This window comes from Lolium perenne, chromosome 6, assembly GCF_019359855.2.
Source record: "Lolium perenne isolate Kyuss_39 chromosome 6, Kyuss_2.0, whole genome shotgun sequence".
Taxonomy (NCBI): domain Eukaryota; kingdom Viridiplantae; phylum Streptophyta; class Magnoliopsida; order Poales; family Poaceae; genus Lolium; species Lolium perenne.
The window spans coordinates 11,847,319-11,919,407 of record NC_067249.2 but is presented as its reverse complement, the minus strand read 5'-3'; the positions used below and the strand labels follow the sequence as shown (position 1 = coordinate 11,919,407).

At 43.4% G+C, this 72,089-nt stretch overlaps 2 protein-coding genes, 5 non-coding genes and 1 pseudogene across 7 annotated transcripts; 1 reads left to right on the top strand and 7 right to left on the bottom strand.

Annotated features, from left to right (window-relative positions):
* Positions 1-17,259: 17,259 nt before the first annotated feature.
* On the top strand, positions 17,260-18,137 carry LOC127310798 (uncharacterized). Its single transcript, XM_051341435.1, has 3 exons — positions 17,260-17,415; positions 17,504-17,605; positions 17,690-18,137. Exons 1-3 carry the CDS (start codon positions 17,362-17,364, stop codon positions 17,840-17,842), a joined length of 309 nt encoding a protein of 102 aa, XP_051197395.1. The 5' UTR covers positions 17,260-17,361; the 3' UTR covers positions 17,843-18,137.
* A 3,827-nt stretch (positions 18,138-21,964) lies between these two features.
* Positions 21,965-24,755, bottom strand: LOC127308875 (large ribosomal subunit protein eL37y). Its single transcript, XM_051339780.2, has 4 exons — positions 24,667-24,755; positions 24,425-24,560; positions 22,320-22,421; positions 21,965-22,224 (listed from the first exon to the last, which is right to left on the bottom strand). Exons 1-4 carry the CDS (start codon positions 24,667-24,669, stop codon positions 22,184-22,186), a joined length of 282 nt encoding a protein of 93 aa, XP_051195740.1. The 5' UTR covers positions 24,670-24,755; the 3' UTR covers positions 21,965-22,183.
* Positions 22,789-22,867, bottom strand: LOC127310984 (small nucleolar RNA Z199). The gene has a single exon (XR_007857480.1). It is a non-coding gene; the product is annotated as a small nucleolar RNA Z199 (small nucleolar RNA).
* Positions 23,079-23,158, bottom strand: LOC127310982 (small nucleolar RNA Z199). Its single transcript, XR_007857479.1, has one exon. It is a non-coding gene; the product is annotated as a small nucleolar RNA Z199 (small nucleolar RNA).
* LOC127310981 (small nucleolar RNA Z199) lies at positions 23,374-23,455 on the bottom strand. Its single transcript, XR_007857478.1, has one exon. It is a non-coding gene; the product is annotated as a small nucleolar RNA Z199 (small nucleolar RNA).
* On the bottom strand, positions 23,690-23,784 carry LOC127310992 (small nucleolar RNA R64/Z200 family). The gene has a single exon (XR_007857488.1). It is a non-coding gene; the product is annotated as a small nucleolar RNA R64/Z200 family (small nucleolar RNA).
* Positions 23,953-24,047, bottom strand: LOC127310993 (small nucleolar RNA R64/Z200 family). The gene has a single exon (XR_007857489.1). It is a non-coding gene; the product is annotated as a small nucleolar RNA R64/Z200 family (small nucleolar RNA).
* An 11,767-nt stretch (positions 24,756-36,522) lies between the features above and the next one.
* Positions 36,523-41,260, bottom strand: LOC127308876 (cysteine-rich receptor-like protein kinase 10; annotated as a pseudogene).
* Positions 41,261-72,089: the final 30,829 nt, after the last annotated feature.

Below are 72,089 nucleotides of genomic sequence, written 5' to 3'. Positions count from 1 at the left end.
CATCAAATGGTAGGCACCATACATAGTGACCTGGCAGGGGCAATGGTGCTGGAGAAGGGCACAATGGTGACAACTGTAACTGAAGCAGCGACTAGACGATGCCATCACGCCCCCTGGCCAGATATCCAAGCCCGTGTAGATGTCGTTCTGGCCCAGGTTTTTTGTGTGTCATTTTGAGAACACTGTTTTAGCTTATAATTTACATTTATTAATATAATTCATATCATTTTGTACTTTCCCTCCTACTTAGGAATATTCATTGTATTGTCGCAGATAGGTAGAAATATTCACCGAATAAACACTTGCAAAAACACTTTATGTAGTTTCCTTCCCATTAGTATTTATATTAAATTTATGGTAGTTGAATGCACATGAATATTAACTAGTTAAAAACTAGAAAAACTGATCTTGTACTCGTGTTATTCTATTTGGCCGACCATGCATTAAGCCACACGAGTACATATTATGGTGCACCATGTAATATTGCCTATTAGACTTGAGAGGGAACTACCCTTACCGTATCGGCGCTCTAACACATGAATGAGGGGGATAAGAGGGATTCACAAAGCTCATATCGATGACCACGGGGTACACCCCTTAATAGCTAATAGTCAATATGTGGCTTGCACAAGACTAACTGTTGTGGTTATTTAGAGATGCGATGACCGATGGCTTTCTGGGTGCATCTTATTACGGAGCTCTCCCACACATAAACTTGGCAAAGATATAATTTATTCTAATCATAAGTAATAGAAATACTAGTGGTGGAACCTACGCTCCTTGAGAACCCCTCAACCATACCACGAACACATTCTCAATACTCTCATGTTTTAGTTTACATTAGTTTATTTCTTTGTTCTTGTTTACTTTAGCTTTCAACACAAAACAACTCTCTTATATACTTCATCTTGAAATTGGAATAAATTACAAGTACCCCCTAGATAACAGTAACAAGGAGCATTAAGATCACTACTAGTAGCTCCTCGTGGTTCGAAACTCTTACTTCGAAACTAGCTACACCTAATCTGTGCTCTTGCAGTTATCACCTCACAGTCTACCAATTCAAGAAGAAGACTCATAAGAAGAAAGGAGTATGCCACGTCTGTGGTGATCCTGATCATTGGGCTCCCAATTGCCAAAACCGCTTTGACAAGCGTCAGCAAGTAAAGGGCGGCAAGAAATGCCAATGTTGTCATTGGACACACTAAGATGAAGGATATTTGGTATGGTATATTTCCTACTGTCCTTTCAATATGTCATTCTCCTGAATGGTGGATTGACACGGGTGCCAATGTACATGTTTCTGCTGATATCTCCATGTTTTCTTCTTATCGGATCGCAGGGACTTCCTCCGTGTTGATGGGTGATACGTCTCCGACGTATCGATAATTTATTATGTTCTATGCCACATTATTGATGATATCTACATGTTTTATGCATACTTTATGTCATATTTACGCATTTTTCGGAACTAACCTATTGACGAGATGCCGAAGGGCCAATTGCTGTTTTCTGCTGTTTTTGGTTTCAGAAATCCTAGTAAGGAAATATTCTCGGAATCGGACGAAATCAACGCCAAGAGTCTTAGAATTGGACGAAGCTTCCAGAACACCCGAGAGTCGCCAGAGGGGGGCCACAGGCCCACCAGATGATAGGCTGGCGTGGCCTAGGCCTTAGCCGCGCCGCCTTACTGTGTCGTCGCCTCGTCGACCCTCCGACTCCGCCTCTTCGCCTATTTAGTCGTCCCTGACCTAAAACCTCGGCCCCGTTCGACGAAACCAGAGAAAACCTTCCAGAGCCGCCGCCATCGCGAAACTCCAAATCGGGGGACAGAAGTCTCTGTTCCGGCACCCTGCCGGGACGGGGAATTGCCCCTGGAGTCATCTCCACCGCCGTCTCCACCGCCATCTTCACCGCCATCGCTGTCTCCATGATGAGGAGGGAGTAATTCACCCCCGGGGCTGAGGGCTCCGCTGTAGCTATGTGGTTCATCTCTCTCTTTATGTGATCTAGTTGAATATCATCTATGTGCTACTCTAGTGATGTTATTAAAGTACTCTATTCCTCCTTCACGGTGTAATGGTGACAGTGTGTGCACCGTGTAGTACTTGGCGTAGTCTATGATCATAATCTCTTGTAGGTTATGGAGTTAATTATTACTATGATAGTATTGATGTGATCTATGCCTCCTTCATAGTGTGATGGTGACAGTGTGCATGCTATGTTAGTTCTCGGTGTAATTGTGTTGATCTATCTTGCACTCTAAGGTTATTTAAACATGAATATCGAATATTGTGGAGCTTGTTAACTCCGGCATTGAGGGTTCGTGTAATCCTACACAGTTAGTGGTGTTCATCATCTAACAAGAGGGTGTAGAGTGGTTCTATTATGTGATCATTGTTGAGAGTGTCCACTAGTGAAAGCAGGATCCCTGGGCCTTGCTTCCAAGCATCGAATCTCCGTTTGTTTACTGTTTTGTTGCATGTTTACTCGCTGCCATATTTTATTCAGATTGCTATTACCACTCATATTCATTCATACCACTTGTATTTCACTATCTCTTCGCCGAACTAGTGCCCCTATACATCTGACAAGTGTATTTGGTGTGTTGGGGACACAAGAGACTTCTTGCTTTGTGATTGCAGGGTTGCTTGAGAGGGATATCTTTGACCTCTTCCTCCCTGAGTTCGATAAACCTTGGGTGATCCACTTAAGGGAAACTTGCTGCTGTTCTACAAACCTCTGCTCTTGGAGGCCCAACACTGTCTACAAGAATAGAAGCACCCGTAGACATCAAGCTATTTTCTGGCGCCGTTGCCGGGGAGGAAAGGTAAAAGGCACTCATACTCCGGTCCCAGGTAACTAAGTACTTTTCTGTTGCCGTTGTGTGTGCGCTCGAAGCTATTTCCTTTAGATCCTGCAATTGCATCTTTTTGTTTCTTGTTTTACACTAGTAAGGCATAATGGAATACAACTATGAGCTTTTTAATTTATTTCCTAAGTTAAGACATGAATTGTGTGATGCGAAAATTAAAGAACCTATGGAGCCTCAATTGCATGCTAGTAGCAATGTTATTAGTATGAACGCAATCACTGCTAATTCTATGGATAAGTCTAAGCTTGGGGAAGCTAGTTTTTGTGATCTTTTTAGTTTCCCATCTTTAGGGGAGAAAATTTGTTCTGATAATGCTTTATCTCCCATATGCGATAACTCTAATGATGCTTGTTCACCAACTACAAGTACTGCTTTCAAGATACCCATGAAAATAATTGAACGTGTTATTGATAACCGCTATGAAGGGGATGGAACTGTCCATCCTGGAGATCATTTACTGTTTTTGCATGGATTATGCGGGTTATTCAAGTGTGCAGGTATCTCTATGGATGAAGTGAGGAAGAAGCTATTCTCTTTTTCGCTGTCTGGTAAAGCGGCGCATTGGTATAAATTGTTGAAGAATAGTCATTCTCTTGGTTGGGAGGAAATTGTACCTCTCTTTTATTCTAAATTTTATCCTCCTCATGAAGTGCATATTGAAAGGAATTATATTTATAACTTTTATCCTCGTGATGGAGAGAGTATTTCTCAAGCATGGGGGAGATTGAAGTCACTAATACTCAAATGTCCCATCCATGAGCTCCCCCGTAATGTTATTGTTAACAATTTTTATGCGAGGCTTTCAGGACAACACAAGGACTATCTGGATGCCTGTTCAGAGGGATCTTTCACAAGCAAGGAGGTTGAAGCTAGGTGGGATCTTCTTGATCGGATTGAGGAGAATGCTGAAGGATGGGAGAACAACAAAGGTGAAGAGTTAGGTATAAATTATGATTATGAATGCATTGAAGCTTTTATGGATACTGATAAATTTCGAGATATGAGTGCTACTTATGGTCTTGATTCTCAAGTTGCTTCAAATCTTTATAAACCCTTTGCTTCTCATTTTGAATTGCCTAAAAAGAATTTTGATAAGTATCATGAACCTTTTAAAGAGGCTTGCATGAAGGATGAAATTGTTGTTAATGATTGCAATAAGCATGCTCAAACTCCTAAGAATGCTATTTCCTATAAGCATGTTAATTTTTGTGGAATGCATAGACCTTGTGGAATTAATCAAATCAAAGATGAATATTGTATCCATCATATTAATGAAAAAACTAGAAAGTGGTCTAGGGCGCTAGATGATCTTGGTAAAAAAGTTTGTGTCCTCTATCCTTTTATTTGTGAACTTTGCCATAGAGTGGGTCATTTTAATTTTCAATGCTCCTCCAATGATAATTTGAACCCCATGAGCGCTGCAAATTTGTATTGTGATGATGAAATTACTCCTAATCAGCATGATGAACTTACTTTATTTTTGTGGTGTGAAGAGTTATCAAGAAAAATTTCTTTGTTAGATATTAATGATCTTGATGTTGATGATGTCCTGCATGGGTGTTTTTCTTATTGCATTGATAATTGCCATACAAATACTTACATACAAAATATTTTAGAAGATGACACCTTGCCAAAATATGATAGGACCGCTGTGTGTTTTGAACTTATTAATGAAAAGGAGGAATCCTCCCAAGTTTCTTCTATTGTTTCTGGAAATAAAGCAGGTTATGTGGAGAAGCCTCTCATCAAGCCTCTCCCTCCTAAAGAAGGGAACGAGGAAAAGGAGAAGAAGAAGAATAAGAAGGGAACGAAGAAGAAGAAGAAGGGGAATAAAAAGAAAGAGGTAACAGCATATCCCCGCGTGTATGAGATAACGATAGGTAACCGTAAGTATGTTGCTCCTAATGATTATTATGATAATGAATCTGAATACAATGATCTTCCTATGCCCTTTACATACATTAGTGATCATGATTTGAATGAGCACACTACTTTTGATATTGCAAATCTCTGGGAAACTAATTCTGAAAATGATGATGATAATAATTGCCATAGTATCAGTGCTATCCATGCTTCCTCCCATAATGATATAGAAAGCTCTAAGCTTGGGGAAGAGGTGTTTGAAAATCCTTTTGCTACTGATCATTATGTGTTTGATACATCTCCTTCTAATAACAATGATGGTATGGTTACAGATAAACCGACTGTGAAAGATAACTATTATATTTCTTATGATGACACTGTGCCTCCGACCTTTGATGATTATTATAAAGAATGCTATGATATAGGTTATAACTATCCTTATGAAACTTGTCATAGTTATGATTGGATTGCCAAAAACAATTCCCTTAATATGCAACTTGTTTACCATGTTCAAATTCTTGATAATAATCCTGCTCCAATTACTATTAATGAGAAGAATTTTTCTTATGCCAAAATTAATGATACTTCTATGCATATGAACCATGATAAGAATGTTTTAAGTGATGGGTATATTGTGGAATTCATCAATGATGCTACTGAAAGTTATTATGAGAGAGGGAAACATGGGTATATGCATCTTAATAGTATTAAGTTTCCCCTCTTTATGTTGAGAATCTTGAAGTTACTCGTGTTTTATCCTCTTATGCTTGTCACTTTGTTCTTCATGAATTCATTTGTGTACAAGATTCCTTTTCATAGGAAGCATGTTAGGATTAAATTTGTTTTGAATTTGCCTCTTGATGATCTCTTTTGCTTCAAATACTATTTCTTGCGATTGCATCATTAAAACTGTTGAGCCCATCTTAATGGCTATAAAGAAAGAACTTCTTGGGAGATAACCCATGTGTTTATTTTGCTACTATTTTGTTGTGTCTTGGAAGTTGTTTACTACTGTAGCAACCTCTCCTTATCTTACTTTATTGCATTGTTGTGCCAAGTAAAGTCTTTGATAGAAAGGTTGATACTAGATTTGGATTACTGCGCAGAAACCAATTTCTTGCTGTCACTAATCTGGGCCTAATTCTCTGTAGGTAACTCAGAAAATTATGCCAATTTACGTGAGTGATCCCCAGATATGTACGCAACTTTCATTCAATTTGAGCATTTTCATCTGAGCAAGTCTGGTGCCATTTTAAAATTCGTCTTTACGGACTGTTCTGTTTTGACAGATTCTGCCTTTTATTTCGCATTGCCTCTTTTGTTATGTGGGATGGATTCCTTTGTTCCATTGACTTCCAGTAGCTTTGGGCAATGTCCAGAAGTGTTAAGAATGATTGTGTCACCTCTGAACATGTGAATTTTTGATTATGCACTAACCCTCTAATGAGTTTGTTTTGAGTTTGGTGTGGAGGAAGTTTTCAAGGGTCAAGAGAGGAGGATGATACAATATGATCAAGAAGAGTGAAAAGTCTAAGCTTGGGGATGCCCCCGTGGTTCATCCCTGCATATTTCAAGAAGACTCAAGCGTCTAAGCTTGGGGATGCCCAAGGCATCCCCTTCTTCATCAACAACTTATCAGGTTTCTTCTCTTGAAACTATATTTTTATTTGGTCACATCTTATGTACTTTACTTGGAGCGTCTGTGTGCTTTTATTTTTGTTTTGTGTTTGAATAAGATCTGATCCATCATGCTTGTGTGGGAGAGAGACACGCTCCGCTGTTTCGTATGAACAAATATGTTCTTAGCTTTATCTTTAATGTTCATTGCGAAAGTTGAACTATTTCATTCATTGTTATATGGTTGGAAACGGAAAATGCCACATGTGGTAAACGGTTTAATGTCTTGAATAATGTGATACTTGGAAATTGTTGTGCTCATATAGATCATGTTTAAGCTCTTGCATCATGTACCTTGTACTCATTAATGAATAACTACATAGAGCTTGTTAAAATTTGGTTTGCATGATTGATCTCTAGAGTCTAGATATTTTCTGGTTGAGGTGTTTGAACAACAAGGAGACAATGTAAAGTCTTATAATAGCTACAATATGTTCATATGTGAGCTTTGCTGCACCTTTTATACTTGAGTTTGCTTCAAACAACCTTGCTAGCCTAGCCTTGTATTGAGAGGAATTCTTCTCGTGCATCCAAATCCTTGAGCCAACTACTATGCCATTTGTGTCCACCATACCTACCTACCAAATGGTATTTCTCCGCCATTCCAAAGTACATTACTTGAGTGCTACCTTTAAAATTTCTATTCTTTACCTTTGCAACATATAGCTCATGGGACAAAATAGCCTTAAAAACTATCGTGGTGAAGAATATGTACTTATGTGTCTTATTTCTTAGTAAGTTGCTTGTTGAGCGGTAACCATGTTTTCTGGGGACGCCATCAACTCTTTTACCTTTGTTGAATATCATGTGAGTTGCTATGCATGTTCGTCTTGTCTGAAGTAAGGGCGGTTTTCACAATCAAATGGTTTGAGTATGCATCTTTTGTTAGAGAAGAACATTGGGCCGCTAACTAAAGCCATGATTCATGGTGGAAGTTTCAGTTTGGACAATCAATCCTCAATCTCTTATGAGAAAATTAATTGTTGTTAAATGCTTATGCATTAAAGAGGAGTCCATTATCTGTTGTCTATGTTGTCCCGGTATGGATGTCTAAGTTGAGAATAATCAAAAGCGAGAAATCCAATGCGAGCTTTCTCCTTAGACCTTTGTACAGGCGGCATAGAGGTACCCCTTTGTGACACTTGGTTGAAACATATGCTATGCAATGATAATCCGTGTTAACCCAAGCTAATTAGGACAAGGTGCGAGCACTATTAGTATACTATGCATGAGGCTTGCAACTTATAAGATGTCTTATACATAACTCATATGCTTTATTACTACCGTTGACAAAGTTGTTTCTTGTTTTCAAAATGAAAAGCTCTAGCACAAATATAGTAATCAATGCTTCCCTCTGCGAAGGGTCTATCTTTTACTTTATTGTTGAGTCAGTTTGCCTATTCTTTCTATCCCAGAAGCAAACACTTGTGTCAACTGTGTGCATTGATTCTTACATGTTTACTTATTGCACTTGTTATATTACTTTGTATTGACAATTATCCATGAGATATACATGTTGAAGTTGAAAGCAACTGCTGAAACTTTATCTTCCTTTATGTTGCTTCAATACCTTTACTTCGAATTTATTGCTATATGAGTAACTCTTATGCAAGTCTTATTGATGCTTGTCTTGAAAGTACTATTCATGAAAAGTCTTTGCTTTGTGATTCATTTGTTTACTCATGTCATTACCATTGTTTTGATCGCTGCATTCATTACATATGCTTACAATAGTATGATCAAGGTTATGATGGCATGTCACTCCAGAAATTATCTTTGTTATCATTTACCTGCTCGGGACGAGCAGGAACTAAGCTTGGGGATGCTGATACGTCTCCGACGTATCGATAATTTCTTATGTTCTATGCCACATTATTGATGATATCTACATGTTTTATGCATACTTTATGTCATATTTACGCATTTTCCGGAACTAACCTATTGACGAGATGCCGAAGGGCCAATTGCTGTTTTCTGCTGTTTTTGGTTTCAGAAATCCTAGTAAGGAAATATTCTCGGAATTGGACGAAATCAACGCCCAGAGTCTTAGAATTGGACGAAGCTTCCAGAACACCCGAGAGTCGCCAGAGGGGGGCCACAGGCCCACCAGATGATAGGCTGGCGCGGCCCAGGCCTTGGCCGTGCCGCCTTACTGTGTCGTCGCCTCGTCGACCCTCCGACTCCGCCTCTTCGCCTATTTAGTCGTCCCTGACCTAAAACCTCGGCCCCGTTCGACGAAACCAGAGAAAACCTTCCAGAGCCGCCGCCATCGCAAAACTCCAAATTGGGGGACAGAAGTCTCTGTTCCGGCACCCTGCCGGGACGGGGAATTGCCCCTGGAGTCATCTCCACCGCCGTCTCCACCACCATCTTCACCGCCATCGCTGTCTCCATGATGAGGAGGGAGTAATTCACCCTCGGGGCTGAGGGCTCCGCTGTAGCTATGTGGTTCATCTCTCTCTTTATGTGATCTAGTTGAATATCATCTATGTGCTACTCTAGTGATGTTATTAAAGTACTCTATTCCTCCTTCACGGTGTAATGGTGACAGTGTGTGCACCGTGTAGTACTTGGCGTAGTCTATGATCATAATCTCTTGTAGGTTATGGAGTTAATTATTACTATGATAGTATTGATGTGATCTATGCCTCCTTCATAGTGTGATGGTGACAGTGTGCATGCTATGTTAGTTCTCGGTGTAATTGTGTTGATCTATCTTGCACTCTAAGGTTATTTAAACATGAATATCGAATATTGTGGAGCTTGTTAACTCCGGCATTGAGGGTTCGTGTAATCCTACACAGTTAGTGGTGTTCATCATCCAACAAGAGGGTGTAGAGTGGTTCTATTATGTGATCATTGTTGAGAGTGTCCACTAGTGAAAGCAGGATCCCTGGGCCTTGCTTCCAAGCATCGAATCTCCGTTTGTTTACTGTTTTGTTGCATGTTTACTCGCTGCCATATTTTATTCAGATTGCTATTACCACTCATATTCATTCATACCACTTGTATTTCACTATCTCTTCGCCGAACTAGTGCACCTATACATCTGACAAGTGTATTTGGTGTGTTGGGGACACAAGAGACTTCTTGCTTTGTGATTGCAGGATAGCTTGAGAGGGATATCTTTGACCTCTTCCTCCCTGAGTTCGATAAACCTTGGGTGATCCACTTAAGGGAAACTTGCTGCTGTTCTACAAACCTCTGCTCTTGGAGGCCCAACACTGTCTACAAGAATAGAAGCACCCGTAGACATCAATGGGCAACGGCAGACATGCTACTGTTCGTGGTGTTGGTACGGTCAATCTGAAGTTCACCCTGGAAAGATCGTGCGCCTTAAGAATGTGCATCATGTCCCTTCTATCAATAAAAAACTTGTTAGTGGATCGCTTCTATGTCGTGATGGCTACAAGATTGTGTTTGGATCCAATAAATTTGTTGTGTCAAAATTTGGAACCTTTGTTGGTAAAGCCTTCTATGAGTGCGGAGACTTGTTCCGTTTATCCTTGTCAGACGTTTGTAATAAAGTTGTTAATCATATTTGTACCAATATTGAGACAAATGTTTGGCATTCACGTCTTTGTCATGTTAATTTTGGTTGTATGACGTGGCTAGATAAACTAAATTTAATCCGAGTTTAACTAATGTCAAGGGTTCTAAGTGTCAAGTGTGTGTTCAAGCTAAGCAACCTCGCAAGTCTCATACGACTGCGGAGGTAAGAAATTTGGCACCTCTAGAACTCATACATTTAGATCTTTATGAGATGAATGGTGTGTTGACAAAAGGTGGAAAGAAATACTTCATGATGTTGATTAATGACTCTACTTTATATTTTTATGTGTACCTTCTGAAATCAAAAGATGAGGCGTTAAATTTCTTCAAAGTCTATAAAGATGAAACCGAAAATCAGCTTGATCCAAAGATCAAGTTGCTTAGGTCTGATCATGGTGGAGAGTATTTTTGCAATGAGTTTGATTTCATTTTGTGCGGAACATGGTATAATCCATGAGAGGATGCCTCCCTACTCACCTCAGTCAAATGGGGTGGCTGAAAGAAAGAACCGCACTCTAACTGATTTGGTCAACGACATGTTAGACACCTCGGGTCTCTCCAAGGCATGGTGGGGGCGATATTGACTGCGTGTCATGTCCTAAACCGAGTTCCCACAAAGAATAAATAATAACTCCATTGGAGGAATGGCAGAAGAAAAGATTGAAACTCTCTTACCTACGGACTTGGGGATGTTTGGCTAAAGTCAATGTGCCAATTCTCAAGAAGCGCAAGCTTGAACCAAAAACTATGGATTGTGTTTTCCTTGGCTATGCTTGTCATAGCATTGGCTATAGATTCTTGATAGTAAAATTTGAGGTATCCGACATGCATGTTGGTACAATCATGGAGTTGAATGATGCAACTTTCTTTGAGGATATATTTTCCATGAAGGATGTGCCTAGCTCATCGAATCAGGGGATGCCTAGTACATCTAGCCAGGAATCAGCTACAATTCTTGAATCCAACATTCGGATAGAACACCTTGAGAATTCCAAGGAGGATAACAATGAAGCTCCTAAAAGGAGTAAGAGAGAGGATTGTGAAGTTCTTTGGTGATGATTTAATTGTGTATCTCGTGGATGACATTCCCACTTCTATTTCAGAAGCATATGCATCTCTAGATGCTGACTACTGGAAGGAAGCTATCCGAAGTGAGATGGATTCCATTTTGGCTAATGGAACTTGGGAGATCACTGATCGTCCTTATGGGTGCAAGCATGTAGGATGTAAATGGGTGTTTAAGAAGAAGCTTAGGCATGATGGTACAATTGAAAAGTACAAGGCATGGCTTGTGGCCAAGGGTTATACCCAAAAGGAAGGTGAAGACTTCTTTGATACTTACTCACATGTAGCTAGATTGACTACCATTAGAGTTGATATCACTTGCTCCCTCATACGATCTTCTCGTTCATCAAATGGATGTTAAGACGGCTTTCCTAAATGGAGGGTTGGATGAGGAAATTTACATGGACCAACCATATGGATTTGTAGCAAATGGTCAAGAAGGAAAGGTGTGCAAATTGTTGAAGTCTTTATGTGATCTAAAGCAAGCCCCGAAGCAGTGGCACGAGAAGTTCGAAAGAACTTTGACTGCTGAAGGCTTTGTTGTAAATGAAGCTGATAAATGTGTGTACTATCGTCATGGTGGGGGCGAAGGAGTCAATATTTGCTTGTACGTCGATGACATACTGATTTTCGGAACCAACCTGAATATTATCAAGAAGACCAAGGATTTCTTATCTCGTTGTTTTGAGATGAAGGATCTTGGGGTAGCTGGCGTAATCTTGAACATCAAGATGCTGAGGGATGACAAGGGTGGGATTACCCTGCTTCAATCTCACTATGTGGAAAAGATCTTGAGTCGTTTTGGGTATAGCGACTGCAAGTCTTGTCCAACGCCTTATGATCCTAGTGTGCTGCATCGAAAGAGTAAAACAGCTGCTAGAGATCAACTGAGATATTCTCAAATTATTGGCTCGCTGATGTATTTGGCTAGCGCTACGAGGCCCGGCATCGCCTTTGCTGTGAGAAAACTTAGCCGATTTGTCTCAAATCACGGCGATGATCACTGGCATGATCTTGGAAGAGTTATGGACTATCTAAAAGGCACTGCGAGTATGGCATTCACTATTGATGGTGCTCCGGTGATGGCGCCAAACAATCTTGTTGACAGTTGTTGTGGAAGCGGTTGGGAAACCCCAAGAGGAAGGTGTGATGAGCACAGCAACTAGTTTTCCCTCAGTACGAAACCAAGTTTTAATCGACCAGTAGGAGAAAGGAGTGACTTCTGAAGGTGTTGCTGGCTGACTAGTGGCAGGGCGCCCTACCGACGTCAGCAACAACGTGGAACCTACACACAGCACAACCAAAGTGCTTTGCCCCAACTTACATTGAGGTTGTCAATCTCACTGGTTTGCTGAACAAAAAGGATTAGACGTATCAAATGGAAGGAGTTGTTTGCAGAAAGTAAACATAACAGGATTGCAGTTGAATTTATCAGTAAAGGAAATAGGACCGGGGTCCACAATTCACTAGAGGTGTCTCTCCATAAAGAAATAGCATGTTGGGTGAACAAATTACAGCTGGGCAATTGATAGAATATCGATCAATACATGACAAGATGATTACTATGAGATTTTATATGGGCATTACAACATAATACATAGATCGTAATCCAACTGCGTCTATGACTAATAATCCACCTTAAGGTTATCGTCTGAACCCCTTTCAGTGTTAAGTTGCAAGCAACAGACTATCGCATTAAGCAATATGTGTAAAATAAACAATAAAATTACCCTCGGATAAAATATTGTTGTTTTCTCCCTAGTAGCAACAACACATCTACAATCTTAGAAGTTATAATGTCACTCTCCCAGAAAACTAGAGGTATAAACCTACTATCAAGCATAAATACCCTCTCTTGGAGTCACAAGTATCCATCTGGCCAGAGTTTCTACTAGCAACGGAGAGCATGCGAGATCACAAATAACATATGACATGAATATATAATCAATATCAACATAGTATACAATATTCATCGGATCCCAGCAAACCAAACATATAGGATTACATAAAGATGATCTTGATCATGTACGACAACTCATAAGATCGATACATGAAGCACAAAGTGGAGAAGACAGCCATCTAGCTACTGCTATGGACCCATAGTATAGGGATGAACTACTAACACATCACTTCGGAGGCGGGCATGGCGATGTAGATGCCTCCGGCGATGTTTTCCCCCTCCGGAAGGGTGCTGGGAAGAGCTTCAGAACCCCCGAGATGGGTTCGGCGATGGCGGCCGCGACGGAACTTTTTGTGGATGGAGGCTCGGGTATCCAGGGTTTTCCCAGGAAGATGTATAAATAGGCGGAGGATTTAGGTCGGTAGGACGCCTGGTGGGCCCAGACCTACCCTAGGCGCGGGCCAGGTCCAGGCCGCGCCTAGGGGTGGTTTGGACGCCATGTTGCGCCTCTTCGACCCCCCCCCCCTTCGGACTTCGTCTTCGTTTCGGTAAAATATTGACTTCGGCTTTTGTTTCGTCCAATTTCGAGAATATTTCATGTACAACTTTTCTAAAATACAATAACAGCAGAAAAAAGGGAACTGACACCGTGGCATCTTGTTAATAGGTTAGTGCCGGAAATCATATAAAAGTGCAACGAAGTGTAAACAAAACATGTATGAATTGGTGTAAAACAAGCATGGAGCATCAAAAATTATAGATACATTTGAGATGTATCAACTATACCGGGTATCCAAGTGTACTGGAGGGTTATAGTGACTCAAACTGGATTTCTGATGCTGATGAGATTAAGGCCACTAGTGGATATGTATTTACACTTGGTGGTGACGCTATTTCTTGGAAGTCTTACAAGCAGACCATCTTAACGAGGTCAACAATGCAAGCATAACTCGCATCATTAAACACAGCCACTGTTGAAGCAAAGTGGCTTCGTGAACTCTTGATGAATACCCGTTATCCCAATAAACTGTGATAATTAAACTGTGATCATCAAGGTTAATAGTTCTAAGGATAATATGAAGTCATCAAGGCATGTGAAGAGGAGATTAAAAAATTTATAAAAATAAGAAACTCCGAAGTTATTGGGTTGGATTATATCCATACATCTAGAAATTTGGTAGACCCCTTCACAAAGGGTCGATCACGTAACGTGATAGATAATGCATCAAAGGAGATGGGTATGAGACCCACCGTTTAAGTTTTCCACAGTGGTAACTCATTCTATGTGATTGGAGATCCCGTGAATTAGAACTGGGAGACAAGTTGTATGTCAACTGAGAGGAAAGTATCCTTACTCTTTGTATGATACCACTCTATAAAGATGCAACACTTTCCTAATCTGCACCGTAGGTTTATTTATCTTAATGCGTTCTAAGTGGCTTATTTAACCACAGATGTTGTCCGGCAGAACATCCGTTGAAGAACACACATATATGAGTTTGGTTGTTAAAACAGCGTAGCCTATGAGAGTTGGGTGCTCTCTAATAAACTCATGAAAGGTCATGGAGTATGACGCATAAGCTCCACCCGTGGGGAAGCCCTATGACTGCCTAGTATCGGTCAAGGCTCTTTGTGAAGCTAGATTAGCAAAAAAACTTCCAGTTCAAGGCTTAGTCCACTGTTCAAGTAGCTGTCTAGTGTAGCATAGAGTTCTGGTGAAAGTTCAACTTAATAGTCTTCGCTATAGTACCGGTATATAAAACAATGTTTTGGAACCAAAGGAAAATTCAATGTGCCTCTGGGATCTGGTGGGGTATTGTTGGAATTTTGCTTAATATAGGCCGAGCCCATTTAACTTAGTACACAATTCCTAAAAGTCCCAAAGGCCCAAGTGGCCATTAATGCATGGCAAGGGGTGGGACAAAAGTACTTTCCCACCTTATTAGTTTAGAGAGAGTTAGACATCCTTATAAGGGGGGCTGCTCCACTTGTTGTACAAGCATGAGAAGAGGACTCTCACACGCGCGCTCCTCCGCCTCCGTCGCCCACTCGCTCGCCTCGTCACGACGTGCGCGCCGCAGTTTGCGGGGTTGCCTCGAGCCGAGAGCTTCTCTTCCTTTTTGTCACGCATGAATGGAATTTTAAACATTTTTGCTTAGTGGACAATGAATAATGCTGCATGTTCAGTTCGTATTCCGTCCCTTCGTTACATCTCTTACCGCAGCCTGTTCGCCTCCCTCTGTTTGTGCCTATAAAAGAGAGGTCGCTCCTCTCCAGAGAGACACACTGCGAGACACAACACCATATGCGCCTACCACTCGGTTCTAGAGCTTTGCGCCGCCGGTCAAGACTTCTCCATCCCTCTGTCGGTGTGCACCGCTGGACGGGAAAGCAGGCTTGCGGAACCTTTGTCAGGAAACATATTGCTCTTATCAATCAGTTTAGACTTGTTGCTTCATTACTCTAAGATGATAGTTTAATCTCAACCTTTTTAAGCATGTTTTATCTATTGTTTTCTTTGATTAAATCATGGGGAAATTTGCTAATTTTTCCAACAGTATTTTCCAATAGATTTAAAAATAATCAAATAATTCAAAAAAAAATTCACAACTTCATAAAATGTGAAATAAGTTACTTCAATTCTTTCGAAATGTATGTCGATTTTTTATGAAATTCATTAAAGTATGGATGAATATTGTTGAGATATGACTCGAATGTTGAAATGTGACTTAAACTATTGAAATGCCAAAAAAAACATTGAATTTATCTAAACTTGTTTAAAATGGCGATGAATATTTTTGAAATCATCAAAATAATTTAAATTCATGCAACATGTTAGTTGATTCTTAATTGATTTCAATATGATTAACATTTTCATTTCAGTCATATTTCTAGGAGAAATTGAGTTTCAATAAGATATTATTTCTGCATTTGCCTAGTGAGTTCTAGTATATTAGGCGCTTCTGCGGTGGCATTCTCCACGGTTCTACCATTGACGTGTGCATTGGCATGACACAAGCTCATATGTTCTAAGTTCTAAGGGTAATTTTAAGGAGAAAAACGGTTCCTTTCAAACCACCGATCGTGCATGCTGCACAGTAACTTGCTCCACGTGCACGGCACATTAGCTAGCTTAATTTAGCCTATGCGCGCGCGTCGGCCGTGGCGTTCGCCCATGCACGCAAAGCAGGCCAGCGGCATACTACCAACTCGCGTGCACGTTCCTTACATCCTTCTGTGCTTGCTTAGCTAGCTAGCTTAATTTAGTTTTACCTTTTTTGACCATCAGAAAGATATTATATTTGAGGTACAAGTTACACCAGCTTGTCATGGTTTGTCTAGCTCGATTGCTAGCTTCATCACGCCGCCCAGCGATGTCATATATGTTCAATAATTTTGTAACAATTGCGTATAAATTGTGTTGTGAAAGTACGTAAGAGATGTTGTAATCTTTATCTGAACATTTGACACAAGTTTCCATTTTTGTTGTAGTCATCTAATTTTTTGTTGGAATAGATGGTGATTTTTGTTGTAGCTAGATAGAAAATTTATTATTGCTTAACCAATTTTTGGTAGACACAAAAACATGTTTTTTGTTAGATTAGATGTCGATTTTTGTTGTAGACTAACTTGTAGCAAAATATTTTTTAGTTAACCATTTTTTATAACATTAATTTTTAAAATTTTGTTGTGAAGATTTTGTTGTAATAGCACTTTTTTGTAAGCGGAGTGATTGATTTTGTTGCAACACTCGGATATATCGTAGGGTGGCATTTAAGTTGTAAATATTTAGAAGGTCGAGTCCAATGGGATATACACTTTCAGTTTAATTGGGGAAGGTAAGGACGGCGGGTTGAGTTTCCAAAAACTGGGGGGCACAACACAATATTGACACTATGGTTGATTCTATACGTTGGATCGCGATCGAAAGGCTGGGAGGACGAACGGTTTTTGGCTTCATATATCGGGCGACCGATGCCTATCGTCGGGCTTTTGTAGAATGTTCGTCTTCAAATATAAAAGGAAAAAAAACATGTGCGGTTAGTATTCGAATGCACTAGTCGAGGGAGTTTCTCTGTCAGTGTTTCTCTTCTTTAGTTTCTATCTCTTCTTTTTAAATGGGTTGTGTGGCTTTCTGCTCGTCAAAAATGCGTGCGTTTCCTTCCGAAAGCATCTAATGTGTGTGTGCAAGGCGCTTCCTAGTTTAGTCGCTCCTAATCTCCTATTTTAGGGCCGTCTAAGTTAGTCACAAGCACATTCACCCGTCAATCCCCCTTCCACCACTCATATCCACACATTTGTCGCCACCAATTTGGCACAAACGACCCATATAAAAACACGGCGAGACGCGGCTAGTTTCCCACACCAGAAACCTCCATTCCAATCTTCATCTCAGCTTTCACTACTTCCAACATCTCTTCACCTCGCCATGGCTGACATCAAGCAATCCTTCGAGGCCGGCCAGTCCGAGGCCAAGCATGCGGTTGATTAGTTCATCCCATTCAATAGGGAATGTAGAATGTACATGTATTTGTTGGACTAAATCATGGTGATTTGCGTTGCGCGTGCAGGACCAGGTGGGCCACGCCGCCGAGGCCGTGCACGACGCCGCCGCCGCCGCCGTCGAGGGCGGGAGCCTGCAGGCGCACCGCGCCGCCGAGACCGTCCAGGAGGTACGTCTGCTCCCTGCTCCCTACACACTGCACCATTTCATTTTCATCCCGTGCCGCTGATTCGACTTCGTGTGCACGTTGCAGGCCGGCGAGCATGCCACCCACGCGGCGGCCGGCGCTGCCGGGGCTGCAGCAGACGCGGCGGCAGGCGCTGCCGGTGCCGCAGCAGACGCGGCGGCCGGCGCTGCCGGTGCTGCGGCGGACGCGGCGGCAGGCGCCACCGGCGCTGCCCACTGATTCCGAAACGAGAAGAGCCAGAATGCTGCGCCGGGAGAGCCGTCCTTCTGATATAATTCCTACTACTAGCATGCACCGCATGCCTAACTTCTAAGAATGACGTCCCTTTAATTTCCATTATGTTGTAATACTAATTACCATCCGATTGATGATCCATGGTGTAACTTTATTTCCTCAAAGATGAAAGTCTATCATGGCTTTCTTTTGTTTGTTTACACTAGTAAAAATGCCCGTGTGTTGTATAGTGCACATTATATTAACCTGAATCACAGCTCCTTACAAACATATTATTACACATTACAGAGTACGTACTACTGTAACGTTTCCATGAAAATTACTGGCATGTAGACCTTGATCATGCGCGCCTATTTTGAGCTTTTGACAAAAACGATTGTAAATACTTTGGTAAAATTGGATCTATATATCATTAAAAGGTCCAATCTTTTTTTTTAAATACCACTGAAAGTTTTTAAACTAGAAAATTGTCATTGAAAGCTTGCTCCGTTGTCTACTTTATGCCATCACCGTTATGTCTACCTAATCTGAAGTTTTAAACGAATCGATCAGCATTGCAATTGCACACCCATCAAACAACATTAAGGTTGCACTTCACCGCCCTTTTCAGCTGCTCTCCAGGCTGCACCTCAGCGCCACGTCGAATAGCACTCAGGCTACCGTTTATTGGCCTATCAAGCAACATTATGGCAACATATAACATGACATCTGAAACAAATTTCCAGCACGAATTCAACAGCAGAAAATGGTATATAACACTTCATTAAGCCAAAAAAAAACAGCATATAAATGGAGACTTTCAACAACATATAATACAACTTCAGTACATATTAGAATTCATAATTCAAGCTAGCACACTTGCAGATGTACCAATACAAAAGGGAGTTCATAGCAAAAAAAACATAACAGATCCAGCCTTAGTACTGCCCCTCGTTCACACTAATTCAGCTTGAGTAGCATTACAACCCTTCTCTATATGTCGAAACTGATAGCACCTTTTGCATTGATATGGTTCTCTTTTTCCTGGCTCTCCAGATGAGCCGACCCAATTAGTACGCGGGTCGAGCCAAATGTCTTGGATTGACCGGTCAACAAGGTAACTAGGCTGGCCCACTTAGCTCGCGGAGCAGCCCAACTTATTTGGTTTGACCGGTCAACTAGGTAACTAGGCCGACCCACTTACTAAGTGGGCCGACCCAACTTCCTATGGTTGACTGGTCAACCTGGTTGTTGGAACAATTGTTGAAGCATTCCAATATGTTGTTGTTATAATCAACTTTGCAGCATTTGGTGAATTTATATCTGCTCCATATGAGGTTGTGATGCTTACCTAAAAAGGGTATCGCTTTAGGACAATCTGTAGCAATATTTGCCATCAATGTATCGTGCCTGCGAGCTGTACATGCCCATGCACAAGGCCACATATACTTCAACACCTCACCCGTGAACTTCTTTTGAAAATTAGCCATTAGGTGTCTAAAACACTCAAGGTGCTCTACATCATCTCTGAAAGCTTTCTTGACACCATTCTTGAAAAATGCATTTGTCCATTGATCTTTTTGAAGTCGATCTCAACAATGCTTCCTAGGCAAGTTTCTTCTAGGGATACTTTGAATCTCCATGACATTGAGAAGCTCTCCTCCCACGTGCCACGAAGCTCATTCATTGCAGACTTCTTCCTTGTGTCCACACTTTGAAATAAGGCAACTCAATGTTGTATTGTTTCTCCTATCTATTATGTACCTTTTTTACACTAAGAGTGGGATCCTATGTAATGATATATTTGCCTTTTCGAGATATCCAAGAAGCGGAAGCATGATGTCCCTTCAATGTGGCTGAACTAGCACAAGTGTGATCATCCAATGAAGATATTATGAACACCTTCAAATAAATTTAATTGTCAAGGTTAGATATGTATTCCACTTGCAATCAACATAATCAACAAATCTGCCGCAAATCTGCTGCAAATAACACAGAAGGAAAAAATAGTTAGCATAAATGTGTTGCCACCATGAAGTTTCTTTGCATATCATTTCCACGCGCAATTTTCAGCTGCACACCTTGTTATGTACCTCTCCATGTCACTGTGCTCAACCTTAATCTAAAACTCATTTTTATGGCATGTGTTCTCATAATCTCGATAGACTCTTCCTTGTCCCCAAATGTGTCATTTTCCTTTATGACTGGATTCTCTGGATCATGTGTTGTGTGAGGCACAAAATAATCTTCTGTTGTACTAGCCTCATCATCAGAAGCACATTGAGGATCAAACTCTATAATATGCCTTATCCTCTTTCTTTTCTGCACTTCTATTTCACTACTTTCTGATGCCATCAAGGACCGCATCATCAACCTTTTTGAAGTACCTCCACTCTTCAGTTGCTCCACCCGGCTCATCTCCATGTGGATCGTACCTAAAAGTCATGAAGTGTTCCTTCTCTTCCTCTTCAGCCATTGGTGGCCTTGTAGTTGTTTCTCCATATTCAGGTACTTCTGCTCATGCAAATCCCTCAATTTTGATCTCCTCAACTATGTCTGTTGCAGCAATTGTTCCCTCGTCAACTATGTTTGTTGCAGCACATGTTCCCTCATCAACTATGTCCGGTGCAACACTTGTTCCCTCATCAACCACCTTTGGTGTGACACTTGTGCCCTCTCCAACCACATTCGATGCCGTGGAGCCCACACGCCAAGTCAAGAAGCTGACTATCAATAGCTAATCTGCGTGTCATATTTAGCCTTGAATTAACAGCCCAAAAAAATTCCTTTTGGTTCCTGGCCCATGTGAAGTACGGAGCAATATCCTTTTCTAAATTAATGACTGCATAAACTCTTCTGAATCAACAACCCAGCTTATAGTCATGTCCTTATTGTACACCTTTCTCCCATGTATAATACTGAAGTAGGAGTTGACGACAACAAAAATGCTGAATGGAACCTGGGAACACGCGCACCCATTTATGAAATGTTCAAAAAATGCTATTTAAAAGTTTCAAAAAAATTGAAGTAATTTTTTGCATGTAGATATTATGTTGATACTTACTCGTGTGCGTTTTCACGAAAAAATACCATTGTGTGTGACCTACATAAAAATGACAAAATGCAAATTTCTATTCCTGTGAATAGTACAAATTCCTATTCACTATTCTCATTTGGACATTTTGTCATTTTTATGCAGGCCACATACGTATTTTTTCGTGATAACTCACACGAGTAAGTATCAATATAATATGTACATGCAAAAAATTACTTCACACTTTTTTGAAACTTTTAAATAGTATTTTTTCATTTTGTAGGGAACTGGGTGCGCGTGCACCCAGGTTCCATTCGTGCGCGTCGCAACAACGACAATCTCTACAAGCAAATTTTGGATCAATCCTGCAATATGCAATACAGAAACACACAGGAGAGAGGAACAACCAGGAGAACCTTTTATTCTCTTCACACAGCATGCGGCACACAAATAAAAGGAAAATATATACATATTTTTTCGATAAACAAATTTGTACATATTGGAAGAATATAGAGAATCACAAGAATTATCCATGTAGGACTTCAGCATCATCCATCCCTACTCAAATTCACGACCCCTTGTCAGAATCCCCAAAAGCTAGGGTGAGACACTACTCAGGAGCATGAGAAGGGCCGAGAGAGAAAAAGGATGAAGACGGTATTGTAAGGAGCGCTCGATAGAGGAGCTGCACGAGTGGTGTGCCGCCGGCTGTTCTTCACGGGGGCTGGCTGCCAGAGTCCGTGAGTTTGGTTTAGTTGTTTGTCCGATCGATTTGTGGACTTTACGTCCATTTCACGGTGGTGGCAAAGGCAATAACAGAGCAACATTTTGATGGCATTTTCCATACTCAAACAATCGTTATGTCACTTCTACAACTTGCAGTTACCTAGTGATATAAGATCAGAATTCTTTCAGCTCACCTTCAATAATGGCTGCAGTACATATGATGAATTTAGACACCTTACATTTGTTCCATGAGAAATGGCCACGGTTCAAATTTAGACAAATGATAAATTTCAAATAAGCAAAAAACTAGCAAGGTCCTAAGGATGAACGTTTAAACTCAATGACTGGCATTTTGCAACATAAGCGACTGGTATAACTTCGTCTAAAATAAAATCATAACAGCAATACAACTGCACCAAAATTCAGAGGAAGGAATTGCATGGAATTTAGAGGTCAAATTTCCAAACCCATGGAACAAAACACATCAGATCTATACAGGGCTGTAGCAACAATAGTTCGGACGGTACAATATGAGTAAAATATTTTAAATTCTAGCTTCAGGGGATGCCTTGTGACAAAATCCAGACCTAGTTGGCTGCAGCACTCTTCCTGGGGGCAGCCTCAGTACCTGAATTGAGATGAAAAACAAATAACTTGATCAGAATTGGTCTTAGGTCTGACACATGTTAGACCCAGTAACTTCTGATAAGTATTGTGCTGTACCTTCTCTGAAGTTGCTCTTGAACCTGCGAGGCACATGTCGCATGTACCTCATCCTTCCAGTTCCGGTTGTCTTGCGCCGGATGGCCTTCACACTCCAGTTGTCTGTAAAATGAACCACTATGTTAACACTGAGACCAAATAAAATAAAACTAGAAGATGGCAAAATCACAAATCAATCATCAAACAAGGGCAAACAGACAAGTTATCCCAGGCAACACAGAAAACAAGCTATACATAATGCATAATAAGTGTTGTGGATCCATAATAAGTGGATCGGAGCAAAACAAATAGGTTTTACCATATATAATGAACCAAACAAAAAGCAAACAATACAAATCTAAGTTTCCCCCATTCTAGGAGTACTTAAGTTTCATTAATCTACGGTAGAATGTAACAGTCATGACCATGATCAAAAGTTGCCATAGAAAGCTCAGACCACACAATATATATAAAGATAAAAGCATGGAGAAATTATCAGACATAAACTACGAATCACGGAAGTGTAACTTCTGTCATATTGTTGCAGTTTATCCATCATCACTTGAAACAACTGGAATCAGGAAATGCAAAAAGGATGTATCAAGACAATGGAAAAAAGAATGTGGCTACATGGAGAGTTTATGGGAAAAGGTGCAACAGAACTGTATTTTAGCAGGCAGATAGGAGTAGTCTCTAGAGCTACATGGAAAATTAATTGGTGAAACAGAATTGTACTTGAACAGATAAGGTAAAGAAAACACAAAGCATAAAGCATGGAGAAATCATCAGACTTAAAACTACGAATCACGGGAGTTCAACTCCTGTCATATTGTTGCAGTTTATCAATCATCACTTGAACCACAAACGAAATCAAGCAATCCAAAAGACGTCTTGGGACAACAAATGATATCAGAACTTGAATACTTCCAAGTCATCAGAGTAAATTACAAAGCACTTTTCAATCTAAAATCCCAATTCTTCCTCTCCTCCCAATTGACCCTTCAAGAAACGAAAATATAAAAAGAAAACCAAAAATAAATACTAAACCACTGGAAAAGTGGAACATAAGTTGAGGTGTCATCAGAGACTTAAATACTAAGAATCAGAGGAGCACAGCTCCATCATATTGTTGCAGTTTATTCCTCCTCACTTGACCCTCAGGTATATAAGTATGAATGAAAAACTTAAGATTTATTCCAACTTCAGAGGGGGGATGTGGATATACTAATTCAAAATAAGAAAAATAAGGATAATACAATTTTTACGCTCACAAACTTTTCTGACGAAGTGAAAAGGAGGCAGTTCTCCAACTAGCACTGAAGAATCAAACTGTTTATTTATGAACAGAAACAAAACAAAAAAAAAGTAGCATCTAGGACTGACATCAAAATAAATTGCTCAGAACATGAAGTATCTTCTCATCAATGCCGTGGCATCTCCGAAGTCTGACATGCGTTGTAGAATTCATGATTCATCATAACAATTTTGCAACTTCAGAAAATAACATCAAGAAATCTAGTGAAGTATCACTAGGTCAATCAAGCTACAAACGGGGCGGCATGGCGCAGTAGGATAAAAAAATTAAATCATAGATCAGGCATGGGTAATTAGAAACCAGGATCACTGCTTCTTCAACTAGGACTGACATCAAAATAAATTGCTCAGAACATGAAGTATCTTCTCATCAATGCCGTGGCATCTCCGAAGTCTGACATGCGTTGTAGAATTCATGATTCATCATAACAATTTTGCAACTTCAGAAAAGAACATCAAGAAATCTGGTGAAGTATCACTAGGCCAATCATTGAGCTACAAATGAGGCTGCATGGCGCAGTAGGATCAAAAAATTAAAATCATAGATCAGGCACGGGTAATCACAGAAACCAGGATCAATGCTTCTTCCTCATTCGCGCTGGGAGACGAAACTACACGCACAGCAAACTACATTAACTGGACATGTGTAATAAAACAACAAGGATCCGAGCGAGAACGGGTCAGCCACTGGCATCACTTCAAGCAACCACCACAAAGACACCGCACGAAATCCTACACGGCTCGCACGGGAAGAGCAGGGCAAAAGCTAGAGATCTAGAGCGGGGAAGGGCTATGGAGGGGGAGGAGCTTACACTTGCGGATGCGGGCGGCGGGGTAGCCGCAGGAGGAGCAGGTGCTCTTCTGGAGGTGGAAGCTGCGGCGGCCGCAGCGGATGCAGAGCGTGTGCGTCTTGTTCCGGCGCTTGCCGAAGCTGCCCGTGCCCTTCGTCTGCAAAAGCAAGAAACACCACGGCGGGTCAGCGAAGTGCGACGTCGGAGCCGCCGCCGGGGCCGGCGGCGGCGGAGACGGCTAGGGTTTGCGGGCGGAGACGTACCATCGCTTAAGGCTGGAGAGGCGACGAAGAATGGGTGGAGTGGCGGCCCTGCTGAAAACCCTAAGTAGAGTACCAGTTTTTATAGGAAGCGGTGGTGGGCAAATGGGCCGAGTAGAAGTGGATTCTACTGCTGGGCTCCCTAGGATTCACCTTAGAACTTACGGAGTAATAATTATTATTTCGTTCCGGCGTTGTGTAAAAACATTATCCCGTCCTTTGATTTTGAATCATTTGACACATGCGAAGCCTGTCTGATGGGTGACTAGGACGCCGTTCAACGGTATAGTTGAACGGGCGAGTAACTTATTGGAAATTATACATTCTGATGTATGTGGTCCAATGAGTATACCGGTGCGCGGTAGATACCTCTACTTTGTGACTTTTACTGACGACTTGAGTAGGTATGGTTATATTTACTTAATGAAGCAGAAGTCTGAAACCTTTGAAAAGTTCAAGGAATTTCAGAACGAAGTGGAGAATCATCGTGAGAAAAAGATCAGGTTTCTGCGATCAGATCGTGGAGGAGAGTATCTAAGTCACGAGTTTGGCCAACATCTTAGTGAATGTGGAATAGTTTCACAACTTACGCCACCTGGAATTCCACAAAGGAATGGGGTGTCCGAGAGACGTAATCGAACCTTGTTAGACATGGTGAGATCTATGATGTCATTAACTGAACTGCCATTGTCCTTTTGGGGTTACGCACTAGAAACCGCAGCTTTCACATTAAATAGATCACCATCACATTCTGTTGAGACGACTCCATACGAGATATGGCATGGGAAGAAACCCAATGTATCGTTTCTTAAAATTTGGGGATGTGACGCATATGTAAAACGTTTACAGCCAAACAAACTAGACCCCAAATCAGATAAGTGTTACTTTGTAGGTTATCCTAAAAACTCAGTTGGGTATTCCTTCTACCACCGCACCGAAGGCAAAGTGTTTGTCGCAAAGAACGGTATATTTCTCGAGAAAGAGTTTCTCGCCAAAGAGGTGAGTGGGAGGACAGTGCAACTTGATGAGATTGCATAATCTTCGGTGGCAGCCAATAGGGTTGATGTGCCGGAAGTTGTTCCGACAATCATCCCTATAGCCGAACCGAAAGCCCCTGCATTGGATGCAGATGCTTTAGTCAAGTCTGTATCTGAACCTCGCAGGTCTACTAGAATTCGAGAGACACCCCAGTGGTTTTCAAATGAAGTATTCATCTTGGAAGAAGATGAACCTCCAAACTACAAAGATGCGATGGTAAGTTCTGATTCCAGCAAATGGCTAGAAGCCATGAAATCCGAGATGAAGTCCATGCATGAAAATCAAGTTTGGAACTTGGTAGATCCTCCAAAGGGTGTGAAAAAAATTGTATGTAAATGGATTTTCAAGAGAAAAACAGACGCGGATCGTAATGTTACTATCCACAAAGCTCGACTTGTCGCGAAAGGGTTCCGACAGGTTCAAGGAGTTGACTACGACGAGACCTTCTCGCCAGTAGCGATGCTTAAGTCCGTTCGGATATTGCTAGCAATAGCTGCCTATTTCGATTACAAAATCTGGCAGATGGATGTTAAAACAACGTTTCTGAATGGGAACCTGACCGAGGACATGCATATGATACAGCTCGAGGGTTTTGTCGATCCAAATAGTGCTGGCAAGATATGCAAGCTTCAGAAATCAATCTATGGACTGAACCAAGCATCAAGAAGCTGGAATCTTCGCTTTGATGAGGTAGTGTATACAAAAAAGAAAGTGGGAGTTCAAGGGCTTTTCTAATCTTATATGTGGATGACATATTGCTGATTGGGAATGATATAGAATTTCTCAACACTATAAAAGAATCATTGAAATAAGTTTTGCAATGAAAGACTTAGGCGAGGCAGCATACATATTAGGCATTAATATCTATAGAGATAGATCAAGGCGTCTAATAGGGCTGAGCCAGAGCACATACATTGACAAGGTTCTAAAGAGGTTTAGAATGGAGAATGCCAATAAAGGATTACTCCCAATGTCACATGGCACAGTACTTATCAAGAATCAGTGCCCGCAGTCCACTGATGAGCGAGTACAAATGACTACGATTCCTTTTGCCTCAGCGATCGGATCTATCATGTATGCTATGATTTGTACAAGACCAGATGTTGCATTTGCTCTAAGTGTTAGCAGCAGGTACCAAAGTGATCCAGGCATGGGTCACTGGACAGCTGTCAAAAATATTCTTAAGTACCTCAATAGGACTAAGGAAATGTTCCTAGTGTATGGAGGTGATGAAGAGCTCAGGGTAAAGGGTTACACTGATGCTAGCTTCATGACTGACCTAGATAAATTTAAATCTCAATCGGGTTTTGTTTTCACACTCAATGGTGGCGCAGTGAGCTGGAAGAGTTCCAAGCAGAGCACTGTGGCGGACTCTACAACTGAGGCGGAATATATCGGAGCTTCAGAAGCTTCAAAGGAGGGCTTTTGGATTAAGAAGTTCATCACCGAACTTGGTGTGGTTCCAAGTGCGCTGGACCCGGTGGAGCTTTATTGTGATAACAGCGGCGCCGTGGCCCAGGCAAAGGAGCCAAGGTCTCACCAGAAATCCAAACATATTGAACGCCGGAATCACATTATACGTAACTTTGTCGACAAGGGATATGTGAAAAGTGTGCAAGATTCACACGGATCAGAATGTGTTTGGCCCTATGACGAAGCCTCTACCACGAGCAAAACATGTTTTACACCGGAATTCCATTGGTGTAAAAGACTCTAGTGCAAGTGAGAGAGTGTTGGAAATATGCCCTAGATGCAATAATAAAGTATTATTTATTTCCATGTTCATGTTTAAGGTTTATGTTTCTGTGCTATAATTGCAATGGTTCTTGAATATGAGATTCAAAGGAAAACCCATGTGCATGTGTGGAAACCTAAACACCAAGTTAAGTCCCTAGTCTAGCCTCTAGGACTAGCTCATGTGTTGCATGATGATCATGTTTTCCTGGTCATAAGGCATTGTTAAAGTAACAAGGATGCCGGCAACAATGGGAGCACCTTGTTGGTAGAACAATGGTGTTGGATAGACCCATTTATATGATTCACTTTGAGATCACATCGTTACAACGTTAAGTGTAATCATAATCTTGTTAGCGTATACTCATGTCCTTAGACCATGAGAATATTAAGCACCCTCATACCGGACGTTTTACTTTGGGGTTGTCAAACGTTGATCATAATGGCATCTTCCAAGTACTTCGGAAAAGTATGTCAGGGGACTTGATAACATTGGGATTTTCTCCTCCGACGATGGAGAGATACTCTCAGGGCCCACTCGGTATTACGGTATCAATCGTCGTCTGGCCAGACACACGTGATACGATCACGGGGATACCGGAATACGGGAACGAGGAAAGAGAGCAAAATCGATAACGAGGATAACGTGGTATAATGATCAAGGAGTTGAATCAAAGGGATACCATTATCTCACCTCGGATTTTGTTATGTATCGTGAAGCAAAAGGAATAGTGTATATGTGAGCAACATGTTCTCTCGATAAGTCGTATATGTGTAGGAACTAGTATGGATGTCCAAATCCCGCTATTAGTTATTGGCCAGAAGATGTTCTGGGTCATGTCTACACATTACCGAACCTGCGGGGTCACACGCTTAAAGCTCATCACTTTGTTGAGTACTAGTTTGAATGGAAGCATGAGAGATATTTACCGGAAATGTTTCGGAATATTTGAAATTGTTTCAGAGGATGAGAATGGAAATGTTCCATCATTTTTATGGGTTGCACACTTGGATTTATCCAAGTATGATTTATCCAACTAGGTGGCAGCCACATAAGCGTGACATGGCTGCATGCAAAGGTGCCTCACTTTGCCTACATGGCAAGTGAGTGGATAGTCCACATGGCATATGAGTGGGTGGCTTTTAAAGGGCATGTAAGTGGAAGGTTGAGTGGCCATCATGGGCCCTTCCCCTCCCTTGGTGCGGCTGCATAGTGAGGGAGGGTGTCCCTTGGCTCTTCTCCTCCCCTCTCCTCTTTGGCCTCCCTCTCATGCATATATAAGGCCCTTTTGTGCAGCCCTCATGGTTGGTTTTCTCTCTCCACTTTTGGGCAGAAACTCTCTCCCTCTCTCTCCCTACAAATGTTCCAATACTAGTCTCTATTAGTTCTTTGTCCTGGACGGCGAAGCCCTGCTGAAGTGGTGGATCCGTACGCGTGGATACCAGTGGAGGGATCATGCTTTCGATCCTCAAGCGGGAGTATTTATTCTCGCGGTTGGGTAGTATACACCTAGCCTCGGGAAATTGCAGCAAACGTTCTTCACCAACAATCTACTTCCGCTACGGTGTTGGTGAGTTCCAAGATCATTCATATCTTGCATCTTTCATAGATATTTCCTGCTGGGTTCGGTAGGACGAATTTTTTTATTTTCAATTGCGTTCCCTAACACTGACAAACTAGATTTTCTTGAGAATCAAGAACTCCAGACAAGCCGGTCTTAAAGCGCACTTCAAAGCCATCCCCAAGGAGTTGCAAAATAGAGAGCAAGTTAAAATGCAAATTCGAAACCGACGCAACATCCTTGAGAACAAAACTCTCGTTAACCCGAATGGTTCCATGAGAGACCACCTTACCTTTGCTATTGTCCCTGAATGTGATGTACTCCTTGCAACTCACGGGGTCGAGGCTGGACAACCACTTTGAGTTTCCGGTCATGTGGCGCGAACAACCGTAATCAATGAGCCATGTGTTCTCCAGGACTCCGTCCCGTATCAATAGAAAGGCATGGGATGAGCAAATGGCACAACACTGGGGTTAGTAAACTGTGAAGGATACCAGTGTTGGCTCATTTGCCCTGAAAAAGTGTTAGGAAAAACACCAATCATGCCATGTTCCATTTGAGGGAAGTGATCACCACGAGGGGGAAAACGTGGTCCGCTAAAGCTGTGAGACTGAAAACCATTGCCACGAGGTTCTTGTTCCCCACAATATATGGGGTTGTTCCTCAAAGGACATGTCTCAATGTTCTTGTTCCTCACTGTCAAATAGGTTTGTTCCGCTCAACCTATGAGGTTGTTCCTCGTATGCTCCACATTTCTCATTACAAATGGTTTTGTTCCCTACAACCTTTGGGTTGTTCCCTATATATCTCTAAGTTGTTACTCATTACAAATGGTTTTGTTCCCCTCAATATATGGGGTTGTTCCTCATATGCCTCAAAGTTGTTTGTAACTGCAAATAGGTTTGTTCCCTTCAACCTATGTGGTTGTTCATCATATGCTTGCAAGTTGTTCCTCACTGTAAATGTGTTTGTTCCCCTCAACCTATTATGTTGTTCCTCATATGCCTCCAAGCTATTCCATTTACAAATCGTTTTGTTCCCCTCAACCTGTGGGGATGTTCCTCACATGTCTCGAAGTTGTTCCTCCAATATATTTTTATTCGAATCAAATGTCTAGCTTTTTGACATGCTCCTCTTCACAACCTAAATATGCTTTACTCGTAGGACGTGTTTGTTTGAAAAATGGTAACGTAAACATAATGCATTTACACTGTCAACGTAAACAGAATGGGCAAAACATAAAATCTGTTTGGTTACTACTGTTAATGTCAACGGAATAAGGAGCACGAAAAAATCGATCAAGGAACAAGAAGAGAATTTCCAGTCCAGGAGTAGCAAAGCACTGGCCGGCCGTGCCATGTCAGGAAGGTGCAGTTCGGCATGTGCACACTACGCAACGCTTGACAATACACGACAGTAGTTAATGCCCGGCGCCCGCGCGCGTCCCGGTTCAGTTGTTTAGTCACATACCGAAAGTTTACAGTAGTTTATATACCGAACGTTGTCCAGCATGGTACGAGCAACCTGAACAAACTTAAAAAGTCCAGCGAACGGAGCAACGCGCGAAGTTAATTAGGGCAGCAAACAAAGGAAACCATCCCGACGTAAATGGGTCGATTTTGACAAAATTAACCTAAATCTGAAAAGATCTCACAAAAAAACGTGGTTTCGAATAGATTTCACAAAATAACCTTTTGCTCGGCTCCGCACAAGATGGAGCCATGCTCAGTAGCATGGCTCCGTCCCATGTGGAGCCAAGCTGAGAAGCACGGCGCCATTGCAGGTGGAGCCAAACTCAATAGCACGGCTCCATCCAGGGTGGAGCCAAGCTCATAAGCACAACGCCGTCTCAGGCGGAGCCAAGCTCAGTAGCACGGCTCCGTTCCAGGTGGAGCCAAGCTCAGTAGCACGGCTCCGTCCCAGCTGGAGCCAAGGTCTTTAGCCGTTTCCTAACAACAATTGAGAGTGGTTCATGCATCTAGTGAGGACTAAGTTTATTGAGCACAATAGCGAGGTTTGCATCATGTCGGACCACCACCAAGGGATACTCAAGATAGTTATTTTCTATTTTGTGCTTGTTTCCATTTAAATGGTTATGTGTGCAAAATCGTCACCGATAGGCGCCTAAACCCCTACTGCGACAGAGTGTCACCCTACAACCTAACCTTGTCAGAAAAGACTTTGAGTCACTGATGCGCGCGAAACTTGTCAGAAGTAAGGTGCTCTGCTGGCAGTACTTATTAGGCGCATGTGAGAAATTTTGTGGTGCCTTAGGATAGTCGCCGAGTTATTATATTATCGATTCGTTAATAAGCATCTCCCTCAGTTCGTTCTGATTTTCTAGAGAGTCTAGATGTCTTTCGGTTCGAGGTTGTGAGCTACAACCTGATGCTTGTTGGTACTAGATCGCACCAGGAACCCAAACTATTGAGGAAGCACATTGCAAAGAGAAGTAGACTTACATAGCAAGGATAGATGATAAAATTTATGACAAGTTATACTTCATGATAATAAAAAAAACATGTCAAGCTGCTGAGGAAGCACATTGCAAAGATAAATAGAATAATATAGCAAGGATAGATGATAAAATCTATGACAAATTATACTTGATGATAAAAAGCACCTCAAGCTGACGACGAAGCACATTGCAAAGATAAATAGAATATATAGTAAGGATGGATGACAAAATCTATGCCAAATTATATTTCATGGTAAAAGATAACATCTCAAGCTATTGAGGAAGCACATTCCAATGATAAATAGAATATATATCAAGGATAGATGACAAAATGAGACGGGCCGTGCTACTGAGCTTGCCTCCGCTAGGGACGGTGTTGTACTTCTGACCATGGCTCCACCTGAAATGGAGCCGTGCTATTGAGTTTGGCTCCATCTGGTACGAAGCCAAGCAAAAGGTTATTTTGTGAAATCTTTTCAGAACCAGTTTATTTTGTGAGATCTTTTTAAATTTAGGTTAATTTTATCAAAATAGACCGTAAATGGACCGGCGAACGAAGGGCCCAACATGGCGAAATGGAGGAGGACCCCGTCTTAGAGCGGTGTGCCGCGAGTCTCCACTGCTGGCCCGACCCCATCATCGGAACGCACGAGCTGCCGCTTGCCTCCATGTGGGCTACACCCGGTCGAATTGCAGAACGAGAAAAAAAAGTGAACCCGGCACTGACATCACTGATCAGCAGATTCACGGTGATAAATCTCTAGCCTGCATTATGCATTTATATTCGCGGTCGACTCACAACTACTGTAGTTCACATACTACTTTGGACCTACCTTGGATACGGTTCAGTAAGTGTAATCCCATTCACAGAGAAACTCTGTTGCAATACCAAATCTGACTGGTCATATAAGTCGCTTTTTTTTTGAGATAAAACGCTGCGATATATTAACTCATAACAGAATCCAATACAATGTTCTTCCTAACAAATTCTGGTGTAACATTCCACACCATACAAATTTTATTATCGCAGCCTTCCTTCGCTAAAATGTGCGCAGCACCATTCGCCGATCTTCGCACAACCTGCACAGAGATGTCGCCAAAACCTTGCATGAGGGACTTGATTTGCGCAACCAACGGACCGTGGATAGATCGATCCTGCTCGTCCCTTCTCAACTTGGCAGCCACACCCGTACAATCCGTCTCCAGCACCACTTTCAGAATCCTACGATTCCTCGCGAGGACCAACCCCTGTTGACAGGCTAGAAGCTCAGCATGTTCGGCATCGATGAGGTGAGGGAAAAAATGGCTTGCCCCTGAGACAAAGTTGCCATGGTGGTCACGAAGAACCACACCGCCCCCTCCAATACCTTCCGCCGAATGATAAGCTCCATCAGCATTAACTTTCACCCAGCCCGGCTCCGGTCTGAGCCAGTGCTCAGATGGTTTAGCTCCGGCCACCTGTGAACAAGTTTTATTCGCCTCCTTCCATTCTTCCAAAGCTGCAGCCGTCTTCAGTACCACCGAATTTGGGTCTGCAATTAACTGAGACTCCCTCGCGTCATTTCTTGCTTGCCAGATGTTGTAGCTAGTCATCATGAACCATGCCCTGTGATCGTCAGTGGCTTTTCCAATCCAATCCAGCAACCAGCCCTTGAGTTCCGAGTGGCATCTAAGTCGTTTTGGTGGCACCTCAAAAGAACACTGTGACCGAGCCGAAGCGAACGACCATACAGACTGGGAGTGAGGGCACGACCAGAACCGATGTACCAAGTCTTCATTTCTGCCGCATACAAGACAGGTTATACCGTCTTTAATTTTCCGATGACTTAGCTCGGTACCAACAGCCAGGCCGTTCTCAATTAGTCTGAAGCAATGGACTTTCACCTTACCCGGGACTTGAGTTCCCCATAATGCCAACCATCCCCTATGCTCATCACAATTTCTCGACGTCTCAGCCCTACCCCTCGCCGCCCTCTTCCGTTGGATGGCTAGATGGTACGCTGACTTGACCGAGAACATGCCATTTTTAGTGTAGTTCCAAGCCTGGAAATCGCTGGAACCCGGACGACCAATAGGAGTGCGAAGAATGTCCTGTACATCTATTGGAAGAAGATGTTTCCGCAGCTCATCCTCATCCCAGGCTCCACCACCATGCACAATAAAATCTTGCACTCTCTCCGGTTTATCTTCGAGCAAAGACCCCAGTGGGTATTTAGCTCCCGTCCTAGGTATCCAGTTGTCGTTCCACACTCTCACCTGTGAACCGTCACCAATTCTCCATACCAGGCCCTCCTTAAGAAGATCTCTCCCGTGTATGATGCCCTTCCAAGTGAACGACGCCCTCTTTGGACACGAGGCATCTAGGAACTCCCCATCTCTAAAATATCGGCCCTTCAGAACTTTGGAGCACAAGGAATCAGGGTCTGTGAGCAGTCTCCAGCCCTGTTTAGCTAAAAAAGCCTGGTTAAAACATCCATAATCGCGGAAACCCATACCACCAGCCTGTTTGCTCTTACACATTCTGTCCCAACCAATCCAGTGGACTTTTTTCCGCCCCTCTGAATCACCCCACCAGAAATTCGATGAGACGGAACTAAGCTGCTTGCATTGCTTCTTTGTTAGTTGGAAACAACTCATGGCATATGCCGGTACCGCCTGTAGCACCGACTTAATGAGAATACATTTTCCCTCCTTGGACATACCCTGCCCCTTCCAACCTTTCACTTTTCCCCATGATCTTTCTGTGAGATACTTAAAACAGCCCTCTTTAGCTCGACCAACGACAGTGGGCAGTCCCAGATATCGTTCCGAAAGAGCTTCACAGGTAATTCCGATATCACCTTTAAGTTTCTGCCTTAGGTCCTCGCTACTGCCCGGCCCAAAAAAGATGGATGATTTCTGCAAATTCACTCTTTGCCCCGAGCTTAACTCATAGTCATGTAGGATTCTCCTGAGAGTTTGCACGCTGCTATCCGTAGCCTCCAGAAAAACAATACTGTCATCAGCGAATAAAAGGTGAGTTACGTGTGGACCATTCGCACCAAAACGAACACCCCTCAGTTCATTCTCCATCTGTGCCTCCCTCAGCAACGCAGAGAAGCCCTCCACACAAAAGAGGAAGAGATATGGGGATATTGGATCCCCCTGTCTTAAACCTCGAGAAGGAAGAAATGGCTCCGAGAGTCCCCCATTAAGCTTGACAGAAAATCTCACAGATGTGATGCACCTCATAATCATGTCCACCCATCTCTGATCAAACCCGAGCTTCAACATCATTTTTTCCAAGAAAATCCACTCTACCCTATCATATGCTTTTACCATATCCAGTTTGACCGCACATAACGGGACTTTCCTCTTCCGAACCCTAATAGCATGGGTACATTCATACGCGACAAAGACATTATCAGTAATCAGCCTGCCCGGTACAAACGCACTTTGTTCTTCGGATATCAAAAGAGGTAGGATTTTCTTCAGTCTATTCGCCGCAACCTTAGACGCAACCTTGTACAAAACATTGCATAAGCTGATCGGACGAAATTGCGACAACAATTCTGGCGCCTGGACCTTAGGAATTAGAACCAACACAGTGTCATTAAAATCCAGAGGGCATTCTCTCCCCGCCAAGAAATCACGTACAGCCTTGCAAATATCTCCTTTGATCAATGCCCAGTGGCGTTGAAAAAATAAAGCTGGTAGCCCATCAGGGCCTGGCGCCTTTGTCGGGCCCATCTGAAAGAGGGCCGTCTCAATCTCCTGATCCGAAATCTCTGCAGTCAAGGATTCATTCATCTCTGCGGTGACAAAGCTCGTCATGCGGCCAAGGATACGATCCATGTTAGTTGCTCCTTCTGACGTGTATAGGTTGAGGTAGAAGGCCTGTGCCATCTCTCTCATTCCCTCATCTGTATCACACCTCGAACCATCGGCTCTGTTGAGGAATAAGACCGTGTTCTTCCTTCTCCGGTGAGAGGCACGGTTTTGAAAAAATTTTGTATTTCGATCTCCCGCTTTCAACCACTCCTGTCTTGACCTTTGTCGATACATGATTTCCTCTCTGGTGAATAGCTCATGTAATTGTACTTCAATAGACTTCACCTCCACCAGAGAGTTGGACACTAAAGCCTGTGCTTTGGCATCCACTAGAGCCGCACGTAGCCTCTTTATCTCCTTCTGCACCGATCCAAAAGACTCATAGCTCCATCTTTGCATGTTACTTGAGACTTCTTTTAATTTTTCACACACTCCCAGTATACTCGAGCCATAGTGATTTGTTGCATTCCAGGCCTCCACCACCATACTGTCATAAGACTCATGTCTCGTCCACATTTCCTCAAACTGAAAACCCCTCCCCCTCCTTACCACGTTCTGTCTTTGAGCTGCTTGAACCCGGATGAGTAGAGCCATGTGGTCTGACTCCTCAGTAACAATGTGCTCTACCGTAGTGAATGGAAAAAGGTGTAGGAATTTGTCATTCCCCGTTGCCCTGTCAAGCCTTGCCTGTACATTAGCTACACCTTCCCTTTTATTATCCCAAGTAAACGGATAGCCTGAGTAGCCCAAGTCTGTCAAGCGGCAGTCCGCAAGGCAGTCTCTGAAATCTCTCATTTGCGCTTCACTCCGCTCATTTTGGCTCAAATATTCCTCACGACTAAGAATCTCGTTGAAATCACCCGCACAAATCCATGGGAGGTCATCTTGACCTCGGAGATATCTGAGCACATCCCATGTCTTACTTCTTTGATCCACCCTTGGTTCACCATAGATTCCAGTGAATCTCCAGGAACCTTCCGCCGTATTAATCTTGGCATCAATATAGTACTGACACCAAGGCCTCACAGACACCTCAACTCCATCACGCCACCATAATGCTAAACCTCCTCCCTTCCCCTTTCCCTCCACAGAGATACCATGTCTGAACCCAATGCTCCATTGCAATCTATCCATTGTTTGCTTTTTCTGTTTTGTCTCACACAAGAACACCACACTCGGGTTGTAGGATCTACAAAGATCCCTTAGCTCGCCTACTGCCGCGTCCAACCCAAGCCCACGGCAGTTAAGGCTTAGGATATTCATTGCTCCCGGCGGCCCTGCATCGCAGGCGCCGCCGATGGATCCTCAAGTCGGTCGAAAACAGAAAGAGTACGCTGCCTCTTCCCTGGTGTTTCTGCAGTCTCCTCGCCCACCACTTGTACTTGCAAAGGCAACCAAACCTGCTTAGTACCTCTCTTCTTACTAGACGTGCCCTGTGGCACATGCATGGATTCGTTAGGTTTTGAGGCCTCCGCTTTCCGCTGTCTGCGTACATAAGTGCCTGTCTTCGTCACTGATTTCTCTTTGTCCATCTGTTTCTTCCCATAATCCTGAGTTCGTTCCCTCACCCTGTCATGCTGGATGGACATGTCATCACCTTCCCTCCACCTCTCATCACCGCCAGTGCGAGACGAGCAGGAGTAGGAATAGTCATGTGCCAGGTTCCTCCGGGTTGGAACATCGCGAACATGGCCACCATCAAAACGCCTAAGATCAGAACCCGACGATCTGCTCGTGAAACTGCTGGAGGACATCGAGGGCCTGGCCGTCGGAGGAGGCCTCTTTGTTTTGCGAGGTGATGCACGCAGCCATTCTCCCCATTGCTGTACCCTGTCCTCTCCTTCTGATTTTTCTCCTTGCATACTACATTTATCCTCCGGGTGGATCAGGCATCCACAGTCGAAACAAAAGTGAGGAACCTTTTCATATTTTAAATCAAACCATGTTCCCTTCTCATCATCCTCCGACTCCCTCAGCCAAACTCCTCTCAGGAGAGGTTGATCAACTCTGACCTCTGTTCTAATTCTCAGTTCCTCTCCCCAAGCTATGCCATCATCATCAACATCAGCAGCAATATACTTGCCTACCCATCCTCCAATTCGTTTCCCATAAACCACATTCATCATATCCATAGGTAAATCCAGAACACGCACCCACAACTCCAAAGTGTTAAACACCATGTCTGACGGACGAGACGCCCCATCATAGTTCTTCAGGAGGATTGCATTGAAATCAAACTGCCACGGACCGTTTCTCATCACATGCTTCCAATCACCCTCGGACGAGAACCGCACCACAAATCTGTTATCTCCAATCTCCTTGAAGTGAGCTGGGTGGTGCAGCCCCCAAGCCCTCGACATGGCACGGTCCAAAGCTCCTAACACGAGTTTCCTTGGGGAACATACCTTGCCGACCGCCGCCCATCTAGGCCTGGGTACCGATGCAGATCCGATCCCTCCGATCACTAGTCCGGCCGCCTCCTTCTCCGTCAAAAGCAAGTCACCCATCTTGGCTGACAGACTCGCAGCCAGATCATCCGCGCCCGCCTTCGCCGGCGAACGCGACGGTGCCCTAGGACGACCGCCGTTTCCCCCAGCAGCACCAGCCGGAGACACCATCACAGCTTCACACGCACCCCACTCCTCTACCAGGGATGGAGAAGCACCCCACCAGCCAGCCGGACCTGAACTCGCCGTCGAGAACCGATCCCGCCGCCGGAGATAACCACCCTCGGAGGAGAAAACCCTAGCTTCCACGCGATCGCCTTCCGATCGCCCTAGGCGAAACTTCCGCTCTTTGGTGGACCCACCGCTATTCCGTCTGGACGATATAAAATGGTCGTCATATAAGTCGCTGCTTTGCCCATTTGACCTTGAAGCTCTCCCGAAGAAGAATGCAGGTTGCGACGGAGGCCGGAGCTCCATGCTATCCCTGGTTAGCATGAACACCACGGCTGATATGTCCGGCCTCTGCCCAGGGTCCTGCTGGACGCACAGCAGACCGATGTGGATGCATCGTAGCGCCTGCTTTCGAGCATACCCGTCCTCCACTCGGTGCAGCATCTGCGATATTGTCCCTTTGGTCCAGTGATCCCAGACCTGTCAGATCCATGGTCAACATCAGTTTACTTCTTCGGAAAACGAATTGCACAACGAGAAAACCAAGTGAACCCGGTACTGACATCACTCAGGAGATTCACGGTGCCCTGGTCATTAGAGCTGCAGTTGCTTCTCCCCGTCACGATCTCAAGGGCCAACACGCCCAAGCTGAAGACGTCGATCTTGGGCGAGACGTTCCCGTGCATCGCATACTCTGGCGCCATGTAGCCGCTGCAGAGGATGTGTGACAGTTCAGTTAGTCAGGCCTAGAAACTGTATATATGTGCGAGTTTGACACACACACACGAGCTTAGCTTACAGCGTCCCAACAACTTTGGCTGTCCGACTTTGGGTGTGACCTTCCTCTAGCAGCCTTGCGAGCCCAAAGTCTGCGATTTTCGGTTCCATGTTGTCGTCGAGAAGAATGTTGTTTGCCTTCAGGTCCCGATGGATGATCCTCATGCTTGAGTCCTCATGGAGATACAATACTCCCTTGGCAATTCCAAGAATGATGTTGTAATGTTGCTCCCAGTTAAGTCCCCTACTACCTGTTGAATATATAAGCAAATTACTAGTATATGATTTATCTCGAATAAAAAATTGATAAATCATGAATACTAGTAAACTAATCATGCATACTAGCAGAGCAGACGAACAAATCGCATCTAGATAAGACAAACCGATCGCATCTACCATAAATGCCAGAACTAGAAACTGTAGCAAGATCTGACAAAGATAGAGAAGAGACACGTATGGTGCAGCCTGGGCAGCAGCAGTGGCCATATATCATTACGCCTCACTTATCACACGAAGTTCAGAAAGAAAAAGCAAACTGCAACTATGAAACTTAATTTGCCGGGAATGCCACAGTTTTGGTGTTGTGGTATGGCGATGCACAATGTTATGTATAGCACTATAGCTACACGTTACTAGTGATTCTTCCCTTTTCTTTTGACATACTTTTGTATGAGTAATACATCACACTTGTCTAGTACTGCTATCTCTGAATTCAAAAACATATTGACGCAAAGAGCACAAGAACTGCCATGGGGACTCCGGCCTAAAAAGGAGCAACAACAGACCGTTCATGATATGTAAAGTGAAGAGGAAACATACCGAATAGAAAGTTGTCGAGGCTCCCATTCTTGACGTACTCATAAACGAGCAGTGTGTCATTCTGATGTGGGCAAAACCCCTTTAACCTAACAAGGTTCTTGTGCTGAAGCTCTGCCAGTAATACAACCTCGTTGTGTAGCTGCTGCAACCCATGCCCTGTTGTTCCTAGGAGTGTCTTGACTGCTATCACTTGCCCGTCAGACAGTATTCCCTGAAACAGATTATCTTTCAGAGAAGGCGCGATAGTGCTACAATTTCCTTCCCTCATCGCCTCACTCAGATCGATTGCTTACCTTGTATACGGTACCAAAACCACCTTCTCCGAGCTTATTCCTCTCTGAGAAGTGTTGAGTGGCCTGTTGCAATGTCGGCAAATCAAAGATGGTGCAGTGCGCTCTCCCTATCTTGTCCAGTGCTGATGCCATATGACAAGAATTCAATTTATGTAAGGAAATGGAAAATTCAGGCTCATAAAAAGGACCGCATGCATTGCTACTCACAGCCACAGTGGTCGTTCTCTGTCGCCTTAATTCTTCGCCTGAAGCGAAAGCATAAACAAACTGAAAGAAGAAACATTAGCACGACGGAACAGGCAACGCCTGCAATGATTCCTGCTGCAGTCCTGTTCGTCCCTGCATATATCAAACATGAACTTGAAGTGGTACTACAACTTTGAAGTTGCTACATTTGGAGGAAGTGAGGATGATATTTTTCGGAGAGGAGTATTTTGACAACACGATGTTTGGAAGAAATGTTCCAATCAGAGGAGTACATCTGAATAAGAATCTACCTGCTCCCCCCGATTCTGGAATAGGAGGCGTGATCGGTGCTGGTGCTGGCGGGGCGGCGAGCTGCAGCATCGCCCGGCCCTCGTGGAACGGCGACACGCCGTACCTCAGGGAGCACCAGACCACGAAAGCGCTGGTCCACAGGGACAGTGGCCGCGCGCTCAGGTACCGCAGCTCGGTTACCCGGAAGAGCTGCCCTAGGCAGCCCTGGCACTGCGTGGGCGTTAGGTCCGGCGCGCATTGCGCGAGTCCGTAGAGCTTGGGATGGAAGTCCATCTCCCCCGTGGCGAAGTACTTCCTCGTCGAGCCACTGGTCCCGCTACGGCGCGGTCGACCAGGGCGGTGAAGATGGCGGTGACGGCAGCCCTGAAGCGGGCTTCCGAGGCGTTGACGCTCGCCGTGGCGGTGTCAACCACAGGGCTGATCACGAGTTCCCATATATACGAGTACAGGAGTAGTATGTAAGACGAAGCTGGAGAAAAATGGATGCACAAGAATAATACGTAGTAGAAAACCATGGATGGATGGAGTTGATTGCCATACACCAATTCCGAGACGAGCCACTGGTCCCCTTGGAGGAAGTCGAGGAACCTGGTGCCGGCGAAGCGGAGGACGCAGGCGTCGCTGTAGACGGCGACGCCCTTGTCCTGCGGGCAGGCCTGCTGCGCGTCCTGGAACGCCGCCGCGACGCAGGCGGCGCAGGCGGAGGCGTTGGTGTCCCCGCGGCAGAGCGCTAGGGCGTTGGCCTGATCGGGCGCCGCGCCGGCGGAGGCGGTGACGAAGCCCGACGGCGAGGCGGAGGCGTTGGCTGGGAGCGCCGCGGCGAGGAGGTCCAGGTTCGCCTGGAACGTGCCGTTGGCTGTGTAGACGGAGCCGTCGCAGGAAATCTTCGCCGCCGGCAGTGGCAGTGGCAGCAGCACGACGGCAAGGACGACGGCGGTGGCATAGCGGGCAGCAATCATCGGTACAAGTGAGTGGCAAAACATGGTTGACGAGTCAAAAATGGTTGACAGACCGGACTCCATATGCATACGCAGCCAAGGATTTCGGGCACGTTTTGGGCGAAGGTTCGTTTTGAGAGAGAAGACGGGTCAATGGACAATGGTCAATGTATTGGTTATACAGTATAATAAAATTCAAAAGCCAGCAACTAGGGTCATGCCCGAGTCTGACGTCTGACGTGGACAAATCCGGTTGCTCCCAAATTCCAGTTTCAAACTTTGGTGGGTAATTACCGACCGTGCCACCGGTTACACGGGATACCGGTTCACAAAACAAAGCATTCTCTCCCCTCCTCACGCCGCCCCCTTCCTCGTTGTCGTCGTCGTTCTCCTCATCCTGCTGCTCGTGCTCTTCTCGCTCTCCTTCCTGCTCGCCTCCTCGTTCGCGCACGTCGCGCGCTCGCTCTCCCTACTGCTCGCTACAACCCCCCGTCACTGCCGCGCTCGCCCACGCCCCGGCCGCGCTACCCTAACTCGCGGTGGCGGCCGTGCTCGCCGCCGCCGTGTTCTTCTCCTCCCGCCGGCTCCCGCACCGGTGCTGCCGCAACTCGCGATGCCGGGGGCTCAGGAAGGCGCTCGAGTTCGACGTCCAGCTCCAGACCGAGGAGGCCATAGCAGCTGCAGCCTGCAGGGCCGAACTGCCACATCGGTGGCGGAGCAGATTCACGTCACGGCCAACAGCACTAGGCGAGGGTGTCGGCGGAGGGCACGAGCGCGTGCCAGCAAGGGCAGTCGGGCTGGATGGCAAGCCATGGGAGGACGCACTGATACGTCCATTTTGCATCACTATTTTATATCATAATTTACTGTTATGCATTGATATATTTCATATTTAGAGATGATACTTATGTTATTTCATCTATTTTGCATGTTTCATGATTATTGGGGAATCGCGCACCGGAGTCAGGATTCTGCTGAAAAAAGCACCGTCAGAATGCAATATTACGGAAGATCAGTAATTGACGGGAATTATACTGAAAATCCTATTTTTCCAGAAGACGGGGGTAGCCAAAAGGAGGAGCCGAGGAGGGCCGCCAGGGGCCCCCCTCATAGGCCGACGCGGGCCCTGCCCTGGCCGCGCCGCCTTGTGGGGAGGGGGCCCACGACCCCCTCTGGCCTCCTCTCCTTCGCGTACTTCTTCGTCCCGAAAACCTAAGCTACAAGGGATAGTCGCGAAGAGTCACAGCCGCCTCTGCGGGGCGGAAAACACCAGAGAGAAAAGAGCTCTCTGGCGGGCAGGAATCCGCCGGGGAAATTCCCTCCCGGAGGGGGAAATCGACGCCATCGTCACCGTCATCGAGCTGGAGATCATCTCCATCATCATCACCATCATCTTCATCATCATCACGCCGCATCTCCACCGCTGCACCTCGTCACCGCTGTAACAATTAGGGTTGGATCTTGATTGTTTGATAGGGGAAACTCTCCCGGTATTGATTTCTACTTGTTATTGATGCTATTGAGTGAAACCATTGAACCAAGGTTTATGTTCAGATTGTTATTCATCATCATATCACCTCTGATCATGTTCCATATGATGTCTCGTGAGTAGTTCGTTTAGTTCTTGAGGACATGGGTGAAGTCTAAATGTTAGTAGTGAATTATATTGGGTAATATTCAATGTTATGATATTTAAGTTGTGGTGTTATTCTTCTAGTGGTGTCATGTGAACGTCGACTACATGATACTTCACCTTTATGGGCCTAGGGGAATACATCTTGTATTCGTTTGCTAATTGTGGGGTTACCGGAGTGACAGCAACCTGAACCCCCGTTGGTATATCGATGCAGGAGGGATAGCAGGATCTCAAAGTTTAAGGCTGTGGTTAGATTTATCTTAATTACTTTCTTGTAGTTGCGGATGCTTGCAAGGGGTATAATCACAAGTATGTATTAGTCCTAGGAAGGGCGGTGCATTAGCATAGGTTCACCCACACAACACTTATCAAAACAATGAAGATTAATCAGCTATATGAAGCGAAAACACTAGACTAAATCCCCGTGTGTCCTCAAGAACGTTTGGTCATTATAAGTAAACAAACCGGCTTGTCCTTTGTGCTAAAAAGGATTGGTCCACTCGCTGCAATTATTTCTCTCGCATTTTACGTACTTGTACTTTATTTATCTGCTATATCAAAACCCCCTGAATACTTGTCTGTGAGCATTTACAGTGAATCCTTCATCGAAACTGCTTGTCAACACCTTCTGCTCCTCGTTGGGTTCGACACTCTTATTTATCGAAAGTACTACGATACACCCCGTATACTTGTGGGTCATCAAGACTATTTTCTGGCGCCGTTACCGGGGAGTGAAGCGCTATTGGTATTGCTATGGATGAAGTTAGAAAGAAACTATTCTCTATATCGATGTCTGGTAAAGCGGCGCATTGGTATAAATTGCTGAAGAATGGTGATTCTCTTGATTGGAAGGATATTGTGCCTCTATTCTATTCTAAATTCTATCCTCCAAGTGAAATTCACAAAGATCGGAACCGCATATATAATTTCTGGCCTCATGATGGAGAAAGTATTGCCCAAGCATGGGGGAGATTGAAGTCTTTAATGCTCAAATGCCCCATTCATGAGCTTCCTGGTAATATTATTATTGATAATTTCTATGCAAGATTGTCTTTTCAAGATAAGACTTTGCTGGATACTTCTTGTTCTGGATCATTTACACGCAACAAAGAAGAGTTTAAAAGGGACCTTCTTGATCGGATCCATGAGAATACTGAAGGATGGGAGAATGACAAATATAGAGAGTCAGGTATAAACTATGATTATAAATGCATTGAAGTTTTTATGGAGACTGATAAATATCGTAATATGAGTGCTACTTATGGTCTTGATTCTCAAGTCGTTGCAAACTTTTATAAAGCTTTTGCCTCCCACTTTGAATTGCCTAGGAAGAATTTTGATAAGTATCATGAACCATACAAAGATAAAACTGATCCATCTATAAATAAATGTGCTATAATTGAAACTGTTGATCATATTCTTCCTGAAGCTTATATTGAAAAAACTCCTTTTCCTGCTAAAATGAAGGAGTATTCTGTTATAACTAGTGCAGTCAATAAAAGTGCAAAGAAACCTATAGAACCTGAAGAACAAATAAAGGTTGAACCTGCTAGTGCAATAGTTAAGGATCTTGTGACTGAAAATGTAGAAGATGGTCATATTATTTTCTGTGAAGATGCTTCTAATATTGTTTCGCATCCTAATAAGTCTAGGAAAACTAGTGTTCCTATGCTATCTGTTAGAATTGGTGATCATTGTTATTATGGTTTATGCGACATTGGTGCAAGTATTAGTGCCATTCCTTATGAGCTTTATACGGAGACCATGCATGAAATTGGTTCTTGTGAACTTGAAGATATTGATGTGGTTATTCGGCTAGCTAATAGAGAAACTATCTCTCCTATTGGTATTGTTCGAGATGTGGAAGTTCTATGTGGTAAGATTAAATATCCTGCTGACTTTTTGGTACTTGGTTCTGCTGCTAGTAAGTCTTTGATACGTCCCAAACGTATCTATAATTTCTTATGTTCCATGCTACTTTTATGATGATACTCACATGTTTTATACACATTTTATGTCATTATTATGCATTTTCTGGCACTAACCTATTGACGAGATGCCGAAGAGCCAGTTGTTGTTTTCTGCTGTTTTTGGTTTCAGAAATCCTAGTAAGGAAATATTCTCGGAATTGGACGAAATCAACGCCCGGGGTCCTATTTTTCCACGAAGCTTCCAGAAGTCCGAAGAGGAAACGAAGTGGGGCCACGAGGTGGCGACACACTAGGGCGGCGCGGCCCAAGCCCTGGTCGCGCCAGCCTGTTGTGTGGGCCCCTCGTGACGCCCCCTGACCTACCCTTCCGCCTACATATAGTCTTCATCGCGAAACCCCCAGTACCGAGAGCCACAATACGGAAAACCTTCCAGAGACGCAGCCGCCGCCAATCCCATGTCGGGGGATTCAGGAGATCGCCTCCGGCACCCTGCCGGAGAGGGGAATCATCTCCCGGAGGTCTCTTCATCGCCATGATCGCCTCCGGATCGATGTGTGAGTAGTTCACCCCTGGACTATGGGTCCATAGCAGTAGCTAGATGGTTGTCTTCTCCTCATTGTGCTATCATGTTAGATCTTGTGAGCTGCCTATCATGATCAAGATCATCTATTTGTAATGCTACATGTTGTGTTTGTTGGGATCCGATGAATATTGAATACTATGTCAAGTTGATTATCAATCTATCATATATGTTATTTATGTTCTTGCATGCTCTCCGTTGCTAGTAGAGGCTCTGGCCAAGTTGATACTTATGACCCCAAGAGGGAGTATTTATGCTCGATAGTGGGTTCATGCCTCCATTAAATCTGGGACAAAGGATGTAAAGTTCTAAGGTTGTGGATGTGCTGTTGCCACTAGGGATAAAACATCGATGCTTTGTCTAAGGATATTTGTGTTGATTACATTACGCACCATACTTAATGCAATTGTCTGTTGCTTGCAACTTAATACCGGAAGGGGTTCGGATGATAACCTGAAAGTGGACTTTTTAGGCATAGATGCATGCTGGATAGCGGTCTATGTACTTTGTCGTAATGCCCTGATTAAATCTCATAGTACTCATCATGATATATGTATGTGCATTGTTATGCCTTCTTTATTTGTCAATTGCCCAACTGTAATTCGTTCACCCAACATCTGTTTATCTTATGGGAGAGACACCACTAGTGAACTGTGGACCCCGGTCCTATTCTTTACATCTGAAATACAATCTACTACAATTGTTCTTTATTGTTCTTCGCAAACAATCATCATCTTCCACACAATACGTTTAATCCTTTGTTTTCAGCAAGCCGGTGAGATTGACAACCTCACTGTTACGTTGGGGCAAATTACTTTGGTTGTGTTGTGCAGGTTCCACGTTGGCGCCGGAATCCCTGGTGTTGCGCCGCACTACACTCCGCCACCAACAACCTTCAACGTGCTTCTTGGCTCCTACTGGTTCGATAAACCTTGGTTTCTTTCTGAGGGAAAACTTACTGCTGTGCACATCACACCTTCCTCTTGGGGTTCCCAACGGACGTGTGTCTCACGCGCATCAAGACTGTTTTCTGGCGCCGTTGCCGGAGAGATCAAGACACGCTGCAAGGGGAGTCTCCACTTCCAATCTCTTTACTTTGTTTTTATCTTGCTTTACTTTACTTTATTTACTACTTTGTTTGGTGCACTAAAACAAAACACAAAAAAATTAGTTGCTAGTTTTACTTTATTTACTGTCTTGTTCTCCATATAAAAAACACAAAAAAATTAGTTACTTGCATTTACTTTATTTACCTATTGTTTATTTCATCATGTTTCCTCCTAAGTACACTCTAAAAGACATACCGGTAGGCCGAGGGTCTATAATTGGGAGAGATAATATAGAAGATTTCTTCACTCATGTTAGTACAGCCGAAGATTTTGAAGATAGACACTTGGTAGAACTTGCTCCTACTTATGAAATTGCTGTTGCTTCTTTAGTACACATGTTGGAAACTAAGTTTGTTAATCTCAATCCTATAATTCAACATATGTTTCTTACACTCGGTGATATGGAAGAAGGGGAAAAGAAAGATTTTGTTTTAGAAACCCTTCTTAAAGAATTTGGTGGTGTAGCAAGAGAGGCTAGAAAAGTCTTTATTAAATATAAAATGCTTGGCTCTTATACCAACTTTGCTAGTACCCTTGAAAAGATGGACATGGATAGAATAAGGTACACTAATAATGTTAATGATGGTGGGAAAATTAAGACAACAATACCTTGCAAGCTCGTAGGAATGTTCGAGGCACTAGAAAAGAATTATGGTTGGCTTGTTCCTGAAAATTTGTTTGATGAGAATAGCAAGCCTAAGAATAATGAAAAAGGAGCCTCTAAAACTTACATAGATAAGATAACATGTATAGTTGAGAAAACTCGAAACCCCTCTGTCGATGCTTCATCTCTTGATAACACTTGATACACACTTTTTGCGCCTAGCTGAAAGGCGTTAAAGAAAAGCGCTTATGGGAGACAACCCATTATTTTACTTCTGCACTTTTGTTTTATATTTCAGTCTTGGAAGTTGTTACTACTGTAGCAACCTCTCCTTATATTTATTTTATTGCATTGTTGTGCCAAGTAAAGTCTTTGATAGTAAAGTCAATACTAGATTTGGATTACTGCGCAGAAACAGATTTCTTGCTGTCACGAATTTGGGTATGGTTCTCTGTAAGTAACTCAGAAAAATCTGCCAATTTACGTGCGTGATCCTCAGATATGTATGCAACTTTCATTCAATTTGGGCATTTTCATCTGAGCAAGTCTGGTGCCTCTAAGAAATTCGTCTTTATGGACTGTTCTGTTTTGACAGATTCTGCCTTTTATTTCGCATTGCCTGTTTTGCTATGTTTGATGGATTTCTTTGTTCCATTAACTTTCAGTAGCTTTGTGCAATGTCCAGAAGTGTTAAGAATGATTATGTCACCTCTGAATATATGAATTATGCACTGACCCTCTAATGAGTTTGTTTTAAGTTTGGTGTGGAGGAAGTTTTCAAGGGTCAAGAGAGGAGGATGATACAATATGATCAAGAAGAGTGAAAAGTCTAAGCTTGGGGATGCCCCCATGGTTCATCCCTGCATATTTTAAGAATACCCAAGCGTCTAAGCTTGGGGATGCCCAAGGCATCCCTTCTTCATCGACAACATTATCAGGTTCCTCTAGTGAAACTATATTTTTATTCCGTCACATCTTATGTGCTTTGCTTGGAGCGTCTGTTTGTTTTTATTTTCATTTTGTTTGAATAAGATCGGATCCTAGCATTCTTTGTTTGGGAGAGAGACACGCTCCGCTGTTTCGTATGAACACATATGTTCTTAGCTTTATCTTTAATGTTCATTGCGAAAGTTGGACTATTTCATTCATTGTTATATGGTTGGAAACGGAAAATGCCGCATGTGGTAAATGGTATAATGTCTTGAATAATGTGATACTTGGCAATTGTTGTGCTCATATAGATCATGTTTAAGCTCTTGCATCATGTACCTTGTACCTATTAATGAATAATTACATAGAGCTTGTTAAAATTTGGTTTGCATGATTGATCTCTAGAGTCTAGATATTTTCTGGTTAAGGTGTTTGAACAACAAGGAGACAATGTAAAGTCTTATAATAGTTACAATATGTTCATATGTGAGCTTTGCTGCACCATTTCATACTTGAGTTTGCTTCAAACAACCTTGCTAGCCTAGCCTTGTATTGAGAGGAATTCTTCTCGTGCATCCAAATCCTTGAGCCAAATACTATGTCATTTGTGTCCACCATACCTACCTACCACATGGTATTTCCCCGCCATTCCAAAGTACATTACTTGAGTGCTACTTTTAAATTTCCATTCTTTGCCTTTACAATATATAGCTCATGGGACAAATAGCCTTAAAAACTATTGTGGTGAAGAATATGTACTTATGTATCTTATTTCTTAATAAGTTGCTTGTTGAGCGGTAACCATGTTTCTGGGGACGCCATCAACTTTTACCTTTGTTGAATATCATGTGAGTTGCTATGTATGTTCGTCTTGTCTGAAGTAAGGGCGATTTTCATGATCAAATGGTTTGAGTATGCATACTGTTAGAGAAGAACATTGGGCCGCTAACTAAAGCCATGAATCATGGTGGAAGTTTCAGTTTGGACACAAAACCTCAATCTCTTATGAGAATATTACATGTTGTTGAATGCTTAAGCATTAAAAGAGGAGTCCATTATCTGTTGTCTATGTTGTCCCGGTATGGGTGTCTAAGTTGAGAATGATCAAAAGCGAGAAATCCAATGCGAACCTTCTCCTTAGACCCTTGTACAGGCGGCATAGATTGTGACACTTGGTTGAAACATATGCCATGCAATGATAATCCGTGTTAATCCAAGCTAATTAGGACAAGGTGCGAGCACTATTAGTATGCTATGCATGAGGCTTGCAACTTATAGTATATCTTATACATAACACATATGCTTTATTACTAACGTTGACAAAATTGTTTCTATGTTTTCAAAATGAAAAGCTCTAGCACAAATATAGTAATCCATGCTTCCCTCTGCGAAGGGCCTTTCTTCTACTTTATTGTTGAGTTAGTTTACCTACTTCTTTCTATCTTAGAAGCAAACACTTGTGTAAACTGTGTGCATTGATTCTTACATGTTTACCTATTGCACTTGTTATATTACTTTGTGTTGACAATTATCCATGAGATATACATGTTGAAGTTGAAAGCAACCGCTGAAACTTATATCTTCCTTTGTGTTGCTTCAATGCCTTTACTTTGAATTTATTGCTTTATGAGTAACTCTTATGCAAGTCTTATTGATGCTTGTCTTGAAAGTATTATTCATGAAAAGTCTTTGCTATATGATTCATTTGTTTACTCATTATCTTCATCATTGCTTCGAATCGCTGCATTCATCTCATATGCTTACAATAGTATGATCAAGATTATGATAGCATGTCACTTCAGAAATTATCTTTGTTATCGTTTACCTACTCGAGGGCGAGTAGGAACTAAGCTTGGGGATGCTTGATACGTCCCAAACGTATCTATAATTTCTTATGTTCCATGCTACTTTTATGATGATACTCACATGTTTTATACACATTTTATGTCATTATTATGCATTTTCCGGCACTAACCTATTGACGAGATGCCGAAGAGCCGATTCTTTGTTTCTGCTGTTTTTGGTTTCAGAAATCCTAGTAAGGAAATATTCTCGGAATTGGACGAAATCAACGCCCGGGGTCCTATTTTTCCACGAAGCTTCCAGAAGTCCGAAGAGGAAACGAAGTGGGGCCACGAGGTGGTGACACACTAGGGCGGCGCGGCCCAAGCCCTGGCCGCGCCGGCCTGTTGTGTGGGCCCCTCGTGACGCCCCCTGACCTACCCTTCCGCCTACATATAGTCTTCGTCGCGAAACCCCCAGTACCGAGAGCCACGATACGGAAAACCTTCCAGAGATGCAGCCGCCGCCAATCCCATCTCGGGGGATTCAGGAGATCGCCTCTAGCACCCTGCCGGAGAGGGGAATCATCTCCCGGAGGTCTCTTCATCGCCATGATCGCCTCCGGATCGATGTGTGAGTAGTTCACCCCTGGACTATGGGTCCATAGCAGTATCTAGATGGTTGTCTTCTCCTCATTGTGCTATCATGTTAGATCTTGTGAGCTGCCTATCATGATCAAGATCATCTATTTGTAATGCTACATGTTGTGTTTGTTGGGATCCGATGAATATTGAATACTATGTCAAGTTGATTATCAATCTATCATATATGTTATTTATGTTCTTGCATGCTCTCCGTTGCTAGTAGAGGCTCTGGCCAAGTTGATACTTGTGACCCCAAGAGGGAGTATTTATGCTCGATAGTGGGTTCATGCCTCCATTAAATCTGGGACAGTGACAGAAAGTTCTAAGGTTGTGGATGTGCTATTGCCACTAGGGATAAAACATCGATGCTTTGTCTAAGGATATTTGTGTTGATTACATTACGCACCATACTTAATGCAATTTTCTGTTGCTTGCAACTTAATACCGGAAGGGGTTCGGATGATAACTTGAAAGTGGACTTTTTAGGCATAGATGCATGCTGGATAGCGGTCTATGTACTTTGTCGTAATGCCCTGATTAAATCTCATAGTACTCATCATGATATATGTATGTGCATTGTTATGCCTTCTTTATTTGTCAATTGCCCAACTGTAATTCGTTCACCCAACATCTGTTTATCTTATGGGGGAGACACCACTAGTGAACTGTGGACCCCGGTCCTATTCTTTACATCTGAAATACAATCTACTGCAATTGTTCTTTACTGTTCTTCGCAAACAATCATCATCTTCCACACAATACATTTAATCCTTTGTTTTCAGCAAGCCGGTGAGATTGACAACCTCACTGTTATGTTGGGGCAAAGTACTTTGGGTGTGTTGTGCAGGTTCCACGTTGGCGCCGGAATCCCTGGTGTTGCGCCGCACTACACTCCGCCACCAACAACCTTCAACGTGCTTCTTGGCTCCTACTAGTTCGATAAACCTTGGTTTCTTTCTGAGGGAAAACTTACTGCTGTGCACATCACACCTTCCTCTTGGGGTTCCCAACGGACGTGTGTCTCACGCGCATCAGTCTTGTCCTATTATTTTTGGTAGACCTTTTCTAAATACTTGTGGAGCTGTTATAGATTGCAAGAAGGAAAAAATTGTGACTAAATTTGCTGGTGAATCTTATGAGTTTAATTTCTCTAAATTTGCCAAAACACCTTATAAAGCTGAATTGCCTAATAATGATTTTAGAGTTGAACAATGTGCGTTTATTGCTCTTGCTCCTAATAATCCTTTGCAGCAACATTTGGAGGATAGTGAGAGTGAAGTCTTTAGGGAAGAAAGGAATGAGCTTGATGAAATTTTCCTTCGTCAACCTATTCTTAAACATGACTTGCCGGTTGAAGATTTAGGTACAACACCACCACCAAAGGAAGATCCTGTTTTTGATTTAAAACCATTGCCTGATAATCTTAAGTATGCTCATATTGATGATAAGAAAATATATCCTGTTATTATTAGTTCTAAACTTTCAGAATTTGAAGAAGAAAGGTTATTGGAAATATTGAAGAAACTGTAGGATAACGTTGCATAGAAAACAAAAAAATTCTTATCGCGAACACGCAATCTAAGCCAAGATGCAATCTAGAAGACGGTAGCAACGAGGGGATGATCAAGACTAACCCTTGAAGAGATTCCAAAGCCTATAAGAGTAGGCTCTTATTGCTGCGGTAGGCGATCACTTGCCGCTTGCAAAAGCGCGTAGAAGATCTTGATCACGATCGCTTCCGGTGCCACGAACGGGCAGCACCTCCGTACTCGGTCACACGTTCAGTTGTTGATGAAGACGACGTCCACCTCCCCGTTCCAGCGGGCAGCGGAAGTAGTAGCTCCTCTTGAATCCGACAGCACGACGGCGTGGTGTCGGTGGCGGTGGAGAACTCTGGCGGAGCTTCGCTAAAGCTACGCGGGAGATATGGAGGAGAGGGGGGCGGCTAGGGTTTGGGAGGGGGTGGCCGGCCTCAAGGGGGTGCGGCCAACTTGTGGCTTTGTGGTGGCCGGCCCCCTCCCCTATGCCCCTCATTATATAGGTGGATCCCCAAGTGTTGGTGTCCAAGTCTTCGAATAAGACCCGAACCAAAAACCTTCCATATGAGGGGGAAACCTAGCCAAGCTAGGACTCCCACTAGAGGTGGGAGTTCCACCTCCCATATGGGGGGGTTGGCCGGCCCCCTAAGGGGGAGTCCACTTGGGACTCCTCCCCCACTAGAGTTGGCCGGCCATGGAGGTGGAGTCCCATGTGGACTCCACCTTCCTTGGTGGTTTCTTCCGGACTTTTCTAGAACCTTCTAGAACCTTCCATAGAACCTTCCGCGACATTTTAATTCACATAAAATGACATCCTATATATGAATCTTATTCTCCGGACCATTCCGGAACTCCTCGTGATGTCCGGGATCTCATCCGGGACTCCGAACAAATATTCGAACTCCATTCCATATTCAAGTTCTACCATTTCAACATCCAACTTTAAGTGTGTCACCCTACGGTTCGTGAACTATGCGGACATGGTTGAGTACTCACTCCGACCAATAACCAATAGCGGGATCTGGAGATCCATAATGGCTCCCACATATTCAACGATGACTTTAGTGATCGAATGAACCATTCACATACGATACCAATTCCCTTTGTCACGCGATATTTTACTTGTCCGAGGTTTGATCATCGGTATCACTCTATACCTTGTTCAACCTCGTCTCCTGACAAGTACTCTTTACTCGTACCGTGGTATGTGGTCTCTTATGAACTTATTCATATGCTTGCAAGACATTAGATGACATTCCACCGAGAGGGCCCAGAGTATATCTATCCGTCATCGGGATGGACAAATCCCACTGTTGATCCATATGCCTCAACTCATACTTTCCAGGATACTTAATCCCACCTTTATAACCACCCATTTACGCAGTGGCGTTTGATGTAATCAAAGTACCTTTCCGGTATAAGTGATTTACATGATCTCATGGTCATAAGGACTAGGTAACTATGTATCGAAAGTTTATAGCAAATAACTTAATGACGAGATCTTATGCTACGCTTAATTGGGTGTGTCCATTACATCATTCATATAATGATATAACCTTGTTATTAATAACATCCAATGTTCATGATTATGAAACTAATCATCCATTAATCAACAAGCTAGTTTAAGAGGCATACTAGGGACTTCTTGTTGTCTACATATCACACATGTACTAATGTTTCGGTTAATACAATTATAGCATGATATATAAACATTTATTATAAACATAAAGATATAAATAATAACCACTTTATTATTGCCTCTAGGGCATATCTCCTTGATCTCCCACTTGCACTAGAGTCAATAATCTAGTTTACATTTGTAAAGATATAACACCTTGGCCTTATGGTGCTTTATCATGTATTGCTCACGGGAGAGGTTTTTAGTCAACGGATCTGACACGTTCAGAAACGTATGTATTTTGTAATTCATTTGCGTCTCAACGCATCACTCATTTCCAAATGAGTCGGCATTTAAATATGTTTGGTCTTCTGGTGGAACCTTAATTCCGCGGTCTGAAATATGTCACTAATATTGTCACACACAATATAGCTTCAAAGTTCGACTTCGAACTACACCAAGTTCTCAAAGAACCTCTTGACTTAACATCCTTTGTCATTGTCAAAACAATGACATACTACGCCTTCTTTTGTAGAATCCATCACAATATTTAGAACTCTTCTAAATCTAGCATAGACAACTTCTAGCTCATTGTGCTACCTTTTAAACAACACTTAGTCTAATTTGAGATTGAAATTATATTTTATATGTGACCAAAAACAATATTGGTGTAACACCTTACAGCGATTTGTTTGTCATTTCTTCATACAAAAATATATATATATATATCCTTAGTTCTTCTAAAGTACTCAAGGATATTCTTACTGTCGTCCAATGATCATCATATGAATCATTCTGGTAAATGCTCATAACACTTTATAGCACATGATATCTGATTGTGTACATATTATTCGTGATCTATAATCACTCATGTGTTTTTACTCTTTGAGTGTCAGATACACTTAAGTCTTGTTAAAACTTTAACATGACAAGAATATTTTCTTAATATTTCTATATTGAACTATTTCAATATCTATTCTATGTACTTTGACTTAAACTTATTTATGTGTTTCAATCTATCTTCATAGATTTTGACACTAAATTTGTTTCATCCATATCCTTTCATTGAAATTAATTTCTCAATGAAACCTTTTAATCAAGTATATAATTACATCATTTATAACCAACTATATGTCACCTACATAAAGTATTATAAATATGTCTTAGCGCTCCCACTTAATTTCTTGCAAATGCAAGCCTCTTCATCATCTCTTGATGAAATCAAAAACTCTTTGACTATTTCATCTGGTGAAGATTCCAACTCCGCGATACTTACTTCATCCAATTGAAGTTCGTATACCTATCTAGTATTCCACGAACCAGCAAAACTCTTGGTTGTATCTTGTATACACCTTTAATACATACTTCTGATAAGTAATGTATTTTGCCATCCTACTAGCATATCTCATAAAAGAAATATGTAGTGATTACTAGAATAATCCACATAGACTATAAGCATTGCTACGGAAGATCTAATCTTATCGTAGTCAACTCTTTGAACTTTGTCGTAAACAATTTTTCGACAAGTCGAGCTTCTTCAAAGATATTTCATCCAAGTCTATAGATCCATTTACTTTCAAAAAGTATTCATCTATTATGGATTTCATGGCACATGGCCATTTTAATGGAGTCAGGGCCCATCATAACTTCTTTGTTTGTAGTTGGTTTATCATTGTTCAAAATCAATCCTTTGTTCACAAATCATTTATTTGATCACAAAGTAAACCATACCTACAAGGTTCAATATGTACTTCGATCTCCATGGCTAAAACACTTTGTAGTCATGGGAGCCATGATCGTTGTGGCCGCTTCCGAAACCAATTCCGATGCTGCGCTACTCTGATCATTATGCTCAGGTTCATAAACCTTATCAAATTATATTGTCCTCCCACTCAAATACTTCACTAGAAATAATTTCTCGAAATAAGAAACATTGACAAACACTTTTGTCTTTGTCTTGTGGGAAGAATTCCCAATTAAATCTCTGGGATAACCAACAAAGACATTCATCCGATTTTGGTTGTAAACTCTTAGACCAAAATTTAAAGAAAGGACTATTAGGGTTCATACCCATGCCATAACTCGTATGGTGTCATTTCAACGGATCATGATGATGCTCTATTCAGTGTAAAAGCGGTAGTCTTTAAAGCATAATCCACAAAAATATAATAGCATCAATATTTTATCTCATCATTGACTGACAAGGTATCAACTTGTCGATGCCTATGGATTGTAGGCTAGGGTTTAGTTGGAAGTAGAGGGCAAGTAAATCTCGAAGGTTTCAGCCGAAAAGTACTCGACGATTATGAAAACTAGGGTTTGTGAACAATGATTCGATGATCTCTTCGTCCCTCGACTCCCCCTTTATATAGGAGGCGGAGCCGAGGGATTCGTGTTGTACAAGCTACAGAGTCCGGGATGGTTTCTAACTCATCCCACCAGATTACAAATAACACTTCCTATTACAACTCTATCTTTCCTTAAATACATCTTGGGCTCCCGAATCTTCTTATTCTTCGGGTAGTGGGCCTTCAGTAAACCCCGGGTACTATCTTCGGCAGGCCCATTTGGGATGCCTATGTCAGTAGCCCCCGAGATTTTGCTTGAATCGTAGAGTCAGGGAAAATCTCCACTGTTTATTTTTATTCGACAACTTCAACTTTTCTATATCTCTTCACATAAAATTCTATATTGTACAGGGATAATGGTAGTTGGGGCTAGTTCTTCTGACGGACCAGGTACTAGTTAACTGCTCTCGTGGCAATCCGCAAAAACCTACTTCAAGATCACGTCCCTAGACATGACCTCGGGATACTGGTGTAAACTTCGACAGGCGCCGCTTAAGGTCTTACCATTCTGTCGAGTCCCAGTAAAATTTATCGGGTACCTAACGCGTCCGTTAGGATTTTTCTTCGTATCTGTTGATACGGATAAAAGTAGCAGAGCGCAGTCTTCGGCGATGCCACGCCCATGAACGGATACGGGGTCTTACCTTCGCAAATTTGCGGCATTCAGAAATTGATCGCAACTTTGGCGTTCTGAGAATATATTGTCGAGTGCTTTTCCGGCTGTTGGAATGGCACATTTTATCGAGTCAAAGATGACTTATATAGCTCTCCCGATGGGAGTATATGTAGAGTTAGTTATAACTCGAAATATACTCTTTTGCTCTTCTATCTTTCTTTTTTCTCTTTCTTTCTTTCTTTTATAATTTCATCGGGCATGCGAACAGCGTTCCCGATGGGAGTAGCCCCCGAGGCTACAGCCAAGGACTTGTTCTTGGTTGTAGGCTCCACGCCTCATGCCGCTATATTCTCCTTTTATCTCCCGAAGTTTTTCAATTTCTCGGGTACGCGAACAGCGCTCCCGATGGGAGTAGCCCCCGAGGCTATGAGCAAATATTTATATTTGGTCATAGGCTCATGCCACTTCTATTTTGTCTTTCTAGATCTTTTTCTTTTTTCCAAAGTAGCCCTCGAGCATTTGATCAGAAACTTGTATTTGATCAAAGGCTCAATCATTATTTTTCCGTGTCGCCTTTTATGAAGCTGTTGAGTTGAATTTTTCCTTCTGTCAAGATGACGTTGTTGCTGACGATAGCCACGATTGCCTGTCAAAAATTTGCGACAAGCCTTTTCTTGCCGCCATGCGGTCCCAATTAACCCACTATCTTGACACGTCGTGCAAGTGGGGGACACACGTCCTCCGCTTTTTCTGGCACGCACACCGTAACTTCCGCGACGTTGAATTACTTATTTACCCTTGATGCCACGTGGTTATCATCTGTCACACATTTTCCTTATCCAACGGTTCGTCGTTTCACCGCACCCCTATATAAATTCATCTTCTTCCTCCTTGGACACTTCCGCCCGTGCCGTCTTCCTTCTCTCATCTGCAAATTTCCCCTTGCAATCCACAACTTCCTGAGCTCCTCACCTCCAAACTGTGAATCCTGCGCCATTGTTGATGCCACCTCGCCGATCGACCAGGCACAGTACGCCGGAATCCTCCATGGCCGCCGCGGATCTCGGAACGGCGGAGTGGGAAAGATCCAAAATTTCCACTCAAGACGTCAACCTGCTGAAGAAGCTGGGGATCACCAAGAAACCCCAGGCATTGCGCTTCCCCAGCGAGGAGAGCTACCCAACCCCTCCAATGGGGTACCGGGTAAGCTTTGTCGACCACCTCATCCGCGGTCTCTCCGCCCCCATCCATCCTTTTCTCCGTGGACTTCTTTTTGTCTATGGTTTGCAACTCCACCACCTCACGCCGAATTCAATCCTCCACATCTCCATTTTCATCACTTTGTGTGAGGCCTTCCTTGGCGTCCAGCCTAACTGGGCGCTATGGAAGCGCATTTTCTTCTGCCGCCGCAATGGCTCGCCCAATGTCGCCTATAATATAGGCGGCGTTGTAATTTCTGTTCGTCCCACTGTCGACTACTTCGACGTCAAGCTTCCTGACTCAGTTCAAGGATGGCGCAAGAAGTGGTTGTACATTCAGGAGGAGAACCACGGATGCGCAGAAGACAACATCCCTCCTTTTGATGGCGCCGAAAAAATCTTTCGCCGCCGCTCATGGGACGCGGAGGCCACCGAAGAAGAAAGGGCGTCGACAGAGACCTTGATGGCTCGTATCCACGAGTTACAAAATACTCGCGGCAAGGAGTTATCAGGTATCCAAATCACTGCATACTTTCTTAGGACTAGGGTGCAGCCGCTTCAGGCTCGCAAGCATCCTCTCTGGAAATATGCTGGCGACAAGGACGTAGATCGACTGTCGGTGAATTTGGAGGTCAAGGACTTAGAAAGACTTGTCCGAAAAATTTCATCTCTCAGCAAAAAAGATGCTGTTCCTTCTTCTTGTCGAGTGACACCATTCAGTACCGCCAATCCACTTCCCGAGGTATTCTTTGTCTAATTATCTTGTTGTTGCTTTGCTATCTTTTTTGTAACTTTATGTCTGATATTGCTCCCTGTTTTGTTTTACACAGAATCATCCAAACCTTGTCTCGCTTCCTCCTCTCCCTGAAGGTGGAGAAGTCGAAGAAAGGGCCATTGTCACTGATGACAATCAGGAAACTCCATCCTTTGTGAATGAACCCATGGATTCTCGAAAATCTGCGGGTTCTTCCGAAGGTACTGCGTCGGCGCAATCTCCTCCTCCCGCTGTCTCCCCGAAAAGCAAAAGGAAGAGGAATGATGTCGAAGATTCCGGCACTTCTAAAGCCAAAGAAGTTGACCCTTCTCATCAGAAGGCAGCTTATGATCCTTATCTTGAATCCCTCGTCAGCTCGTAAGTCATTTTTATTTCTCCTTATTTCTGTACTCGAAATGTCTATCTTGTCCTGCTTTTTTATGCTGTCGATTTTTAATCACAGTGATGACGAGGAAGAAGTACCAACTGTTGACGTGGCTCCTCGGACGAGCACGTCACATACGTTACTTGCCTCGGACACGCTAGTTGAAGGAGAAGAATCCTCGCCTCCTCAACGAAACGTCGTCACCACTACTCCGCCATCAAGCCCCCTTGCTCCTTCACCAAAAAGGACAAGGATTGAAACAATTCTTGAGCCTGCCCCTCAATTGGGCAGCTCTTCTACCCTGCTCTTGGATGATGTAAGTTTTTTCATTTTCTTGCCGCTATCTATATTTCCTCTATTTTGCTTGTTCACGCCTTCACTCTGTTTTCATACTGATATTTCTCTTTCTTTGTTCTTCTTTGACAGCCCATGATCAAAGAGCTTATCCGCATCGGATCCCAATTCATTGGGTACCGTGAGTATGCCAACAGAGCTGAAGGTAATAACTTTTTTGCTGTCTTTGTTTTTGACTTCTTGCTCCTGTCATTTGTCGCAACTTTTTTGACCTTTCTTGTTTTTTTTTTTTTTTTTTTATTTCGACAGAGAAACTTGCAGAGGCCAACAAACGTGCCGACGCACTTGCTCAAAAACTGGAGCAAAGTGAAGTGGCCCGTAAGAAAGCCGAACTTGTTGCTAGCGAAGCCAAAGCAGAGGCTGATGAAGCCAAAGCAAAAGCTGCTAGTGCCGAGGATCTGCAGAAAAGACTTGAGGATGCTGAAACTGCTTTAAACGAGCACAAAGCTGCACAGGCTGATCGTGAGCAGGCGATCCTCAAGCGCCTGAAATCACAAAGTCGACGCACCCAAAGTAATATTATTGATCCCTTCTATTTTTATGCGACCCGCTGTTTCTTGTTTTTGACCAACGTTTTGTTTCCTGTGGCAGACCAAACAAACCAAGAGTTTGACCTGGAAAATCCCGACAATGATCCTCTCCTTGACGCACTTTCTTATCTGGAGCTTCATGGATCTGAAATTCGTGAAGGCGTGGCGAATGCTAGTGCGGGACTGTCGGCGCTGTTCCCCTACTTCTTCCCGAAGAAAGAGGAGCCCCCAACTTTCCTTGCCCTTGCCAAGAGCTTCAATTCATCAGAGGACCTTGGACTGAAGATGCGCCAGGAAAATATGAAGATTGCTGTCGAAAGCACTGTTGCCCTGGTTGCTGACAGCCAACAAACTGTTGATTGGATGAAAGTTGGCGACACCGATCAGATAGAGCAGTCAAGATGGAGGTCGCTGATTAAGGCAGCCAAGCCCAACACGAAGAAAATCTTGGCCTATCTCGGGATCAAACCAGCTTCAACTCCTAGCTCATCAAGGCCGGAGGTCTAGTTGCATGCCTCTTTGTTTTTCTTTCTCTGTTTCTTTTGCTCTTGTCGCCAAAGTAGTTATTTGGCGACACGTACTTCATTAGCTCCACTGTAAGGCCTTTGTAATTATTCCGAAAGATTAATGAAAACTCTATCTTTGCTTGTTGATTGATGTTATCTTGTTTTATTAAATTTCAGTTGGTATTTGATAACTATACTCCATCTTCCGCTCCTTCCAATGTTTCGCCTTCTTCTTCTCGCTCAAGGAGAACTCTTGCTGATACTACACCTGTCGAAGATTCCTTACCGCAAGAATTGGATGAACTTCGGCAGCAACTTCAGTATGCAAAGAAGCAAACACTTGTGATGATGGAAAAGTCTCATAAGTCATCTGAAGCCGAAAAAGTTGCACTTCAGCAAGCTCGCGAGGCCGTGGCTGCTAAGGAAATCGCTGCTTCCGAGGCTGAAAAGGCGACTACTCGAGAAAATTTCATGCTCGAGTTAATGAATGAAGCCAGTGCGGATATGTTGGGTATGCTTGTTTCATCCTCCGATATCTTCCGTCTTCATGCTGTGTCTCTTACAGTGTTCTGCTCTGTTGTTTTAATAGGTTCCTTTACTGATGCTGTTGCCGAAGAAGAGAGGGTAAATACTAGGACGAACCTCCTTGTTAACCTTGCCCTTGACCATGGTTCTCTGTTTTGGGCTACCCCAGAGAGGACCCGCCAGATTGTCAGATTTCAGGATCGCGCCTCTCAAACTCGCGACTTCCTTGACTTCTGTACCAGGACCTTGTCTATGGTTTATAACTCCATGTTTCCTCGGAACGTTCAACCACAAACTCTTCCCGAGTTAATGGGGAAATTTAAGGATTCCCACAAGATCCATGATTTTGTCAGAGCTCAACTGGTAGCTGGCGCCAGGTTTGCCCTTATCATGCTTCAGATCTGCCACTCAAAGCTTAACCTGACCCAAGTTGTTGCGAAAGTTCATGAGAAGGTAAGGCGCCGAAGAGTTGGTGTCGACCGAATTAACACGAAGGTTTCGCCGATAGCCGAAGAAATGATTGAAGACCTTCTTCGGATGGATGCTGACTTTTTTGCAGATGGTCATTATGCTGATTTTCTTGGCGCTGCTCCTGAAGAAAACAGAATTACCCTTGATGACATATTGAATCATGACTAATTATTTTCCTCTGGTAGATAACTCTTCTTTGTAACCCATTATTGTGATTATATTGTGAAGCAATCATCATATATCTATATTTGTCTAGCCCCCGAGTGTTTCGATGGCTATTTACTGTATTTTGTGTATTGCGAGGTTTTGAACCAAGGCATTTATTCAATATGTAGTTTTGGCGAGTATCAGCCCCCGAGCTTCTTTATTGAGTACTATTTTGTATGTTTATTGACTCGCGAGGTATTTTAATACCAAGGCGAGGCTTTTCTTTTTTCGAGGAACTATATTGAAATTCGTCGGATCGGAGACTTTGAGCGTGTCGAAAAAGTTATATTGACACTATCTTTATTATATTGCAGCACCGCGAGCCCGCCTCATTAAAAACCTTTCCCGGCCCCACTCGGTGCCCCGAAAAAGGAAAAGAGTGCGTCTGAAAACTCGCGGGCGTTTCAGTACATTGAAGTTTTACAAGGACTATATTTCAGCTCTAGGCGTAGAACCGCCTGAGTTGCGCCACGTTCCAGGGGTTTTGCTCCTCCACCCCTGTCTTCTTATCCTTTATCCTGTATGCTCCTCCTCCGATTACTTCCGTGACAATGTAAGGACCAAGCCATGGTGACTCGAGTTTTTCATGACTTTTTTGCGTGAGCCGAAGAACTAGGTCTCCCACCTGAAAAGATCTTGGCCGCAAACGTCTACTGTGGTAATTCTTCAAGTCCTGTTGGTATTTGGTTACCCGAGACAGTACTTCGTCTCTAGCTTCATCAAGTGCATCGACGTCATCTTCTAGCGCTTTTCTCGACACCTCTTCATCATATTCCACGACTCGTGGAGAGTCATGCTCTATCTCGATTGGTAATACTGCTTCTGCTCCATGAACCAAGAAGAACGGAGTTTCTTGTGTTGCTGTGTTTGGTGTTGTTCGTATGCTCCATAATACACTGGGCAACTCCTCTGGCCAGGTGTGTCGAGCTTTCTCCAGTGGTGCTAATAAGCGTTTCTTAATGCCATTGCAGATGATTCCATTAGCTTTCTCGACTTGGCCGTTGGTCTGCGGGTGCGCAACTGACGCAAAGTGTAACTTGATACCCACTTCTTTGCAATAATCTTTGAATTCGTGGGATGTGAAGTTGCTGCCATTGTCTGTGACGATGCTATGGGGCACTCCAAATCTGAAGACGAGGCCTTTTATGAATTTTACTGCGGATGCTCCGTCTGGCGAATTTATCGGCTTCGCTTCTATCCACTTTGTAAATTTGTCGATAGCTACTAGCATGTACTCCTTTCCTCCTGGCCAGGATTTGTGTAACTTGCCCACCATATCAAGTCCCCATTGTGCAAAAGGCCACGACAATGGTATTGGTGTTAATTCTGCTGCTGGAGAGTGAGGTTTTGCGGCAAACCTTTGACACGCGTCGCAAGTTCTTACTATTTCCTTGGCGTCCTCGATTGCTGTCAACCAGTAGAATCCTGCCCGAAAAACCTTGGCTGCAATAGCTCGACTACTCGCGTGGTGGCCACATATTCCTTCGTGTACATCCTTCAGAATTATTCTTCCTTCTTCGGGTGTAACACACCTTTGTAGGACGCCTGAAATACTTCGCTTGTACAATTCTCCTTTGATCACCGTGAAAGCTTTAGAGCGTCGAATTACTCGCCTTGCCTCAACTGGATCATCGGGTATTTCTTTCCTGAGGATGTATGATATATATACTTGCATCCAAGGAACTTGTACCATCATGACAAGCTCTTGGTCCTCTTCATCCTCCGTGGTTTCTGTGAGGGGTGTCGAAGTTTTCTCTTCTTTTGCTTTTTTCTGCACCTTTTTTGGCTTCGTGGATCTCTCCGCTATTTCTTCCCAAAATACCCCTGGCGGGATTGGGAGGCACTGCGACCCGATGTTTGCGAGGATGTCAGCTTCATCGTTGCTCAATCTACTGATGTGATTTACCTCGCATCCATCAAATAGCTTCTCGAGCTCATTATACACCTCCTTGTATGCTACCATGCTATCATTGACTGCGTCACATTGGTTCATAACTTGCTGAGCCACCAATTGTGAGTCGCCAAAGATTTTTAGTCGAGTTGCACCGCAAGCTTTCGCCATCTTCATTCCGTGTATGAGGGCTTCATATTCTGCTTCATTGTTAGATGCGTTAGGGAACGTCATCCGAAGGATGTACTTCAACTTGTCGCCTTCAGGTGATATAAGTATTACTCCTGCACCAGCTCCTTCTACTCTCTTGGACCCGTCGAAATTCATGGTCCAGGTTCTCGACAGGTCTGGGGGTCCTGTGTTTTGCAGCTCCATCCACTCTGCGATGAAGTCTGGCAGAACTTGCGACTTGATTGCTTTTCTTTTTTCATACGTGATGTCCCGAGGGGAAAGTTCTATTCCCTAAAGGGAGACACGACCCGTAGCTTCTGGATTGTTTAGTATATTTGACAAGGGAGCTTCATTGACCACTATGATCGGGTGTGCCGAAAAATAGTGGCGCAATTTTCGTGCTGTTGTGAACACTCCATATGCTAGCTTTTGGTACTGAGGGTACCTTTGTTTTGAGGGCGATAAAACTTCGCTGACGAAGTATACTGGCCTCTGCACTCCGTGGAGTTTTCCTTCTTCCTCCCTTTCAACGACAAGGACTGTGCTTACTACCTGGGGTGTGGCCGCAATATACAGTAACAAAGGCTCCTTCTCTTTTGGCGCCACCAAGATGGGGGGTGTCGAGATTTTGCGTTTGAGGTCCTCAAAAGCTCTGTCCGCTTCTTCGTTCCACTGGAATTTATCTCCTTGCTTTATGAGGGCGTAAAATGGTAACGCTTTTTCCCCTAGCCTGGCGACGAATCTGCTCAAGGCTGTGACTCGCCCACTTAGCTGCTGTATCTCTTTCAACTTTGTTGGCTTCCTCATTGTTATGATAGCTTGTATTTTGTCGGGATTTGCTTCAATCCCTCTTGCTGAAACTAGAAACCCCAGAAGTTCTCCTGCTGGGACGCCAAAAGAACACTTCGTCGGGTTCAATTTGAGGCAGAATTTGTCGAGGTTGTTAAAGGTTTCCTTGAGATCCTCGATCAACGTTGCCCCCTTTTTTGATGTTATGACGACGTCGTCGATGTACACTTGCACGTTTTTCCCAATCTGTGTCGACAAACACTTCTGCATCATCCTCTGATATGTTGCTCCCGCATTTTTTAGACCGAAGGGCATTGTTCTGTAGCAAAACACGCCGTATGGTGTAATAAACGCGGTCTTTACTTCATCTTCTTCTTTCAATCTGATCTGGTTATAACCAGAATATGCGTCCAGGAAGGAAAGACGTTCGCATCCAGCCGTGGAGTCGATAATTTGATCGATCCTCGGGAGGGGGAAGTGATCCTTTGGACAATGTTTATTGAGACACGTAAAGTCGACGCACATGCGAAGGACTGTCGTGTGTTTCTTCGGCACCATCACTGGGTTAGCTACCCATGTGGCTTCTGTAGATATCTCTTTGATAAAACCAGCATCCTTCAGTCGATTTATTTCTGATAACATAGCTTTGCGGTTTGGTTCCGAAAAACGCCGCAAGGGTTGTTTGATTGGTCTCGCGAGAGGATCTAAGTTGAGGTGGTGCTCGGCAAGTTCCCTGGGTACTCCTGGCATGTCAGCTGGACACCATGCGAAGATTTTCCAGTGCTCACGGAGGAACTTGACGAGCGCGCTTTCCTATGCGATATCCATATTTGTTGCAATGGACGTCGTCTTTTTCGGGTCTGTCGGGTGAATCTGCACCTCCTTAGAATTTTTCTCGGTATTGAAAGTTGATTCTTTATTTGGCCTTCCAACGTCTGGCAGCACGTCGTAGTCAGTCATACTTTTTGACGCCAAATACTCAGCTTGCATCCCGAAAGTTTCTGATAGCCGATGAAAATCCTTGTCGCACTTATCGGCTAAGGCGAAGCTTCCTTTGACTGTGATTGGTCCCTTTGGTCCAGGAAATCTCCACAACAGGTATGTATAGTGTGGCACCGCCATAAATCTAGCATATGCTGGTCGTCCCAACAAAGCGTGGTATTGCGACGGAAAATCCACGACTTCAAATTCCAGCCTCTCGATTCTATAATTTTCTCGGGTTCCAAACTGAACGTCGAGATTGATTTTCCCCAATGGATAACTTGGTTTCTCTGGTGTGATGCCGTGGAACCTTGTGTCTGTTGGCTTCAAGTTTGCTAAGGATATGTTCATCTTCCTCAATGTATCTGCATACATAAGGTTTAGGCTGCTGCCGCCGTCTATGAACACTCGAGAGACATCAAATCCCGCGATAGCTATTTGTGAGAATAAGTGCTTGGCCCCTTGGTCGAGGAACTTGCTGCGGATGATCTGCTATGGTGAAGCCAATATCTTGTCCTGACCAATTAAGATACTCAACTGTTGGTGGAGGCATTTTTTCTGCCATAAACACCTGTCGTGAGATTACTTTCTGAGCTCTATTGGACGGCCTTCCCTTCTGAATCATCGACACCGCTCCGTTGGAGTTAGGATCAACATAAGGTGGTGGTGGAGGTGCTGCCGCTATTCTGAGCTGATGCCGATTGTCGTCTGTAATCGCGGGAGGTGGTGGCAAGTGAATTTCGCTCCTGGGTTCCCGAGGATTTCTCTGTGCTACTCGAGCGTTAGCGTGCTCTGCATACCTTAACATTGCCTGAAAATTTCGACAGTCTTTCTGCAGGTGCCCTGACTGTCTTTTTCCGTTGCTGTCGAGGAAAAAATGCATCTGGCACGGTCCGTTCATCATTTCTTCGGGGGACACGAAAGGCCTCGGGAACCTAGGCCCGCTATTTTGCCTGTTGCGAGAATCGTCCCTGTTATCGCCTCGTTGCTCACTGCTTCTCTGATAATCATCTCTATTGTTTCCTCCTGTGTTTGCCCGAAATCCTGCCGAAATTTGCCCTGGAGCGTCATAGTTCGGGTACTGCCGAGGAAATCGTCGCCTTGGTTGGTAATTTCGACCACGGTCCTCCTCTGGCGACCTGTGCCGTTTGTTGTGGACAGCATCTTCTCCATCTGCCCATCTGTTTGCTATCTCCATTAACGCGGATACTGTCTTTGGATTGGTCCTTCCCAAGTCCTCGACAAAATCTCCACGCCTGATTCCTGCGACAAACGCATCTATTGCTCTCTCGTCAGATATATTTTCTGCCGAGTTTTTGATGATGTTCCACCTTTGGATATACTTTCTCATTGGCTCATCTGGCTTTTGTCGACATGCTCTCAACTCCTCTAACGACGCAGGTTTTTTGCACGTGGATCTGAAGTTCTTGACGAACACGTCCTCGAAACTTTCCCAGCTGTCGATAGATCCTGGAGTAAGTTTCTTTATCCAAGATCGTGCGGCTCCACTCAAATGCACCTGGATGCTTTGCATAGCTGTTGCCCTTGTTCCTCCTGTGAGCTTCACTGTCTCGAGATAATCAACTAGCCAATCCTCTGGATCTTGAAGGCCGTCGAACTTCTTGAAGTTGTCGGGTAACTTGAATCCTGAGGGGACTCGAGTTTTTCGGACTCTCCTCGTGAAACACGGCAGGCCGCACATATCTTCGTCGTTAAGCTCCGGGGATTGCCGATGTTCCCTTCTGCTTTGCCGCGCTCTGTCGACCCTTGCTTGTGCTGCCGTGTCTCTTGCTCCGCTTGGTCCCTCAGGGGCTGCCGCCGTTGCTGCTGCGGGTCGTGGACTATTTTGCCTTGCCGTTCCTTCGGGAGGCGTTGATACAAACGCTGTCCCCATAGCTCCAACTCCTGCTATCGCCATATTGTATAGTGTTTCCCTTGGATCACCTGGAGGTGGTTTGGATGCGAGGATAAAAGCTTGTGTCGCCATATACCCAGCTTCTGGTGTCTTAGGGATAATGTTTCCTCTTGTATCTATCGACATAAAGGACATGTCGAGATTTTGAACCAAGTGCTCTCTTTCAGCTTCGGGTATGTGTTGTAACCTTGATCTTCCTCTGTTCCGAGCCTCTCTGTGGCTATCACCCGAAGTTCTAGATTGTCGACTTAGATCTGCCCTTCTCCTGCTGGATGCAGAAGCTGCCTCCTTTCTCCTGTTTAACTCAGCTGTCTGTTTTTCCAGTTCTCTGGCAGCTCGTGCGAGCCTATATTGATATGCTTGTAATTCTTCTGGTGTGGCCGTGGTAGCCATTGGTTCTATACCATTCATAGCTCTCGCGGCTCTGTCCCACGCTGCTTGCGAAAGTTGAACTCTGTCTCGCGGCTCTGGCCCGACGTATTTGTTGCCCAGGCCTTGTCGCAGATTGGAGGGATCGACGTATGGATTTCCCAGATCGTCGAAAGCCTCAGATGTTTCCTCTTGATCCTCAATGGCATAAATCTGATGATATTTTGTATTCAGATCTATGTTGGGTTTAGTGACATCATCGTTGAGATTGATGAAGACCTTGCCCACTGTGATAGATTTGTCGATGAAGTCGTAACTGTCGACATTGCTTGAGCCATCGCTTATATATGAGTCCGCAGATGACTCAAACGATATGTCGTTGAAGATCTTGGCGAGTTTCTCTCTTGCTCTGGTGCTGACGTAGCGTGTCGACGAAGTTTCTTCTTCTCCTGACTCGGTTGACGATGTATAGCTTGAAAAATCGGAATCGACCGCCGACGATCCCGATGAAATCGGAATTTCGATACGATACGATCCTTCCTTCTCGACGCGAAAGTGAAACCTTCCGAACGTCATCTCCATGGGCTCCGCCAGATACGCATATGCATCCAAACGGGAGGGTGGGTGAGGAACAAAATCGACAGGACCAGCAGCGATCTGTTTACCTCGATCCATTGCGTTGCTTGCGGTTGACGATGTCGAAGATCTTGAACGTGCCATCGAGATCAGATCCTTACGCCTCTAGTTCCCACAGACGGCGCCAATTGACAAGGTATCAACTTGTCAATTCCTATGGATTGTAGGCTAGGGTTTAGTTGGAAGTAGAGGGCAAGTAAATCTCGAAGGTTTCAGCCGAAAAGTACTCGACGATTATGAAAACTAGGGTTTGTGAACAATGATTCGATGATCTCTTCGTCCCTCGACTCCCCCTTTATATAGGAGGCGGAGCCGAGGGATTCGTGTTGTACAAGCTACAGAGTCCGGGACGGTTTCTAACTCATCCCACCAGATTACAAATAACACTTCCTATTACAACTCTATCTTTCCTTAAATACATCTTGGGCTCCCGAATCTTCTTATTCTTCGGGTAGTGGGCCTTCAGTAAACCCCGGGTACTATCTTCGGCAGGCCCATTTGGGATGCCTATGTCATTGACCCAACAAGGTTTGGATACATCTCTCGGATACTCCATCATCACTATGATACTCCAAGAAACGTGAGTTGTAGAACAATTTCATAACTCTCTTAGATGTTCGCTAAAACTCGTAATTCAAATATTTCCACTATGATCCAATCATAGATATTTGACTTTTCTATTACGATGATTTCCACCTCATGCTGAAATTTATTTGAATCCATTCAAATGTTTCAAACTTCTTCCTTATCGAATATATCCACATATATACTCAATTCATTGTTGGAAGTTTTCATGAAGTAGAAGAATCTCCCGCACACAACTTGCCCAGTGAACCTCATACATCATCATGTATATTTCCACTAAGTTAGTTGTCCGTTCAACTCTTGGCCTATGAACGGTATTTCAGTCATTCTCTTTAGAAAAGATTTGCAAGCGCCAAACGATTCAAAAATCGAATGACTCCAAAAATCCATTTGCATGGAGTTCCTTCATGCGTTCCTTTCTAATATGACCTAAATTGCGGTTCCACAAATAAATGGAATTCAAATCATTTGCCTTATGGCATTTTAGCGTCAGTATTATGTATGTGTGTTTCACCATTAAGATTTATAATAACTTATCCATCGTACATGGAGTAATGTCATAATTTGAACAACTCATTGTTTTCATTTGACCAGAGCAAAATAACAATTATTAAGTTCTTTATTATAAATTCTAAGGGCTAGATAGGATGCCAACGACGAACATAATAACACTTTATTTTTGTTCCAGAAGTGCATTCCTATCATATTCCTTGTCAGTCACTTAGGCCATTGTATTCTTGTATTGCGTTGTTTTGTATGACATTTCATACCAACCAATATGGTACTAATACCCAAGAATTTCATTGTGTGACCAAACTAGGAATACAACCATAACATGTATATCATGTATATACACCTGAGCTAGACTTTCTAGTCTTTTTTCTTTCTGCCAAAATATCTTTTGTAGTTTCTCTTTTAGCTTTCCTCATTATTCAGAAAATACTTCACCTTCAATAACTTCTAGGTTTGTTGGTCAAATACCAATGACCTTGAGGTTCTTACTTTGAAGTTGATCATCATATGACAAGTGTTTCAGATTTCACTATTAGTAACTTTGTAATATGATGAACAATTTCACTCATAATTTTATCCATTATATCATGATGACTTTCCGAGACCATGTCTGTACATGTTAGGCTCGTAAAGTTTTAACCTTGGTATTCGCATGTGCAAATCTGGCTTGCACTCGTTGTATGCACACGTAGATTCTATCACACCCGATCATCACGTGATGCTTCGAAACGACGAGTCTTAGCAACGGTGCATACTAAGGACGATAACTTCATGGATATGCGAATATTATTAGTGCCCCAATAGTTGGAGGATTGTGACGCCTGGCGTCTTCAACCTTCATACATTCCCATAAAACTTATGAGATTATGTAGTCTCACCAAATTATATTCTATCATCTTGCAATAAGGTCTTAGATATCACATATATCTCATACCTCGCTTATTTCTGAAAACTAAATTTTCAGCTCCTTACTTTTCAAACAGATTTGAACTTCAAGTTTCACGGAGACAAGATGACTTTAGGTACTAATTGAAACCATAGCTCTTTGAATCAACAATATGAGGTTTACTAAAAGTTTGCAATAGGACTTAATCATTTCTTGATTCTTTAACAATACGGTACCAGTCCGTAAAGTTTCTTGTCAGATTTTAACAGTATTTCTATCTCAATTACAAGACTAGCGCTTGGTAGAAAACGGATGCCAATACTACAAAATTAATTCAAAATACTACTCAGACTATGTTTATGATAATTAGTTCATGTTTTAATCTAATTACTAATGAACTCCCACTTAATACAACATCCCTCATAGTTGTTAAGTGGTACACGATCCAAATCCACTATACCAAAACCGATCATCACGTGAGATGATGTAGCTTCAATGGTGAACATCAACATGTTGATCATATCATCCATATGACTCGTGTTCAACCTTTCGGTTTCCGTTGTCCCGAGGCCATGTCTGTACATGCTAGGCTCGTCAAGCAAACCCAAGTATTCCGCGTGTGCAACATGGCTTACACCCGTTGTATATGAATGTTGAATCTATCACATCCGATCATCACGAGATGCTTTGAAACGACGAACTTTGGCAACGGTGCATACGAGGGGAGAACACTTTATTATCTTGATATTAATGTGAGGGATCATCTTATAATGCTACCGTCGCGATCTAAGCAAAATAAGATGCATAAAGGATTAACATCACATGCAATTCATATGTGATATGATATGGCCCTTTAGTCTTTGCGCCTTCGATCTTCATCTCCAAAGCACGGACATGATCTCCATCATCAACGGGCATGATCTCCATCATCGTCGGCGTAGCGTCAAGGTCCATGGCGCCATCTTCATGATTGTTCACCTCATGTAGCAACTATTACAACTACTTTGAAATACTACTCAACATGAAATTTAAAGACAACCATAAGGCTCCTGCCGGTTGCCACAATACAATAATGATCATCTCATACATAGTCATCATCACATTATGGCCATATCACATCACCAAACCCTGCAAAAACAAGTTAGACGTTCTCTAATTTGGTTTGCATATTTTACGTGGTTTAGGGTTTTCGTGTGAGATCCAATCTACCTACGAACATGAACCACAACGGTGATACTAGTGTTGTCAATAGAAGAGTAAATTGAATCTTCACTATAGTAGGAGAGACAGACACCCACAAAGCCACTTATGCAATACAAGTTGCATGTCAAGCGTGGAGCAAATCTCATGAACGCGATCATGTAAAGTTAGCCCGAGCCGCTTCATCCCACTATGCCACAAAGATGCAAAGTACTCAAACTAAAGACAACAAAAGCATCAACGCCCACAAAACCATTGTGTTCTACTCGTGCAACCATCTATGCATAGACACGGCTCTGATACCACTGTAGGATAACGTTGCATAGAAAACAAAAAATTTCTTATCGCGAACACGCAATCCAAGCCAAGATGCAATCTAGAAGACGGTAGCAACGAGGGGATGATCAAGACTAACCCTTGAAGAGATTCCAAAGCCTATAAGAGTAGGCTCTTATTGCTGCGGTAGACGATCACTTGCCGCTTGCAAAAGCGCGTAGAAGATCTTGATCACGATCGCTTCCGGCGCCACGAACGGGCAGCACCTCCGTACTCGGTCACACGTTCGGTTGTTGATGAAGACGACGTCCACCTCCCCGTTCCAGCGGGCAGCGGAAGTAGTAGCTCCTCTTGAATCCGACAGCACGACGGCGTGGTGTCGGTGGCGGTGGAGAACTCAGG

Coding starts and splice junctions, on each gene's coding strand:
- LOC127310798 (XM_051341435.1), top strand. CDS start 17,362: ATGGCTGACATCAAGCAATCCTTCGAGGCCGGCCAGTCCGAGGCCAAG. Junction 17,416..17,503: donor AGTCCGAGGCCAAGCATGCG/GTTGATTAGTTC, acceptor TTGCGCGTGCAG/GACCAGGTGGGCCACGCCGC. Junction 17,606..17,689: donor CCGCCGAGACCGTCCAGGAG/GTACGTCTGCTC, acceptor TGCACGTTGCAG/GCCGGCGAGCATGCCACCCA.
- LOC127308875 (XM_051339780.2), bottom strand. Junction 22,422..24,424: donor CGCCGCCCGCATCCGCAAGT/GTAAGCTCCTCC, acceptor TTCATTTTACAG/ACAACTGGAGTGTGAAGGCC. Junction 22,225..22,319: donor CAAGAGCAACTTCAGAGAAG/GTACAGCACAAT, acceptor ATCTCAATTCAG/GTACTGAGGCTGCCCCCAGG.